Consider the following 71489-nt stretch of genomic DNA (forward strand, 5'->3'; position numbering starts at 1 on the left):
GACATAAAGTTCAGTAACCAAGCGGCCAGCTTGGTAAGCTACCAACAAAAAAAATGCAATCAGTGACATACAATTCAGTAGAAGATATGTGACATAAAGTAGTTTGCAAAATAGTTATAATGATACCAGGTGCTCCCTCTCTCTGTTCCAAATATAAAGGATGTGAACCGTAATAAAAGTCAAACTTTGTAAAACTTGACTAAAATATAAAAAATATATCCATATCTACAATACTTAATATAAAAGTTACGAAAGTATATCTCCTGACAATCTAATAATACTGATTTGGTGATGGAATAATAATAATAATAATACTGATTTGGTATAGTAGATATTCACATTATTTCTATAAACTTAAGTCAGACATAGAAAAGTTTACCTTGTAAAAACAATTATGCCTCTTATATTTTATTAAAAAAAGAAGATATGTAGAAAGAGTAATTTCATACTCCCTCCATCCCATAATGTAAGACATTTTTTAATATCAAAAAACATCTTACATTATATAACGGAGAGAGTACTATACATACTCCTTCTGCGGCTGGCTGCAAAAGAGAGGAGACGAATTTGTCGCAAGCAGACCAAGCCCAAATTGGTATCACTGGGTACATAGATATAGCCCAGAAGTAGCTAATATAAACTGAGTTGTGACTCCTACACTTGGTGCATGCGTCACTCTTGCTTGCGTCACCAACGCTACGCATATGCTGCTCTGTGCTGGCGCTATCAGAAGCAGGCTATGCATCAAGCCCATCCACGGTAGTAGCATTACTCTGTCCACGAGCTAGCTTCACCGGGAGAAAAACATTAAGGGAAATCAAATCCTTATATATGGTGGTTCTTCACAAGCCTAGATAATAAGTTTGGTTGACGTTTCTAATACTTCCAAATATTAGAATTGACGTGCTAGCTAGCAAGTGGTCCTTGTCGAAATGGTCCAAGCCCAACAGACAATTTGCTGCGGTGGTACCTCATCTAGTTGATGGTAAGCAAATGTGACAGACAGAAATATTGAATTACAAAACATATTTTCTATTCTCCACATGTGGGTATATAGAGTATCTAGCTACTACATTCCGTGCGGTGGGTTTCCATTGCTTACTCCATTGTTTTCTGAGAAAATACTTACTGCATTTTTATGGGGTGGGGGGCATCAGCACTCAATAATGTTCCATGTATGGCCCATTACCCATAACTATGAGTTCGCCCATCACCCTATATAAGCTGCTGTCACTGGTCCAGTCAGCACGTATAGACAGCAACCCTTGATATTCGTGGAGTAGCATGTGTACCTTACTGCATTGCACTTCTGTGGCCACATATACTACCTCATTTGTACACCGTTAAAATTAAAATAGCTACGTACGTAGTAGCAGATTTCCCATACTCCCATGACCGGTCCTTATCCGTACACACCCAGTCAAACCATGCCACGCGCGCACTGTTTCTTCTTCCTCCATCACATGCTTCTCCTACTGCATGAAGCTAGCAGCTGCCTGCGGGGTCTTAACTCGGTATCTTGTTCTTCTTCACGTTGGTTGCATTTCGATCCACACCCATTGGGACCGGCTGCATGCTCATCTCTTGTACCTCGTGAGCTAGAGATGGAGGTGAAGGCGAAGTGGGCGAGGGGCGGGAGGAGGAGCAGAGCGACTGTGACGGTGGCGGTACATCTGGAGAAGAAGGACTCGGAGAAGGAGAGGAGGCAGCGCATAAAGGCTCTCTGCCAGAAGCTCGCGTCCCTCATCCCAAAAGAACACTACCCCAACCCTGCAAGAACTAAGAACACGTACGCTTCTTCTCATTACGGCCGGAGTATAACTCAACAGTGTGGTTTCTACTTGGCGAGCATATTCCGAATATTTAAGTGGCGAATGGTAATTAACAGGGTTAATTTCTTGGTGTTCGATGGACATATATTTTCACTGGCCATTGGCATAGTCGTCCTCATCACATGAAATATCATAATCAGCGGGCCACATGCATCTAGTTTCTTGGAATGTATTGCTTTCCTCGATTAATTAAGTTCGTTCTTCTGCCAGTGCCATATTATGAATGTCAGGAAATATCTAAGTGTCACCGTTGATGGAGTAGTCCTTTTGTTTTTGGTTTTTTAGATAAAAGGCTCGAGATGAGCTCGGCTTTGATTTAACAAAGTCATCAACAGGCCAGGAATTACAACGCATCCACGAACCACAACAGGCGAAAGGATACAATGGGGCTTCCTTTTTTTTTTCTTTTTTTTGAGGGGATACAATGGGGCTTACGGGAAAGCAACAAACAACACAACTGCAAAAGCTGCTAGTATCTAAGAAATGGAAAACAAAGAGCACAACTAGCTAATAATGACGAAGCACCACTTTTGTTTGCAGCTTGCAACAATTATTTTGTTCATCTTGTAAAACTCCTGCTCTGAATTTGGACATCCTCAAGTAAGAATACATGGCTTTCCTTGCAAAACTGGTCTGAGGCCCCCATGTCGCTCTTTCTGGGCGACACGGGCGGCGCCTCCAGCTTTCGTCACCAGGCCACCTCCTCCACGCTCCTCTTCCCGGCTGCCGCCGGCCGGAGTTACCGAGCAAAGCCCTGTGCGACTACGGGTGGCGGCGGGGTCGTCTTCTTCCTCCATGGCTCATCCCTTCATGCTTCTTCAACCCTAGCCAGATGTAATGCCATCGAGCGCTGCTCCTCCATAGCTGTTGGTCTGCTTGCCTGCCAAGGGCGGGGTGGACAAGACCAGGAGGGCCAAGGGCTATCTCGTCCCACACATGGACGGGGAGCGCAGTCTGGAGCCGCCCCTGCCCAGATCTAGCGTAAGATTGGGGTCGCCATCCCGTATGCAGGTGACCGTGGCCGGCGCCCCTAGTGGTGCTGCATGCCGGACTTGTGGCGGACGGTGGCCACAAAAAGGTTTTCATTAGGGTTCCTCCCTCCAGATCCGGTGGTTAACTTAGCGGTGAGATGTAAATTATGGATGACGGTTTGACATAGAGTGATGTTTGTGTAGCGGCGGCGGTCACACATTGAATGTAGTTGCGGGGATCGTAAAAAAGTGGTGGCGACAACACATGAGTGACAGTGCTACTCGAGCACCTGGTCTCGAACTTCGGGGTGAAAGCCTAGGCCTGACCCAAGTGGGTTAGACCGGACAATGACAATGTTTTTACTTTGTTACCTTGTTGCCCCAGCACCAATTAAGAAAAGCACACAGATGAAAATATCATGTAGTAAGATAGCAAAGCATGACCAAAAGGTACGTGAAAACATCATGGTTCCACACATTAAACCACTATCGGAACCATTCCTAGAGGTGAACTTCTTTTGAAGTCTTGTCATGTCGAGGTATATAGTGGGAAAAAACGACGAACTACAAGCAAATATGTTGTAGCCAATTCGTTAACATTGTGGTTACAAAGTGTTATGAATGATTAGGCAAATCATTGCCTTGTCACACACTCTGCCAAACCGAATGAAAAAGATTGAAGAAAATCCACAATTGGTCTTACGGTACATGATTTTGTAATATAATTTCAAAATCCAAAAGGCTTTATTATGTGTGATTGTGTACATCGTGATCCAAAGACGGAAGGGGGGGTGGGGATATAACTCTTCCAGTATCTAGAAAAAGAAGGGTTACCTTAGCAGGTAAAATCATATCATGACATACAATTTACAAATTCGTTCTCATAACCTTTTTGCACTATTGTTCCTTAAATGTGTATGTACATACAATGACACATGTAGGCAGCCTGGATGTGGCGGCGTCGTACATCAAAGAAGCTGAAAGAGAAGGTCAATGAGCAACAACGTAGGTGGAGCTCTCAGCAGGCCTTGGATACCTTAAGAGGAGATATTAGCATCCCAACGTCCACTACGACTACTACCACGAGAAGCGGTGCAGGCTCACTGGATGAAGCGAAAGTTTGGAAGCACGACCCCAATATTAGATGTGCGGGAACATGATGATACAAGCATGGATGTGAGGCTTATATGCAACATAGAGAGGCTGATTTAGGTGTAGTTTGGTTCGCGTCCTCGAGAAATCTCGCCTGGCCTGACGCATGCCTAGACGTTGCCGGTGAGTTGTTTGGCTCATGTCTAGAAAAAGCCCGGACTAGCTTGGCCCAGAGTAGCATGCGACTGATTAGCCTGGCTAGTTGTAACGCCCCGAGACCGATGCGCCAGGCGTCTTCCAGTTATTCGCCGTATTTTCCATGTCATTTGCTTGCGTGTTACATTTTTGCCATGTCATCATCTGCATTTCATCTGCATGTTTTTCAAAAACTTGCATCCGGTCACTTTCTCCGTTGTCCGTTTCGAAATCCGACACTCTCACATGCACCCGTCGCACCTCCCAGATCTTGTTTCGTGAGCGGGAGAAAAACGTTCTCGGAATGGGCCGAGAGTTGACGAGCGGTCTTGGTATATCACTGGTAGATGGCCTGTCAAATTTCGTTCCATTTGGAGGTCGTTCGATACCCCAACGGTTAACCGCATTAACCGAAGCCCTCCTTTTCTTTGCAGCCCAACACTTGACGCTACAAGTGTATCCATGTTTAATCTTGAGATGCTCAGTAATGTTGTTTTGTAGATCTTGTTATGCTCTATCCATCCAAGCCATTTTTTGCAATTATGGCCTGCTTTAGCTTGTTGTTATCATACTCTCAAACAGCTAAATGCTGTTGCTGTCAGCCTGTTATCTGTAAGTTCATTCTTGCCATGTGAATAACTAGTGTTCTATGCATCCTGTGACCATGTTCTTGCCATGATTAGCTGCAAAAATATGCCTCCTTGGTGTTGGTTGTATTCACATGCCATGATATGCATTATGTTGAGTTAACCAAGCTTGCAAACATGTCTACTTGTCGCTGTTTCTGTCATGTTCAGTAATTTCCACAGAGTCTGTGATTCTGTTATCATTTGCATTCTTGCCATGATGTTTTGAGCATGTTCTAGTGCTTACTAGCAGTAGCTCAGTGTTCATGTTTTGTAGTGCTCTACCTATACATGATTGCCTTACCCTTTAATGCCATAAAATGTTCCTGTAGCATACACTTTTGGTGTCTCAAACTATGCATCATGAATATGTTTTCGGCCTTACTCTGTTTTTCACAAAGTCTGAGAATCTGTTGTGACTTGCTTACTTGTCTTGATGAATGCCATTGATCTGCACTGTACCATGTTTGTTTCATGCCTCCAACATGTCAACATGTTATATCTGCTCACATGTATGCCCGGTTTTTTACTAAGTCATAATCTGTGTTATAAAGTTGCTTCTTGCATTGATCATATTGGTTTAATCTTGATGCCTATGAACCTGAACCTTGATGATAATTGCAGCATGTAACCTGTTCTTCAAGAGCCTGTCATGTTCTGCCCATATGATTCCTGTAGCATGTTGTTTTGATGATTGCAAAGTGCCTAGTTGCTGTTTTGGGCAGATTGTTGTTATAACTTGTATTGAGTGTATGTGTTGAACCGTTGCTCCGTTTTGAGCATGCTCTACATGAAACTTGCTTAGTTTTGCATGTAGTTTCATCTTGCCTGGCTGCATCCTTGGTTTGAGCATGTGTGCTTCATGTTTGAATGCATTTTGCATCAATGCCATGTTTAACTTGTTTTGTTCATATCTTCTAGGCCGTAGCTCCGAATTAAATGAACTTTATATGTAACTTGACTAGAAAGACGCGTAGATCATCTTGATACACTTTAATTTGCTGTTTAAGAACTTCAACATAATGTGTTATTCAGATCTGGTCCAAATTCGAAATATGCATGTGAGGGCTTTCCGGAATTGTTATATGTTGATTCCGACCTCATTTAAACTTGCTTTGATGTGTTGTTCTTGTATGCATCATCTCTTGCCATGAGTAGCATCATGTAGCTTTGTCATGCATCATACTTGGTTGAGCATCATGGCTTGTTTATGTGTTGTGTGTTTACCGTGTTGTTTGCTTCTTTCCGGTTGTGCTTCTTCTCGATAGTTCCGGTTCCGTTGCGATTGTGAGGATTCGTTCGACTACGCTTGGTTCGTCTACGTGGCTTCGTCTTCTTCATGGACTCGATCTTCTTCCTAGCGGGATTTCAGGCAAGATGACCGTCACCTTGGATCTCACTACTATCTTTGCTATGCTAGTTGTCTCGATGCTATCGCTATGTCGCGCTACCTACCACTTGTTTATCAAGCCTCCCAATTTGCCATGTTAACCTCTAACCTTTTCCACCATCCTAGCAAACCGTTGTTTGGCTATGTTACCGCTTTGCTCAACCCCTCTTATAGCGTTGCTAGTTGCAGGTGCAGTTGCAGGTTGTTCCATGTTGGGACATGGATATCTTGGGATATCACAATATCTCTTATTTAATTAATGCATCTATATACTTGGTAAAGGGTGGAAGGCTCGGCCTTTTGCCTGGTGTTTTGTTCCACTCTTGCCGCCCTAGTTTCCGTCATACCGGTGTTATGTTCCTTAATTTTGCGTCCCTAACACGATGAGGGTTTATGGGCCCCTCTTGACAGTTCGCTTTGAATAAAATTCTTCCAGCAAGGCCCAACATTGGTTTCACCACTTGCCTAATAACAACTAAAACTTGCATAGGGACTTGCCGGCCCCCGAGATCCCTTAATCAACCCCCGGGCCAGTGTTCCACATGAGTGTTGGTCCACCTACCTAGCATTCGGCGGTGCCACCTCGGGGCAACTCGATGATATTTTGGCTATCACTAGTCCAGAACCGGGCTTTAGCGCCGGTTCGTAAGGGCCTTTAGTGCCGGTTCTGCAACCGACACTAAAGAGTGGAGACTAAAGGCCCCCCCTTTATTACCGGTTCGGCACGAACCGGCGCTAAAGTGCCACCATGTGGCACGAGCCAGGCCCGGGTGCCGGTAGACCATTAGTACCGGTTGGTAGCACCAACCGGTACTAAATGTTTGGGGGGGGTTTTGGTTTTAATTTTATTTTTTCCATTAATTTTGTGTTTTCCATTTAATTCTTTTTTGTTTGCTGGTATTTTACGATACTATATATTGTACACGTTATGCATATATATAAATAGATTTTCTCGTAGAACCGATCATATATATATATATATATAATCGAATCTCTCACAACCACCATTAATTATTCACACATACACATGTATATATATACAATTTCTCCTACATGTTGCCTTGGTGCCTTCGGAGCACGATGACAAGTGGTTCATGGGGGCGGTAGCGGGTAATAGTATTCTCCTTTGGGATCTATGACCTGGTCGAGCAAAAATCCTGCTATTTCCTCTTGAAGTGCTCGTATGCGCTCCTCTGGTAGGAGCTGGTCCCGCACCTCTTTGAACTGTTAAGAAGGAGATCAATATGCATGTGTATTAGTTGTGTGACTAGATATCGACAATCATGTAAGATTTGTGAATAGTGTTCTGGCAAACGTACCCAGTCCTATCTATCAGATCTGCTCCTTTCGGACGCCATCATGCGAATGTTCTCGCAAACGTAGTATGCACACACTTCAGTCCCCGACGCTTGCTTCAGGGCCTTTACGAGAATAGACCTTAATCAGATAATAATTAATCAAGCATGTTAATTAATTAATAGTATCGAAACAAGAATTAAAGAGATGGTAGCTAGCTAGCTAGTACTACTTAATTACTTACCTTGGGTCGATACCAACATAGCTTTTGTCGCCATTTTCCTGGAGTCACCTTGATGTACTTTGCCCAAGCCCTGCCCGCCGGCAAAGAAAATTAATAAAGGGGTTATTAAAAATAGTTCATATCAGAAAATGACAAACTAAATAGGCCGAGATATAGTTAATAATGATTGAAATTACCTGTTAACTATCCCCTTCACGATGTTGTAGTCACTATGTTTTTTAAGTAGTGAGTCCAATACTTCAACTTTTCCTTCGTCAACTTTAATGTCTAACAAGATCCAGTGGAAGCTGCATGCGCATACATTTGCATGTATAAATTAAGCGGGCATGTGCATAACACCAATCAACTAACCCTAAACCCTATACACTTATTAACATCTAGCTAGTAAGCAAAAACAGAATTTGTAGTACAAGACAGTGTGACTCACTCGAAGTTGTAAGGAAGTAGTATATCTTCATTGCTATTGAGGCGCTTCAAGAACTCTAGCATGCATTTCTCTATATCTTGTCTACACCATTCCAATTTCCATGTGTATTCATTAACAGTATTTGGGTCAATGAACCCAATGCCATAGCGTCCAGCTTTTTTCATTTCATACATCTTCATCCTACATAATATCACAGAAAAGAATATATAGTGAGGATATATAATTACAGGTAATTAATGATCAATCAATGAGCACTAGAGCTAGCTTGAGACTTAAATTACAGAAAGAAATCACTTACAGACAATAGCAACTGACGATAGATTTGTCGAGTGCATCTTGATTGAATAACTGAAATAGTTATGAATACTCAACGGACAGAGCTTTCTTATTGAAGTAATGATCTTCCTCGACTTGCACCATGAGGGACTCTTGATTGGAAATCTTGGTAATTTTCATGTACCAATCATGCAATTCATACATTCTTGTTGGGAGGTTCTTGACCTCCTCGGGCTCGACCAAAGGTTGGCCCCGGACATATTTCCTTTTTATTTCCTCCTCTCTAAGCGGAGACATGGGCTCGATCTCGAGGAGTTGTCCAACAGTGATCTTGAGCATTTCAGCCTGCATTATATGCTCCTCGGTTATTACCACATCGCCCAGCTCGGGAACGTAAACGGTTTGCCCACAATAATATTGGGCGCGCGTATTCTCATGTGTTGTTGGCACAACAAGCAGGGGGGTCGATTGCGCCGTCTGTTCTCCCAGCTGGGGAACGGTTTTCCCGCATTTTTTGACAGCTGCTTGTTGGCTCGAGCTCGAGCTCGCTTCTTTCTGTAGTCGTGCTCGATGTGCCTTCCTGATTTGGTGCTCATAGTCTGAGTCAACAGGCTTGGGAGCTGGTGGTCTAGCCATACGAATGAAGTGGTCAATCTTTTCCTCAGGCACTTTCTCCCTCGGCGGCGTTGCCGGTTTCGGTTGAAAATGAGCGTCCACTTCGGCCCGCACTATCGCATCATTTTGCTCCTCGGTCATGTCATAAGGCCTCTGAGGAAGAGGAGCGAGGCTGCTTGGACCATATTTATATCGCTTGTCTCCGCCTGTACTTTCTGTACTACCTCAACTCGTACCTCTACGCACCATAGCTGCGGCGTGTCTCTTCTGTGATTGCTTAGGCGGCGGAGACGGCTGACGTGGCTTAGTTGGAGCAGGAGGAGTGGCCTGACGCTGTGCCGGACTTGAAGCAGGAGGTGTGACCTGACACTGTGTCGGACTTGAAGCAGGAGGTGTGGCCTGACGCTGTGCCGGACTTGAAGCAGGAGGTGTGGCCTGACACGGTGTCAGACTTGAAACAGGACGAGTGGCCTGACGCTGTGCCGGACTTGAAGCAGGAGTCTACTCACGCGTTCGTGGACTTGGAGGAGCGGGAGTCTGCTGACACGGTGGCGGACTTCGAGGAGGAGTCGGCAGACGCGGTGTCGGTGGACTTCGAAAGATGATGCAATCCTTTCTCCATAGGATGATACGATGTATGGCCTCTCCCAGTGTGTGCTCGTCGTCACCTCCAGGAATGTCAAGATCTAGCCCCGAATATGGGTCCACCACCTCATCAACCAAGACACGAGCATAGCCCTCTGGAATCGGGGCGCAATGGAAGGTTGCTTCGGGGGTGATTGTAAAAGCAACGGCATCCGCCACCTTCATGGATATGTCCTTCATTTTGAAGTGTAGCTCACAGTTAGTGTTCTCTATGATGTCATCCACAGGGTATGTATCCAGCAGTGCGTCGCCCGGGGCGGAACCAACGCTGCTTCTCGGCATGGATGGGACGGTGCTATCCAATGCTGGATGATCATCCGCTTGCTGCGGCCGCTGCTGAGACCCCCTTTCCTGGCTAAGTGAGTTGATCTGCTGTTGCTGCTGCTGCTGGAATTTGAGTGCCAAGTCCGCGTGCCTTGCTTCTAGGCCTTGAAGGCGTTCCGCGTCCTGCTTCCTCTGCTCCTCCTCCAGCTTCCTCTTCTTCTCCTCCTCCATCTTCTTTCTTGCACGGGTCCTGTAGTCGTCGTTCCATTCCGAAAAGCCCTCATACCAGGGAATAACGCCCTTGCCTCGTGTTCTTCCCGGGTGTTCAGGATTTCCCAGGGCGCGCGTAAGCTCGTCGTTCTCTCTGTTGGGCGTGAACACCCCCTTTCGAGCATCTTCTATTGCGTCAAATAACTTTTGTTCTGCTCCTTTTAGACTTGCCTTCTTCGAAACCAGGCCTGTCTTCGGGTCCAACGCCCCCCATGCGCATAGAACCAAGTTCTGCACCAGGGGGGCAGCTCCTAGTAACCGGAGTGACCCCTGCATCCTCCATCTCTTGCTCAGACTTATCCCACTTAGGCATTGCCACCGCATAGCCACCTGGACCCAGCCTATGGAACTGCGTCTTTTTTGCGGCATTGGCCTTGTTTTTTCTCGACCGTTCCTTAGATAATTCTGATTCCTTGAATTTCACGAAAGCGGGCCAGTGTTCTCTTTGCTTCTCCAGTGTTCCCTTGAATTCTAGAGTCTTCCTTTCTGCAGCGAGGTAGTTGGCCCATACAGTTTTCTTGTGGGTGTTGAATGCAATTGCCATCTTCTTAAGAGTAGCGTCCTTGACTTTCTGCACATCTGCATCAGTGAAATAATCTGGTAGGGTGAAATGTTCCATCAGAGATTCCCAAAGCTTTTGTTTTGCTCTGTCGTCGACCCAAGTAACATCTGGGCGTTTAGTTTTTGGCTCTTTCCATTCTTGAATGGAGATCGGGAGTTGGTCCTTCACAAGAACTCCGCACTGACGAACGAACTTGTTCGCAATGTTCTTAGGCATGAGGGGTTCGCCACTAGCTTTGATGGAATCGATGTTGTACTTTACACCCTCCTTCAACTTTTTGCCCGGGCCGCGCTTTGTCCTGCTGTCTGTAGAAGCAGATTTGATCGATCCGGAGGGCTGGAAGAAGAAAGATCGATTTGTTAATATATCTTCAAATAAAAAAACATGTGATGATCACTAGATGCCTGCTTATATAAATATACCTCGCCGGTAGTCTTTGTTATTTCAAGATCAACATTGTATTCGTCATCATAATCATTGTCCGCGTCATCATAATCATAATCATAGTTCATGACTTCATCAACTCGGTCGTCGAGATAGAATATCTTATCATCACCCTCCCCGGTATTGTTCAGATATTGGGAGCCGTCATTTGCTTCATTCAGATCATCTGGCCTGCTAGGGCTGCGTATGATCTCGAACAGGGCCTCTTCTCCCTCTCTGCCGGTATTGTCCGCCATAGCTTTTATTTAACTAATATCGAAGAAATATAAAACAATTTAGTATTCAAATTACAATGCATGGATGCAACCAATAAGGAAAAACTGAATCATATAGTACATAATATGCATCGTCTCAAATAATATATAATCTCGAATACATCGCCTCGAATAATATATAATCCCGAATACATCACTGGCTAGGTAGCTAATAAAGATCGAATACTATAGAAGAATCTAGGCCACTCGCGGTTCCTGGGGCGCGGGCGGTGGACACCCAAAGACAAGGAACCATCACATGATCATATCTCCGGTCATCTGCCCAAAGAACGTGCCAGGTATTGGAGAACCTGACGTCCATAGCAGCCATGTAGCGATGGGCGTGCTCGTCCTCCTCCCTGACACGACGACGCACCACCTCCGGCGGGGCCGGCTCCCTCTGCACCGAAAGTGGCCCACACGAACGCCACCAAAGGAGATCAGTGTCGACGACGGGACCCGAGGCCGGGTTCCTCACCAAGCGGCGCGCCCCTCCAGGTAGCACCTCCCTGTGCCAGCCCGGCGGAGCCCAATCCCGGACATGGGTCAGCCGGACGTCGTCGCGAACGGGTCGACGGCGAGGATGCGGGCCGGGCATCGTCGAGAACAAATACTATATGCCCGCAAAAAGTAACATTTTTTAAATGATTGGATTGTGATAACTAAAATTATAAGAAACTGAAAAAAACATGGATCATCGTCTAACAATTTGACATTAATCTAATTCATCTAGCTAAAACTAATTCTAAAATTTCTAACATTTCTATATATATAACTAACATTTCTATAACATTTCTAATATTTCTATAACCAAAAAACAAAAAATTGCTAACATTTCTATAACTAAAATTATAAGAAACTAAAAACTACCATTTCTATAACATTTCTAACATTTCTATAACAATTTGAAATTAATCAAATTCATCTAGATAAAACTAACATTTCTAAAATTTCTAACATTTCTATATACTATTTGACATTAATCTAATCTAATTAATTAATTCATCTAAAACATTTGTATAAAAAACAGAAAAAACAGAATCGTGTGTGTGTTTCTGTGTGCCTGTGTGTGTGCGCGCGCGCGCGCGTGTGTGTGTGCGTGTGTGTGTGTGCGCGCGTGCGCGTGTGCACCCTATGGCGTTGGCGGCGCGGTGGCTTCGATTGGAGGGAGGAGAGGGGCCGGGGAGAGGGGCTCACAGCGCGGGCGACGGTGACGGCGAGGCGACGGGACGGCGAGGCAGAGGGGACGGCGACGGACGGCGACGGGGGCGGCGGCGACGGCGACGGACGGCGATGGGGGCGGCGACGAGGGGCGGCGACGGGGGCGGCGACGAGGGGCGGCGGCGACGGGGCAGAGGAGAAGAAGCAGAGGGAGAACGAACTGCCGAATTTTTTTGAAGTGTTTTCTTATATAGAACCCACCTTTAGTACCGGTTGGAGCCACCAACCGGTACTAAAGGTCTGTTTTGGCCAGGCGAAGCGGCGGGAAGCGCACATCTTTAGTACCGGGTGGTGGCACCAACCGGTACTAAAGACCCCCCTTTAGTACCGGTTGGAGCCACGACCCGGTACTAAAGGGGTGGGGTGGCGCAGGTGCGGTGCGGGCAAGTTTAGTCCCACCTCGCTAGCCGAAGGGCGCCCACACCTCCTTATAAGCCCCGCTGCGGCAGCTGTCTCGAGCTCCTCTCTATTGCAGGCCTTGTGGGCCTACCTGTTCTATGCTGCCCTATGGGCCTATTGGGCCTTTGCGGGCCTGCATCCTGGCCCAACAACAGGTCGGGTTTCTAGTCGTATGCAGGCCGCTGTGGCGCAGTAGGCAGGCTTTTTTATTTTCTTATTTTTTTGCTTTATTTATTTTTGCTTTATTTATTTTTAGTTGTTTTTTGCTGTATTTAGAGTTTCTTTGTGAATATTTTTGCTTTAAATACAAAAAATTACAAACTTTCTATTAGTGCCGGTAGTTTACAAATTTGAATAGTTTACATTTTGAATTATTTGAAATTTGTGTGAATCACTAGTTTGTGAATAACTTAACTTTGAAAATAGATTTTCAGTGATTCTTTTTTCTTATGTTTAATATTAGTGTGTTTTATCATTATATTGAATTTGGTAATGCTTAGGTTATTTAAAAAATGAAATGCCTTTGTAACGGATGAGTTTTCGTCCGAAACCCTGATACTTCGAAAGAGATTGTCCATTTTATAGACGAAGTGCATCCAGTTTTTGCGGTAAGCCTCTCTACTTTTTTGCACATGCTATGTGGGTGAAATTATGATACCATGCCAACTTTCAACCTTTTCTGAGTTCATTTGAAATGCATTTCAATTTCAGGGTCATTTAGCTGAAAAAATCAGTAAATGCATGAAAGAACTTGTTTGCACATAAAATTTCTTCGCGGTTCAAATGCCAAAACACATAACTACCCTAACTATTACAGAGATTCCCTCCTGGGTGTCAAACACAGAAGAAAGTGATGATAGTGAAGCCGATCACATCCCAGATCTTTGGGTGTGACGCTTTTTCTTCGCGTATGTCCCTTTGCGCCGTTGCCATTGAAAATCTTCATCATTTAACTGGATGCTCGGGTCAATATTCACTGTGAATGGAGCAATTTCATCAAACTTTTCATAATCTTATGACATGTCTGTCTTGTCATCCACTCCCACGATGTTTCTCTTCCCAGAAAGAACTATGTGGCGCTTTGGCTCGTCGTATGATGCATTCGCTTCCTTATCTTTTCTTTTTCTCGGCTTGGTAGACATATCCTTCACATAGAAAACCTGTGCCACATCATTAGCTAGGACGAATGGTTCGTCTGCATACGCAAGATTGTTGAGATCCACTGTTGTCATTCCATACTGCGGGTCTTCCTTACCCCATATCGTGTCATATTGACACATTTGCACCGAAACAAAGGGACCTTCAAGCCACGTCCATAGTCAAGTTCCCATATCTCCTCTATGTAACCATAATATGTTTCCCTTCCCGTCTTGGTTGTTGCATCAAAGCGGACACCACTGTTTTGGTTGGTGCTCTTCTTATCTTGGGCGATCGTGTAAAATGCATTACCATTTATCTCGTACCCTTTGAAAGTCATTATATTCGAAGATGGTAACTGGGACAACGAGTACAGGTCATCTTCAATAGAGGCGTCATGCATGGTACGTGTCTGCAACCAGCCGGCAAAACTCCTGGTTTGTTCACGTGTAATCCAGTCATCAGACCGCTCCGGGTGTTTGGAGCGTAGAAAATTCTTGTGTTCGTCTATATACGGAGCCACCAAGGCGGAATTCTGTATAACTGTGTAGTGTGCTTCAGTGAGAGAATGTCCGTCCATACATATTTTTTGATTCCCTCCTAGCGTGCCTTTTCCATCCAGTCCGCCCTTATGCCGCGATTCAGGAACATCAATCGGCTTAAGGTCAGGAATAAAGTCAATACAAAACTCAATGACCTCCTCATTTTCATGGCCCTTGGAGATGCTTCCTTCTGGCCTAGCACGGTTATGAACATATTTCTTTAAGACTCCCATGAACCTCTCAAAGGGGAACATATTGTGTAGAAATACAGGACCCAAAACGTTAATCTCTTCGCATAGGTGAACTAGGACGTGCGTCATGATGTTGAAGAAGGATGGTGGGAACACCAACTCGAAACTGACAAGACATTGCACCAAATCATTCTCTAACCTTGGTATGATTTCTGGATCGATTACCTTCTGAGAGATTGCATTGAGGAATGCACATAGCTTCACAATGGCTAATCGAACGTTATCCAGTAGAAGCCCCCTCAATGCAACCGGAAGCAGTTGCGTCATAATCACGTGGCAGTCATGAGACTTTAGGTTCTAGAACTTTTTCTCTGCCATGTTTATTATTCCCTTTATATTCGACGAGAAGCCAGACGGTACCTTAATACTGAGCAGGCATTCAAAGAAGATTTCCTTCTCTTCTTTGGTAAGGGCGTAGCTGGCATGACCCTGATGTATGCCGTCTTTTCCATCCATACGTTGCTGGTACTCCCGTGCCTCAGGTGTATCTTTTGTCTTCCCATACACGCCCAAGAAGCCAAGCAGTGTCACGCAAAGATTCTTCGTCACGTGCATCACGTCGATTGCAGAGCGGACCTCTAGATCTTTCCAATAGGGCAGGTCCCAAAATATAGATTTCTTCTTCCACATGGGTGCGCGTCCGTCAGCGTCATTCGGAACAGGTTGTCTGCCAGGACCCTTTCCAAAGACTACCTTCAAATCCTTGACTATATCATGTACATCAGCACCAGTACGGTGGCGACACTTCGTCCGGTGATCCGCCTCACCTTTGAAATGCTTGCCTTTCTTTCTTACGGGATGCCTGCTCGGAAGATATCGACGATGTCCCAGGTACACATTCTTCCTACAATTGTCCAAATATATACTGTCGGTATCATCCAAACAGTGCGTGCATGCACGGTATCCCTTGTTTGTCTGTCCTGAAAGGTTACTCAGAGCAGGCCAATCATTGATGGTCACGAACAGCAAGGCCTTTAGGTCAAATTCTTCCCCCATGTGCTCATCCCACGCACGTACACCTGTTCCATTCCACAGCTGTAAGAGTTCTTCAACTAATGGCCTTAGGTACACATCAATGTCGTTGCCGGGTTGCTTAGGGCCTTGGATGAGCACTGGCATCATAATGAACTTCCGCTTCATGCACAACCAAGGAGGAAGGTTATACAAACATAGAGTCATAGGCCAGGTGCTATGGTTGCTGCTCTGCTCCCCAAAAGGATTAATGCGATCTGTGTTTGACCAAACCATATGTTCCTTGCGTCATCTGCAAACTCCTTCCCATACTTTCTCTCAATTTTTCTCCACTGCGACCCGTCAGCGGGTACTCTCAACTTTCCGTGTTTCTTACGGTCTTCTCTGTGCCATCGCATCGCCTTGGCATGCTCTTTGTTTTGGAACAAACGTTTCAACCGTGGTATTATAGGAGCATGCCACATCACCTTGGCAGGAATCTTCTTCCTGGGGCGCTCGCCCTCGACATCACCAGGGTCATCGCGCCTGATCTTATAGCGCAATGCACCGCATACCGGGAAAGCGTTCAAATCCTCGTACTCACCGCGGTAGAGGATGCAGTCATTAGGGCATGCATGTATCTTCTGCACCTCTAACCCTAGAGGGCAGGCAGCCTTCTTTGCTTCGTACGTACTCTTGGGCAATTCGTTGTCCTTTGGAAGCATATTCTTTATCATTACCAGCAACTTTCCAAATCCCTTGTCAGATACACCATTCTCGGCCTTCCATTGCAGCAATTCCAGTGTGGTGCCCAACTTTTTCTTGTCAGCTTCGCAATTCGGGTACACCAATTTCTTGTGATCCTCTAACATGCGCTGCAACTTCTTTTTCTCCAAATCACTTGTGCAGTTTCTCTTTGCATCGGCAATGGCCCGACCTAGATCATCAGCGGGCTCATCTGATGCCTCTTCTTCAGCTTCTTCCCGCCTTGCCAGCTCAGCTTCTTCCCCCATTGTTGTATCATCGTATTCAGGGAACCCATGGCCAGGATAGCTGTCGTCGTCCTCTTCTTCTTCATTGTGTTTCATCATAACCCCTCTTTCTTCGTGCTTGGTCCAAACGTTATAGTGGGGCATGAAACCGGACTTAAACAGGTGGACGTGAATGGTTCTTGACCTAGAGTAATTGTGATCATTCTTACAGACTAAACATGGACAAGGCATAAAACCATCCACCCGCTTGTTTGCCTCAGCCGCGAGCAGAAAAGTTTGCACGCCATTAATGAACTCGGGAGAGCATCGGTCATCGTACATCCATTGTCGGCTCATCTTCATTACACAACACCGAATAGACCAAATTAATACAAGTTCATACATAAAGTTCATACAAGACTTAAATGCAACAAACAAATAACTCTCTAACTAAAGAATTTAAATGCAACAACAAATGCGATCAAGATCGCAACTAAGGTAACAATTGATCCAACAGCATAATGATACCAAGCCTCACTATCAATGGCATATTTTCTAATCTTTCTAATCTTCAAGCGCATTTTCTCCATCTTGATCTTGTGATCATCGACGACATCGGCAACATGCAACTCCAATTCCATCTTCTCCCCCTCAATTCTTTTCAATTTTTCTTTCAAATACTCGTTTTCTCTTTCAACTAAATTTAACCTCTCGACAATAGGGTCGGTTGGAATTTCCGGTTCACAAACCTCCTAGACAAAAATATCTATGTCAACTTGATGGGCATAATTTGTCATAAACACGAAATGCAACAACTAGTTTTAAAAGAGAATATACCACATCCGAATCATAACAAGGACGAGGGCCGGCGGGGACGGATATCAAAACCATGGCACTATGTATAACAAACAACGTACGGGTAAGATAATTATACGAGTAACTATATATCCAAATCACACAAACATCAATTTGGTAATGTAAAACATTCATGAACAAGAGGCTCACCACAAGGTGGTGCCGGCGACGGAACGGTGCGGGCGATCGACTGTGGTTACGACGGAGATTTAGAAGGCACTAAGTAAACCACACCTACATATGCAAACTAAGTGTTAGTTTTGACCACAAATTGCATATAAATCAAATACTAGCACATATATTTCCTACCAAATTACTAAACTCATAAATTAATCACTATACAAAGCATTGCAAGAGCTAATCTAGCAATGAGAGATGAAAGGACAAAGTTGCTAACCTTTGTGATCATTTGAATGGATGGGGGCCTTCAAATCTTGACAAATTTTGGGCAAAATGTGTGATGAGCTCGAGAGGAAGAGGGGAAGAACAGAGAGGAGAGGGGAAAGGGAAGAACAGAGCGAGCTCGGGTGGACGAAGGGTTTATGCAGGACGACCTTTAGCACCGGTTCGTGCCATGAACCGGTACTAAAGGTGTTGGAGGGGCCCCGGACTGACAACATCCTGCCACCACTCACTTTAGTACTGGTTCGTGGCACGAACCGGTGCTAAAGGTCGGCCACGAACCGGTACTAATGAAAGCGGCTGGCTAGCCGTTGGAACCGGTGCATTAGTGCCGGCTCAAAAGCAAACCGGCACTAATGTGCTTGACATTTGACCCTTTTTCTACTAGTGTATCGTCCACTTCGCATAGACGGTGTTGTCCTGAGAACGAGATACGCGTGGCTCCTATCGGGGTATCGACGCACCGGGTGGTCTTGCTGGTTTTGTTTTACCATTGTCGAAATGTTTTGTGCACCGGGATTCCGAGTCTGATCGGAGGGTCCCGAGATGGAGGATTGTCTCCGCGGATCCTGAGCTTGTCATGGGCTAAGTTGGGACACCCCTGCAGGGTTTAAACTTTCGAGAGCCATGCCCGCGGTTATGTGCCAGATGGGAATTTTTAATATCCGGTTGTAGTGAACTTGAAGTAAACTCAATTAAAATGCACCAACTGCGTGCGTAACCATGATTGTCTCTTTTCGAGGAAGTTCGAGAGGAGAACACGGTTGGGTTATGTTTGAAGGTAAGTAGTTCAGGATCACTTATTGATCATTACTAGTTTGTGACCGTTTGTGTAGTTTCTCATCTTACTCTTGTACTCGTAAGTTAGCCACCATACAATGCTTAGTCTCTTGCTGCAACCTCACCAGTTTACCCCTTCCTTACCCATTAAGCTTTGCTAGTCTTGATACCCATGGTAATGGGATTGCTGAGTCCTCGTGGCTCATAGATTACCACAACAACAGTTGCAGGTACATGTAATGCGATGATCATGACGTGAGAGCGACATTTGCTTGTTTTTGAGTTCTTCTTCTTCTTCGTCGATCTTGGGATAGGTTCCTGGTCGGCAGCCTGGGCTAGCAGGGTGGATGCCGTTTGAACTTTTGTTTGTGTTTCATCCGTAGCCGGATGTTGTTCTTTTGTATGATGTTGATGTATTCATGCGGCATTTGGATGCCTTGTATGTATCCCCAACTATTATGTAATGGTACGATGTAATGATATCCACCTTGCAAAAGCGTCTTCTATATGCGCTTCTATCCTTGGTGGGACCTTCGAGTTCCTTTAGGATAGGGTCGCATATTGGACGTGACAAGTTGGTATCAGAGCCTCGACCGACCATAGGAGCCCCCTTGATTGATCGTAGTTGGCCGTTGTCGAGTCTAGAAGAAAACGGATTTCTGAGTCTAGTTATATCGAAGAGTAGGAATTCTTTTTACTCCTCAGCCCCTTCATCGCTCTGGTGAGAAATCTTGACGTAGGTGTTTTGATATACTCCTGTTCCCCTTCAAATTTTTTTAGGATCACGTAGTTAGTTTACGTTCGTTGAGATGTCAGCTCTTTTCTTCTGGTGCATTTATCGTCAAGTTGATTCGACCCTCGTCGTCTTTTGCGAGATCAGTCCTCAGCTCTTTCTCAACGATGTTGTTTTCCCCATCCCAAGTTGTTTTCTTTTTCCCAACCGCACACCCTTTTCTTCTCGGAACCGGAGTCCTTAATCGAGTATCCATCATACTCGTGCGAAGTCTTTGCATTCTTACCTCACTTATTTCAACCGGTGTTTTTCCTCTTCAAGTTATTCGTCGGTTCCCCGTTCCAAGTTGCCTTTGTTTTACCTGCCCTTCCACCCCTATTCTTCCTGGAGTCTGAGCCTCTATTCGAGCTTCAATTTCATTCGTGTGGAGCCTCTTCAGTCTTTCCTCAATTATTTCTACTGGTGAATTCTCGTCTAGTTCATCATTGTTCGTCTTGTTTTCCTTTCCGGTGGATTCAATTCAAGTATACAGTGTTCATCTTATTCTTTCCCTCGGCTAAAATGTTTCCCCTTGCTTGTTCGCCTCTCGCCATTTAACCGTTCCGGAGTGCTGAAGACATCTCAGGAGATTTGTGTTTGCATTTAATTAATTCGAGGTTGTCACCTCATTCAAGTCTTTGAATCGTTCCGGTGCATCATCTATTCCCCCAATCGTTTGCAACGGTGTTTTCTTTTTAGTCGGCCCTAACCCACAGGTTTATTCCCAGGATCTTACCTGGCTCTTCTAATTATTTCGGAGTTATTCTCAAAATTCTTTTCAAAGTGTGACGTAAGAATGAATTTTCATCAGTCATGTGCCTTCTCCGAGATCAGTTCGAAATTCTTTCGTCGTTGGTTCAACATTTCTATTCTTCATTGTTCCGGAGTGCCTCAACAATTTTGGTGGTGTTCCTCGTCGTCATTCTCAACATTTGAAGACCGAAGAAGAGTTTTCCTCTAAATCTTGTCCGTTCTCTCGAAGATTCGTGGTTCTAGCTTCATGTTATCCTCTCAAATTATTTTGTTTGTAATTCTTTTCTTACCCATCCGGAGTATGTCAGGAGTTGTTTACTGTTTCGTTTCTCCGGAGGCCGTCACTTCAGAAGAATTCTTCATTCACGACATTCTTTTCGCGTTCTCAAATTCTTCCACTACTTCATTCAAGTTTTCTTTAATCAGTTCGCGATCTCTTCGTTCTCTTGTCTCTAAAGTCCCTCAAGTATCTTCATGCTTGTTCTAATTCTTCCCGGCAAGGAATTCTCTGTCTTCATTCATTTTCAAATTCTCACGGTGCTTCGTTCAAGATTCCTTTTCCTTTGTTATCATATCAATTCATTCGCTCTTTCCAATCCTACCGGTGGTTCTCTGGCTAGTGAAGCCAGGGAGGAGGTTAGCCTGGCTCAGGCATAAGGATTCAGATGCCTAGCGCAACAGAACAGCTGCCTGGGCTTTAATCACATAAACGAATCTTTGTACATGGGCTCATGCGCTAATTTTTTAATCCTAATAACTATCCAGGCAAGGACACTAACCAAACTCCTCTGAACCAACCATGCTCGACCAGGCAGCAAAACGACCTGAGATCATGTAAGGCAGCAATATTTCCCAAGCATACATCTGTGGACATGAACCAAACTAGCCCTTAGTCTTCTTCGAGGTTTTGAAATATATTTTGCATCCTTACACTGCATATTGCAGGTATCAAACTACATATAGAAACGTAGGAACAACATAAGTTTGGTACATTGGTTCAAAATTTGTGAAATTACGTAGGAACAACATAAGTTCGGTACATTGGTTCAAAATTTGTGAAATTTTGTACTACAAATAGTATAGTTTGGTCTCGATATCATCATAATTCTAGATCGCCAAGAAAAAAGATACCATCGGAATTCTAGCAAATAGTCTCAAGGTAGACATCAAATTGTTGGTCAACTAGTGTTCGGTATATGATGTAGGATGTTTTGCATTTTAGGAGGAAGTGCCATATCATTCATGGAACACCCACTGGATTCTCCCCTGCTCCACACAAGGATACGACATGAAGATGTTATTTATTTTTGTGCACCAATCGACACATGGAGTGACACCATCTGCGAACCTCAGAGTCACTCTTTTAAGCACCGGAGCACATGTAAGTATCAGATTCAGGAAATCCAGCTCATGATCCTCCCCGTCAATGCCTTCGATTGCCATGCTTTCCAGATCGGCCAACCAGACATTCTGTGTTCTCCAGTCCTTATTAGGGTCATGGCAGAGACAACTTAATTGGCATGCAGTTGTTGTCACCTAAATGAAATGTGAATTACCGCAAGATATTACATATGTTGCAACACTGATACATTATTAGCTCAAGAATCTATCTAATTTATTTATTTTTATTGAACATGTACTGCATACATTCCAGATGTGCTTATAAGCACAGACGATATATAAATTACCTCTGATCTTAGTAGGATGACCTTCAGGTTCCGTATAGAAGCTGTATGAATCGGATGCATTGCAAGGAGACGCAACACAAATGCTCCAAACACATGTCCCTTGGTTCTGAGGTGCAGGTCCAAACCAGAGAAGTTGGTAACCAGATGCTTATGCATCTCTGACGGAAAGCGGAGCTCTGCATTGCGAGATTTAGATGACTCCTGCAAAGCCAATTCAGCGACACGTAAGTCATGAACATGTCCAATAAAATTATCCGGCAAATTGATGAAAGGAAGTCAAGAGATGTACCTGGGCCCACATGTGCAGGGACAGGACATGTAGACCTTTCTCTGTGGTGTTTACCCCAGAGGCCAAGCCTGTAGAAGGCCCTGGCATACGAGCGCCGCCACGAGACCTTCTCCACCATTGGTGGCAATACGGAGACCCCGAGGTCGCCGAGGGCGTGGAAGCGCACTGCCAAGTGCTTAAGCATGGGATTGCTGAGTCCTCGTGGCTCACAGATTACCACAACAACAGTTGCAGGTACAAGTAATGCGATGATCATGACGTGAGAGCGACGTTTGCTTGTTTTTGAGTTCTTCTTCTTCTTCGTCGATCTTGGGATAGGTTCCTGGTCGGCAGCCTAGGCTAGCAAGGTGGATGCCGTTTGAACTTTTGTTTGTGTTTCATCCATAGCCGGATGTTGTTCTTTTGTATGATGTTAATGTATTCATGCGGCATTTGGATGCCTTGTATGTATCCCCAACTATTATGTAATGGTACGATGTAATGATATCCACCTTGCAAAAGCGTCTTCTATATGCGCTTCTATCCTTGGTGGGACCTTCGAGTTCCTTTAGGATAGGGTCGCATATTGGACGTGACAAGTTGGTATCAGAGCCTCGACCGACCATAGGAGCCCCCTTGATTGATCGTAGTTGGCCGTTGTCGAGTCTAGAAGAAAACGGATTTCTGAGTCTAGTTATATCGAAGAGTAGGAATTCTTTTTACTCCTCAGCCCCTTCATCGCTCTGGTGAGAAATCTTGACGTAGGTGTTTTGATATACTCCTGTTCCCCTTCAAAATTTTTTTAGGATCACGTAGTTAGTTTACGTTCTTTGAGATGTCAGCTCTTTTCTTCCGGTGCATTTATCGTCAAGTTGATTCGACCCTCGTCGTCTTTTGCGAGATCAGTCCTCAGCTCTTTCTCAACGATGTTGTTTTCCCCATCCCAAGTTGTTTTCTTTTTCCCAACCGCACACCCTTTTCTTCTCGGAGCCGGAGTCCTTAATCGAGTATCCATCATACTCGTGCGAAGTCTTTGCATTCTTACCTCACTTATTTCAACCGGTGTTTTTCCTCTTCAAGTTATTCGTCGGTTCCCCGTTCCAAGTTGCCTTTGTTTTACCTGCCCTTCCACCCCTTTTCTTCCTGGAGTCTGAGCCTCTATTCGAGCTTCAATTTCATTCATGTGGAGCCTCTTCAGTCTTTCCTCAATTATTTCTACTGGTGAATTCTCGTCTAGTTCATCATTGTTCGTCTTGTTTTCCTTTCCGGTGGATTCAATTCAAGTATACAGTGTTCATCTTATTCTTTCCCTCGGCTAAAATGTTTCCCCTTGCTCGTTCACCTCTCGCCATTTAACCGTTCCGGAGTGCTGAAGACATCTCAGGAGATTTGTGTTTGCATTTAATTAATTCGAGGTTGTCACCTCATTCAAGTCTTTGAATCGTTCCGGTGCATCATCTATTCCCCCAATCGTTAGCAACGGTGTTTTCTTTTTAGTCGGCCCTAACCCACAGGTTTATTCCCAGGATCTTACCTGGCTCTTCTAATTATTTCGGAGTTATTCTCAAAATTCTTTTCAAAGTGTGACGTAAGAATGAATTTTCATCAGTCATGTGCCTTCTCCAAGATCAGTTCGAAATTCTTTCGTCGTTGGTTCAACATTTCTATTCTTCATTGTTTCGGAGTGCCTCAACAATTTTGGTGGTGTTCCTCGTCGTCATTCTCAACATTTGAAGACCGAAGAAGAGTTTTCCTCTAAATCTTGTCCGTTCTCTCGAAGATTCGTGGTTCTAGCTTCATGTTATCCTCTCAAATTATTTTGTTTGTAATTCTTTTCTTACCCATCCGGAGTATGTCAGGAGTTGTTTTCCGTTTCGTTTCTCCGGAGGCCGTCACTTCAGAAGAATTCTTCATTCACGACATTCTTTTCGCGTTCTCAAATTCTTCCACTACTTCATTCAAGTTTTCTTTAATCAGTTCGCGATCTCTTCGTTCTCTTGTCTCTAAAGTCCCTCAAGTATCTTCATGCTTGTTCTAATTCTTCCCGGCAAGGAATTCTCTGTCTTCATTCATTTTCAAATTCTCACGGTGCTTCGTTCAAGATTCCTTTTCCTTTGTTATCATATCAATTCATTCGCTCTTTCCAATCCTACCGGTGGTTCTCTGGCTAGTGAAGCCAGGGAGGAGGTTAGCCTGGCTCAGGCATAAGGATTCAGATGCCTAGCGCAACAGAACAGCTGCCTGGGCTTTAATCACATAAACGAATCTTTGTACATGGGCTCATGCGCTAATTTTTTAATCCTAATAACTATCCAGGCAAGGACACTAACCAAACGCCTCTGAACCAACCATGCTCGACCAGGCAGCAAAACGACCTGAGATCATGTAAGGCAGCAATATTTTGATGTGGTGCCGTTGGGCATGGCTTATTCGCGCCAACACTCCGTCTCCTCCATGGGAAATTCCAATGCTGCAACAGAACCTGGCCGGGGTGTGGTGGACGCCCAGGGTGAGTACTGCAAATATGTAATTTCGTACTAGGAAATAGGACTCTTTTTTGCTTTTGCGCGAGGGAAACACAACTCCTTGGTTTTCCCATCGTACAACAAACAAACTTTAATTTGGTGCAGAATTAATAATGTACTGCCTCTGTTTCTAATTATAAGAAGTTTTGGCTGTTTAAACTGAACTACCAAAACGTCTTATAGTTAGGAACATGGGAGTTAGGATTTAAAATAGACAACACATTGCAATCTTATTTTTCTTTCTCTACGTTTAAAGTCATGTGAATCGGAGAGACATCTCTGTAGCCGTGTCGGACACAAAAATAGTTAGCTATTACCCAAAAACGGGCCGGCGAGAACATAGAGTTTTTGTCGACCTCTTTCTAATTATGCACGGCGGTTTGTCGGGTTAATGAAAGTCACCCCGAGGCCGTTAGATGGTGAATCAGAGCTAATGTAGGATTTAAATAGACATGACGACACTGTATAACCTTGTATGTATTTTTCCTTCTGTAAAATCTTGTAAATCAGAGAGACCCTCAATATTTGTTATGTTTGTTTTGTGAAAATTTATAATATCTAGCTCATCCTCAATTATCATAATTTATTCAATTGTTAAACCAGTATAAATCCCTACAAAGTGCAATATGCAAAACAAACTGTTTTTATCTGGGTTTTCTTAATAAGAGCAATATGACATGGGGAAATGATGCAGAAACTCAACCTCCAGTCAATTGTAAAAAGTCTAATTTGCAGGTACATGTGATGTAGTTCGCCACTATACAAGTGACAAGGCAGCTGACTAGGTGGTCAAGACTAGAGTAAAATAGTGCGACGGCAAAAGTTGATGCTTCTTTTCTGCAAAATAATGACCAAACCTGCATTATCGTTAGTGTTCGCAAGTCGCAACCACAAATGAGGGGTGTTACTATGTGTTGCTCTAAACATAGAGGGATGCAGCGACATGGTAGAAACCAAAGCCCGAGCGTGCCCAATCGCTCTCCGGCTCGCAAAAGACCTCCTTGTTTCTCCCATTGTTTTGAAATTGATAACCCTTATGTTGTCAATGTCTTCAAAAGTAACACAAGATTTTTGTGCCTCATCTCGAGCATCTTCGAAGACATTAACCATTTGAAGAATTAGTTGGCTTTGTTATATATGACGCTTGAGGAGATCAGTAAAGTAGCACGTGAACTAGCGCCATTGGCAAGAAACTTATTTCTTGGTAAATTGGTTAGATGAATACCTTGATGATGTTAGTGACATTGTAACTCTTTACATGATGATTAATAGATTGTTGTTTCCAATAAAACTATTGCACGGATGTTGTGTTTTCGACCATTTTTTGGTTCACTGCAGCACGACCCAGGTGGAGGATAGGAGGCAGATATTTTGATGTGGTGCCGTCCTCGGAACTGATGTGATGCCCCTACAAACACCAATGTGAACCCTATCTACGTGCTAGTATAGAAGCTTGCAGTGCCCTAGTCCTCTTCTCATTGGAGCAATAGACTATAGAGGTGGGGACCCATTACCTCCAAGACAATGGGAGAGGGACTAAGGAGGCAGAGACCCTCTATATCAACGACAAAAGAGATGCTGTAAATTGTCGCCGTCCATATCTTCTTAGTGTAGATGTTAGGAGAGACTGTATCATAATTCCATGAAGATACGTTACACATGCACGCTTACTAGTGTTAAGTTATTTTTATTTCTGGAAATTTATAACATCTAGGCCATCCTTAATTATCATAATTTATTCAATTGTTAAACCGGTATAAATCCCAAAAGAGTGCTATAGGAAAAACAAACTACATTAGTACTTTTAAAAGGAAATTAAACGAAAGGAAAAGAATATATTCCACTCAAACAATTCATGAGTTCAGCTTATTTTGGGTCGGAGTTAGGCTCGAAATTCGAGGCAAACTTATAAACCCAGAAAAAGGAAGTACTTCTCAAACTCGAGAAGTTGCAATGAAGAACCCCTCCTAATACACAAATTCTGTAATCACAGGTTGAGTTGCCGCTGTGGCATCTATCAATTATGACGAGGCAACGTCATTATCGCAGTGAGCCGAGGGATACAACAGCATGGAGATCCCGAGGGAGATGCTACAGGAGATCCGTGTGGAGCCGATCGCCAAGGACATCGCCTGATACGTCTCAAATGTATTTACTTTTCTATAAACACTTTGGCTATGTTTTTCTATCTGTCTTACACAACTGAATAAGAACTAACCGACCTAACGTTGTTTTGAGCAGAATTGTCATGGTATTGTCTTTTCATATGCAGAACAATAAATATCAATCGATGATAAATGAAATCACACTCGGTTTTCCGAGGAAAAGAGCCACAAATCTAGAGGAAGGAGCTGGAGGGCGGTCCATATGGTCCACACGCCCCTACCAAGCGCCCTGGCCTACGGCACGGAGGGAGTGTGTGGGGCACATAGGAGGCCCCCGATTGATTGATTTCACCTATATAGCTTATTTCGTCCCAAAATCCTAGAGGAGGATTTTTCATCGACGCAGAGACGGCGCCACATAGTTTTTTACCGGAGACCCCGACATGAGAGTAGTCAGAATATCAATGGCAATGGCTATATTTTGAGGATTACAACAACTGTCTTCTAATACGGAGAGTTCACCACGTCACAACAACAGTGAACAGTGAAAATTAACATTTAATATGTAATAATAAACTAATATGCAGCACTTCGAGCCTGTAGCTCCCTTATATAGTTGCAGAACAATAGAAGGTAGTATGATTGAAGCCATGAAGCAAGATCCTAAAATCACACAGGGGTTTGTCAGCATGGGAGAGGGCGATTTTATTACTGAGCACCCTGTCCTGACAAACCTTGGCATGGGCTACCCCTACCTATCGACAAGGAGACCAAGAATCTTTTCTGTGCATCTACGTCCTGGGAGATCGGCAGCGGCACTGGCATATCTTTTTGGCATGATCACTGGCTTGATGGGATCTCCCCTTCCTTGGCTTACCCCAAACTTTTCAAACATAGTAAAAGGAGGAACATCACTCTTTCTCAGGGTATAAACAACAGATTTTGGGTCACCTTGATTAAGCGAAACCCATGCTTTGAAGTGATTGCTGAGTATTTGGACTTTTGGCATCGTGCTGACCAGGTGGTGCTCTCCCAAGCCGATGACAAAATCATTTGGAAATGGACCTCCAACAAGATTTACACTGCTAATTCTGCATACCATTGCCAGTTCATTGGCTGGATTTACACCCCTCTCTCACAACTTATTTGGAAGATCAAGATACCACAAAAGGTGAAGTTCTTTGTGTGGCTCGCCATTCAAGGTAAATGCCTAACTGCAGATAACCTCGCAAAAAGAAATTGGCCACACAACCCTGTGTGTCCACTGTGCTGCATTGGTTTGGAGTCTGCTATTCACCTTTTTGGAACTTGCCCGTTCACTACTGCTGTATGGGGTTTCTTTCTGACCAAATTCAGATATCGATTTGACCTCCGACCAAGCTATGATACTAACTCTTTGATCCAATGGTGGCTTCACACTCTGGACAATATTCCTTTGCATCGACAGAAAGAATTCTCATCTCTTTGCATGATCATCTGGTGGCAGGTTTGGAAAGAGAGAAATAACAGAATTTTCAATGGCAAAGACACCGACTTCATGGGAACCTGTAACGTGATAACTGACGAGTTGCACACTTGGTTTCGGGCTGGTGTCAAAGGCGTACAGTGGCTGGCACAGTAGCCTAGTTTTTTTTTCCTTTTTTTTTCTCTTTTCTACATATGTAAAGTTCCTGGTTGAGGGTGCCAACAACTCTGGTACACCTTGCTCTCATGTATTTCCCGGATGGATTATTCCTCTTAATGAATGAAAAACAGCATCTGGCTGTATTTCGTCTAATTACTGAGCACCCTGAATCCACAACCGTAAGCATGAGAATCATGTCAATCCAGATCTTTGGCTGCTACATATTGACCCTGCATGCAGAGGATGTAAAACAAAACAAGTTCAGGCATGTGGAAATATTAAGTCGGTCAGTTAAGTTTCAATCATGAGGACAGGGTGACTAAGTTAAGGAAATCGGCATAGACTAAAAAGTTAACAAAAGAAAAGCTGAGGATGTATGTACAAATTCTGAACTAATTTTCCATCAAAAAGAAATCAGCAGAAAATATAGCATATTCAGCCAATTACTGGAGTGCATGCACAATCATCTGACATGTATATAGAAGTGGATGGTATGATTGAATGATAAATAGAATAATAGAGAGGTCTTAGACCTCTCGGCCACCACTAATGGGAAACTGAACCAATGAAAAAGATGAGCATAAAAACGAAAAAACATCTGTGTAGCATGTGGACCATCAGTGTCAGATTTTTTCAACAAACAAAGAGGGCATCCTTGAACAAATAATTAATAACATGTCATCTGACACATTCCAAAAGCCTTAGAAATTTGCAAACTATGGAGGCTACTGATATAAAAGAACTGCATAAGTTTCAGACCAAAAGACTGTAGGCACAAGGCTAAAGGATGAGTTCAGACTTCTAAACGATAAAACAATAAAATAGTTCTCGCATCCACGATTATGCGAACCATGCATCAGACCTGCTTACCAGATCAACGTTGCACTTCACGAAAGGAAATGCCTTGAAGATGTTGTTCACTTTTGTGCACCAATCGACACATGGGGTGACACCATGTGCCAGCCTCAGAGTCAATCTTTTAAGCATTCGAGCAGATGTAAACATGACTTTCAAAAAATCAAACTCATGATCCTCCCCGTGGAGGCCTTCAATTTCCACGGTTTCAAGACCAGCCAACGGGATAGTTTGTGTTCTCCAGTCCATGGGCGCACCACAGAAACAATTTACCCGGCATGTTTCTTTCACCTAGTAAAAAGAATGTGAATTACAATGACATATTATAGATGTTCAACTATTGAGACCTTAGCTCAAGAATAATAATAATGTGCCTACAATTTTTTGTTATTGAACATATACCGCATACAGATTCTGAATGTGTATGGAAAGCGATAAATTACCTCTGATCTTTGAAGGATGATCCTAAGGTTCTGAATAGCTCTACGAATACGATGCAACCCAAAGAGACGCAACACCAATGCTCCAAACGCATGCCCTGTGGTTGTAAGATGTAGGTCCAAACGAGAGAATTTGGAAACCATATGTTTATCAATCTCTGCCGCAAAGGTGTGCTCCGCATTTAGATATCTGTATGAACTCTGCAGCAAAATCAATTCAAAATAAGTTCATCAGTTTACCCTGCAGCAAATCTTGTGAATTGAGGAAGCAAGCAAGACAGGAGACATGCATACTTGGGCAGCCATGTGCAGGGTGAGGACATGGCCGGTTGGGAGCTGTGAGCATGCGCCTTTCCGGGAGTGGTCGGTGGTGTTTAAGCCGACCTCCAAGAGGCCCCAGAGACCAAGCCTATAAGTGGGCTTTTTATACGAGCACGTCCACGAGACCTTCTCGGGCATTGGTGCGGAGACGGAGACCCTGAGATCGCCGCGGGCACGGAAAGACAGGTTCAATTGCTTAAGCACGGGCGCGTCGACGTCGATACGGGCTGTGCATCTGTTGCTGCTCTCCACAGAGAGTTCCTGCAGCGACGCTGAGTGGATTGTGATGCTGTCCATGGTCACCACACCATTGTTGTTCACCCTGAGCGTGCGGATGCGCGGACAGCGAGGTAACAAGGCGGCGAGGTCGACGTCGCAGCCGGAGAGGCAGAGTCTCTCCAGCGAGGGGAAGCCCGAGGATGGCGGGAGCAAGCGGAGGCGGGGCGCGCGCAGGTCGATGGAGGTGGCGTGGTCGAAGCGGGGCAGGTTCACCCCCACTAGGGAGCACTGCGTGCTCCACGGGAGCTCGTAGAGCAGCACCATGGGAATCAGGTTCACGTCCAGACCTGGTACCTCGACGTCCAGCTCGAAGGCGAAGAGCATCTCCGCGGGCGAGAGCGCCGCCGCGGCGCGGTGCAGCGAGGAGATGATGGCGGGGGTGATGGTGCCAGCCTGCTGTTGGCGCCGCCTCCTCGCAGCGCCGCTTCTTCCTCGACGCACAACTCTCACTTGCAGTTTCTCTCCTTTTCTTCTCTCACGAACACACACCATGGAACTGTACACACGCACACATACACCAAGGAACTGTACACATACACCATGGAAGTGTTGACTTTGCCCAGGAGGAGGAAGAAGACTCACGCACACAAGCTCGAGGAAGAAGAAGATACACACACTTTGGCACACGCACATAGTGCCTTTTCTCTTGTATTTTCCTTCTCACACATACATGATGCAGATACATGGCTTTAATAGCCGGACTCACACGACTATCACGCACCCACTAACCACTAGCATTCACACACGCCAGTCAAGCCACACCTACTCGATCCTATTTTTACTCACCACAAGCTATTTGCACGCCCACGTTCAGCACTTGTAGTGCCTTACTCAACGGCCATACAACCAGGCCAAACTGCGTGCATGCAGCCTCACACTAAGTAAAACCTGACCACACCAATACATGTGCATGCAGGCTACATCTCTTCACATGCACTGATCACTTGGTCACCTAGTACACACGTACATGACTACGGCCACTCATCTTCTGGCTTGCCGATCTGCTCGCGTGCACTCGCTCTATCTCTGTGCTGCTGATCCGGCCGCTACGCCATGTTGCCGAGCATGCAATTTTCTTTGTACTTGGCTGACTAATGCATCTCTACGTGGCTATTACACAATGCAACAAATTAAACATGACCTAATCTTAAAAGCTTAATACTAATAACAAGATTAGTTCAAACACCTGCCGGGGACACGGATGTCGAGGTAGTAATGGCATACCCCGGGGCGGGCGGCGTCGGCCAGCGCGGCCTTGAGCGAGTGGAGCGGGACTTCGTGGAGTTTGACGGTGACGCAGGGCAGGCGGGTCCAGAGGCCGTGCCACCGGCGGGAGAGGAGGCTGGTGCGCGCGGCGGAGCGTCTGGAGCTGAGGCGATCGAGGACCTGGAGGAGCAGATCGTCCGGAAGGGCGCTGATGAGGTCGGCTAAACCTGCTGGCGGGCTGCCATGGCGCGCTCCGTTCTCCGTCTCCTCCATTGGCAAACCCCAATGCTTGCTGCAACTAAACCCTTACGGCCGGGATGTGGGGGACGGGGTGAGTAATCTGGTAGAAATAGGGCTATTTTCTTGTGGGAAGAAACAGGACTCCTTTTGTTTTGCACGAGAGAAATACAACTCTTTTGGTTTTTCTATATAGTTTTTTTATGGTACAATACGTACAACAAACAAACTTTGGAATCTCAAAAAAAAAATTGTGCAGAATTAATACTGTAAGATTTCGTCGCTCACAAACTTCCGATGGAAATCGACCCAAACTCCGGTTCGTATTCCCCGGCCGATCGATCCTTCTAGTAGTGCTCGCTTTCGCTCGTCACGTCCCAAGCCAAACCCGAAATTTCTCTCTCGCGCGCGTCGCACCGCTTGCATGCAATCGCGTCTCAGTGTTAGGGTTTCCAGCGAGCTAGCCATGATGGAGGACATCGCATCAGCCGATCGCATCAGCTCCCTCCCGGACGATCTGCTCCACCTGGTCCTCCTCCGCCTCGGCTGCGCACGCGACGCCGCGCGCGCCAGCGTCCTCTCCCGCCGCTGGCCCCGCGTCTGCTCCGGCCTCCCCAAGCCCGAGCTCGACGTCACCCTCCACCACATCCCGCTCGACTGGCTCGAGGACGCGCTCCGCCGCGCCGCCGGCCCCGGGGTGCGCCTCCTCGACATCCGTGTCGCCCTCGGGCCGCAAGACGGCACCAGGGCGCGGTTCGTGCCCCCCGTCGTGCCGCTAGACGGCAGCAGGCCGCGGTTCATCCCACCCGTCTTGCCGCAAGACGGCAGCATGCCGCCGTTCGTCGCACCCATCGGACCACAAGACCGCTGGAGGCCGCGGTACGATGCTGGCACCAATTTCTCAACAAAAAACGTCGTTGGCACCAGCCTCTCCGCGGTGCTTCGCGCCGCCGCGGCGCTCGCGCCAATGGAGCTCCGCTTCATGGTCGCGCAGACGCGGGCCCCTTTTCTTGTAGGGCTGCCCCGCTTCCTCCGCGCCACCTCCATGGAGCTGCACGGGCTGGACCTCCGCTTGCATTTGCAACCCTCACAGGCCGGCGCCGGGTTCCCGTTGCTTGAGAGACTGACCCTCTCCGGCTGCAACGTCGACCTCGGGCTCTTGATCCCCAACTGCCCGCGCCTGCAGGTGCTCACGGTGGACGACTTCACCGTCCGCTCGACGTCGCTGCAAGAGCTCCTCGTGAACCGCATGAAGGCGGTGAGAGGCCGCGCAGAGGCATGCGCGCTTAGGCAATTCACGGCGTTGTCCTCCTTCCTTGACGGCGTCGAGTATAGCTGGTCCTGCTCGTATCCCAAGGTGACTCATGGGCTTGGTCTTTGGGGCCTCTTGGAGCTGGGCTTGAAGACATCAAAGAGACAAGGAGAGGAGGTCTTGTCCCTGTACATGTGTGCCCAAGTACGTCTCCTCACTCCTGTCATCCTTTGCTCAGTCTACAATTTATACCCAACTTATTATTGATGGATGTCTTGCCGAATTGTTATGCAGGATTCATTGAGTTTCCAAGACCAAGAACGTGGATTTGCGGCGGAGATAGGTAAACATGTGGTCACCCAATTCTCTGCTTTGAATCTACATCTCACAACAAAGGGGCATGCATTTGGAGCATTTGTCTTGCGTCTCCTTGGCATGCATCGTCTTAAAGATATACATAACTTTAACATTGATGTATCGAGATCCGAGGTAATTTATCACCCTGCTTATATATTTGGACCTATTCTACAAAATATGAAGAAGAGCATCCACTGATGTGATTCACATTTATTTAGGTGAAAGAAGCGTGCCCACTAAATTGTCCTTGTGATGGCCCAAAGGGTTGGAAATCCCAAACCATCTCCTTGAATCTACGAAAAGTGAAAATTGAAGGCTTCAAAGGGGAGAATCATGAGTTAGATTTCTTGAAAGTGGTACTTAGATGCTCGCCAACGCTTAAAAGTGTGACTGTGAAGCTGCCAGATCGAGACATGCCAAGTGATGATTGGTGCACAAAAATACACAACATTTTTGGAGAGTATCCATATGTAGAAGGCAACATTGATCTTATCTCTGGTTAGTAGGGGTTCTGATTGCATGATTAGCATATATGTCTAAAAGGAACAATTACTTTTACCTTTTGCATGATTAACATGTTCCTAGATGCGGCAACTACTTTTAAGTAATTATGTTTGTACGGGTCTGAATCCTAAACTCATGCTTGATAACCGTATGGCAGAACATCTGCCTTTTCGTCAAAAGATAAAGAAAAGAAAATTCATGCTTGATCAATGTTATCCTTGTGCGTGTGTTTTGTGTGTGAAAATTTTATAGTTATGTTCTTTTGAGTGTCACTCATGCCTGCCTCTTCTCTCTTTATTTCTCTAGGAACTAGGCATGGTGATGCTCTTTTAGAGCAAGGATAACAACCAACAACCGGCTATAGGATTGCAACATCACATATAGCCAACCTAATGGTCCAGTACAGTTAGTCATACTTGCATGCTATGACATTAGTATGTGGTCCATCTTATTCTCCCACAAAAGGTGTCAGAGCCCATGATACAATTGGTTGTAATATATAGCCCGCTTTTCTTCTCTTTCCTCTTCTCACTCCTCCAACTAAGCAAACGTCCGATATGACATCTCTTATAGCGCACTTACGTCACCTTATTATTCGTTTTCTTAGTAATGCCATCGTGTTCTTAGGTTATGTTCCCAATTAATGAGGCCCAATGGAGTACTTAAGTTTGCACAGACTAGATGACATATTGTTTCTCTTCTACACTAAAGAAGCATGCTCTTATCACCATCTTGAAGGACAAGGCAGCCAACCGGCTGATTCAGTCACCCAGGGCGCAGCAGGAACCAGTAGCACATGCACCCACTTGTAAACTGACACGGGCAATGTAACTATACCCGAGACAAGCACTATATAAGATAGTTTAGGGGGCTCTCATAGGAAAGCTGATTCATCATAACACTTCACCAATTGAGACCTAGGCTTCCTCGCGTAACACTTTATCTCCCACCTTTGTCTCCGCCAGTATCACCTTGTAAACAAGATGCCTTGCAGGGATCTCACGGATCTCTGACCGTCACACAGTGCAATACATTTCAGCAGCAAGAGTAGGGTGTTCCCTCCTCCGAGAGGGCCCGACACTAGGTAGATCGTCCTTGTCTCTTGAGTTCAGGCATTCCGATCTGTCAATCATTGGCCCCTAAAAAAATCAGCTATCTCCCTATAGCACACTACCAAAAAGGCCACTAATAGGCGCCGGCGCGCACCCGCAGCCGTACGATTTCGTTGATTCTACCATACGATGCACTTCGTCTTTATCAGAACACACCCGTACGAAAAGATTCCCCTGCATCTGGTCGCTCTCTTCCGTCTGGCCAGCCGCAGATGCTTTCTGGTCGTTGCCCTCACGGGCCGTCCTCGTCGCCCGTCGTCGCCCTCGCTGGCCCTTCGCCCTCGCTGGCCATCCTTGTTGCCGGTTGCAGCATCAAATGGCGTGACGGCGTCGCTCGCAGCCAATAGCAGTTGTAGCAAAAATCTTTGTCGATTCCAGCAAAACAAAACATGGTGGAAGCAAAACTATGGGTCACCGGTTCCAGCAAAAAAACACAACACGCGAAAGCAAAATAGAATGATACACCGGTTCCAGCAAAAACACAACATGGTGGAAGCAAAATGAGACGCCGGCTCCAGCAAAAAACGACGGTGGTAGAAAAAAATTGTTCTGGTTCCAGCAAAATCTGAAGACGGTAGTAGCAAATATTGGGATGATTGCAACAAAAAATACAAACTGGTTCCAGCTATGCGTGTCGCAATTGCAGCACCGCCTTCCGGTCATGGTCACCACGCCAGGTCATGTGTAGAGAAAAATAGAAGCGTCTCAACCCTCATACATGAGAGCCCGCGTGTATATATTGATTGGGACGATCGTGAGGGTTACAGAATCGGTGGAGATAGCCAACCGAAGGGAGTTACAGAGATAAGATTGAGAAGAAGAGATAAGACAAATTTAAATAGAAAAAAGGCCTATCTCTATCTCCTATACGTGTGGCGCAAGATACACAAGGGCTGCGCCCACAACTCTCTGTAACATACATCTTTAACACCCTCCCTTAATCTGAACTTCTCAAGTTTAGGTTATGCTTGAATTCTTCAAATTGTCTTGTGGGCAAGGCCTTTGTGAATCCATCTGGGACTTGATCCTTAGAGGGAACAAACCGAATCTCCAGCTCCTTGTTGGCAACCCTTTCCCTCACAAAGTGATAATCAATTTCAATATGCTTGGTTCTTGCATGAAAACGGGATTAGCAGAAAGATATGTGGCACCAAGATTATCACACCAAAGACATGGAGTTTATGTGGGATATATTCCAAGTTCCTTGAGTATAGACTTAACCCATATGATTTCTGCCATTGCATTTGCAAGTGCCTTATATTCTGCCTCAGTGCTTGAACGTGACACAGCTGCTTGTTGCTTTGCACACCAAGAGATTAAATTAAGACCAAAGAAAACTGCAAACCCACCAATTGACCTTCTATCATCCAAGCATCCTGCCCAGTCAGAATCAGAAAAAGCACTAACAAGAGTAGAAGAAGACTTGCTGAAGGTTAGCCCAACACTTAGAGTGTTCTTGACATATCTCAATATGCGCTAAGCAGCCGTCCAATGGGCAGAAGTTGGTGCATGAAGGAACTGGCATACTTTGTTGACTGCAAAAGAAATGTCAGGCCTAGTGAGCATCAGATATTGGAGTGCACCTACCAAACTTCTGTACTTGGTTCCATCTTCTTGATTCAAGAGGACACCCTCAGCAAGAGACAATTTTTCTGAGCTGGAAAGCAGTGTTGGAGATGGTTTACAGCCTTGCATCCCTGCCTTGCTCAAAAGATTAGTTGCATATTTTTCCTGAGATAGATGAAGACCACCCTCTATGTTTCTTTTCACCTCAATACCCACAAAGAAGTGAAGATCACCAAGATCCTTGAGAGCAAAATCTGAGTGCAAATCTTTCAAAAGAGCTGTTACTGCATTGTTGGAAGAACCGGTGACAATGATATCATCCACATAAATAAGCACAAAAATGATCGTGTGTGCCTTATTGTAAATGAACAAGAAGGTATCAGACTTGGAAGGAACAAAACCAAGTGTTTGTAACTTTGAGCTCAAACGAGAGTACCATGCTCGGGGTGCTTGTTTCAAACCATACAGTGATTTGTCGAGCCGACAGATATGACGAGGTTTTTTTTTATCCTCAAACCAAGGAGGTTGCTTCATATATACTTCCTCTTCCAGAACACCGTGAAGAAACACATTTTGTACATCTAGCTGATGAAGACTCCAACCTCGGGACACAACAATGGACAGTACGAGACGAATAGTACCAGCCTTAACAACATGACTAAAAGTATCCTCATAGTCAAGACCATACCTCTGCTTGAACCCCTTCGCAACAAGTCTGGCCTTACAACGGTCAATAGTACCATCTAACCGGTGTTTGATGCGATAGACCCACTTGCAATCAATCACATTTTGACCTGCTTGAGAAGGAACGAGATGCCATGTGTGATTTCTCTAAAGGGCATGAAATTCCTCATCCATAACTTGTTTCCACTTTGGATCAGCAAGAGCCTGAACAACAGTGCGTGGTTCACCTGTAGAAGCATCGGAAACAGCTAAACCATATTTAGTTTTGTAATTAACTGGTTGAAGAGTTCCTGCCTGAAGACACGTGCGAGGCCCTGTTATTCCTGGCACAGAAGATCCAGACGGATCGGCAGCCTGCTGCACAGGGGATCCACCAGATCCCGATGGAATGGACACACCAGAGCAACCGGGGTCCTCTGCGCCAGAAGTAGTAGAGGACAGCGCAGGTGAGGACGCAGAGGATCCGGATGGGTGGGACGCACGAGGCCTATCTGGTGCAGAGCCCACGCCTGGCCCAGGTGACGCGGCGACAGAGGATGGCAGAGGCCGCCAGGTGTAGACATGTGGGACCGGCGGAAACCGCTCGGTTGGTTGGTTCCCCGCCCCTGATTGGCGCACGACGCATTGGGGAGTCGGCTCGGGAGCCCGCCGAGACGTGGCAGGCAAGAATTGGCGCGGAGGTGGGGATGGTGGGTCGGCCTGATCCTCCTGACGAGCCGTCGATCCCAAGGGAGATGCGGTCGGACCTGACGCGGTCGAGCACACCGATCCCAAGGAAGATCCACTCCGATCGCATGGGTCCATCTGAGGGTCTCCTGCACAGTTTTCTTCACTGTTTCTTTCTGGAACAAAAAACTCAGGTACAGCAGGAGATATATTAGTCAAATTTTGGTCAGAACAATTATCATTACCCACAGAAGGAATGCCAGAGAGATGAGATGGAAGGAGAAAGATTTCCTTCCGAAGAAGAGCACCGGCATTAGGGTGGAGTTTTTCGAAAGGGAACCGAGTTTCATCAAAGACGACGTCTGGTGAGATATAAACACGTCCGGTGGAGACATCGAGGCACTTGACTCCCTTGTGTTGCGCACTATACCCGAGGAAGACACATTGCTTAGAACGAAAACTAAGCTTGCGAGTGTTGTAGGGACGAAGGTTGGGCCAACAGGCACACCCAAAAACTCGAAGAGTGGTGTAATCTGGTGTGACATGAAGTAAACGTTCGGTGGGAGTTTCATTGGATATAGTGCGACTAGGCCACACGTTGATGAGGTGAACGGCAGTAAGGAAGGATTCTCCCGAAACTTTAGTGGAATGGAGGCAAAAGCTAAAATAGCTAAGCCTACTTCAACAATGTGTCGGTGCTTGCGTTTGGCGGAACCATTTTGTTGGTGTGCATGTGGACATGACACGTGGTCAGAGATACCTATCTTTTGAAAGAAAGAATTCAACTTCTCGTATTCACCACCCCAGTCGGATTGTACGGAGAGAATTTTGCTAGCAAATTTTCGTTCGACAAGTGCTTGAAAATTGTGGAAGACCTGAAACACGTCAAAGCGTTTCTTAAGAAGATAGATCCACGTGTATTTGCTATAGTCATCAACAAAGCTCACGTAGTAAGAGTGCCTACCAAAAGTGGATGCTGGACCCCAGACATCGGGAAAAATAAGTTGTAATGGCTTGGTAGACACACTAGTAGACACGGGATACGGTAATTGATGACTTTTTGCTCTTTGACATGAATCAAAAATGGTTTCTAAATTTCTCTCCCCAACAATTGGGAGGTTATTTCTACTAAGAATGCGATGAACAGTAGCAAAAGATGGATGACCTAAGCGGTTGTGCCATCGTTCAGCAGAGAGCTTGATGGCACCATACACTTGTTTATTGGATTGGCAGTACTTGGGAAGCAAAGCATAGAGGCCTTCCACACAGACACCCCTATGAAGGATTTTCTTCGTGACCTGATCCTTGATCAAAAAGAAGAATGGGTGAAATTCTAGAAACACATTGTTATCAGGAGCAATACGATGGACAGAAAGCAAAGTTTTGGAAGTTAGGAACATATAAGATGTCATTGCGCTCAAGATTTTTGTGTGGGGTTTTGATAAAAGATTGACCAACATGACTTATCTCCATACCTGCACCGTTTGCCGCAGTGTAGACTTGATCATGGCCATGATATTTCTCATGCATTGTTATCTTCTCAAGTTCTCCAGTGATGTGATTTGTGGCGCCTGTGTCCATATACCAGTTGGTGTCCACTCCATATGACACGTCTGGTGCAACTACAATTTTCTTTCTTTGGGAATTGGAATTGTTGTCATCGGCATAATGCCAATCACAATCTTTGGCAATGTGATTAGTTTTCTTACAAATTTGACATTTGCCCTCATTTCCTTCATAACCTTGGAAGTTGCACCCCCGGTTGCTGTTGCCGGAGGGGGCGCCGATTGTTGCTGTTGCAACCACCAGGCCCGTTCTGATGATAGTGGCCTCCACCACCACCTTGGTAGCCCGCACCGTTGTTCTGGTGGAAGCCACCATAGCCTCCACCCGAACCAGTAGAGTTAGGGTTGTAGCCGCCACCAGCACCTTGGCCGACACCAGCGCCATAGCCACCGCCACCACGAGATGCACCAGGCCACCTCCCTTGCGATAGCCTCCTTTGTCACCACCAGAGCGACCCCGTGATGCAGCGTTGGCTGATGATTTGAAGCCCCCATTGCCATTGCCGTGAAACATCTTGACCCGTTGGTCGAAGTTTGCCACGAGGGAGAAGAGAATGTCGACGGTGATGGGCTCGGTGCGGACGTCCAGCGCGGAGATGATGGGTTGATAATCCATGTCAAGTCCGTCGACGATGAAGGAGATGAGCTCCCCCTCCCTGAGTGGTTTGCCCACCGCCGCGAGTTCATCGGAGAAGGAGCGCATGTGACCGAAGTATGTCGAGGCCCAGAGGGAGCCTTTCTGGGCGTTGGTGAGCGCAGCGCGAAGATTGTTCGCCCTGGACAGCGAAACAGCAGAGAACATGGTGGCCAATGCAGTCATGCAACTTGAACAAGGGCTTCCTTGGACAGATTGTGCAGAAGGTAAGCAACAATCTGTTGATCCTGGACAAGCCAGGGGGCATAGGCAGGGTTGGGGATGACCTGATCTTTGCCGTCTTTATCTTTGGTGGTGATGATCTTGGGAGGCTCCTGGATGGTGTTGTCGATGTAGCAAAACAAGCCGGCGCCCATTATTTGGGATCTTGCTTGTGCTTTCTAGAGAACATAGTTCGTCCGGGTAAGCGGATCAGAGGTGTTGTAGTGGACACCAGATTGGGTTGATGCGGTGGCGGTGGACATGGCGATGAGGGGATGGGTGGCGGGCTGGAGAACGTAGGTTGGGGACGATGGAGATGAAGCAGCGGTATGAGCTAGATGCAATCGGAAGAGCCTGCTCTGTATACCATGTAGAGAATAATAAAAGCGTCTCAACCCTCATACATGAGAGCCCGCGTGTATATATTGATTGGGACAATTGTAGGAGATCGTGAGGGTTACAGAATCGGTGGAGATAGCCAACCGAAGGGAGTTACAGAGATAAGATTGAGAAGAAGAGATAAGACAGATTTAAACAGAAAGAAAAGGCCTATCTCTATCTCCTATACGTGTGGTGCACGATACACAAGGGCTGCGCCCACAACTCTATGTAACATACATGTTTAACACCGTGCTCACCACGGCCATGGGATGGCCCCCGCTTGTAGCAGCTTGGCCTTGGATGGTTGCAGCTAGTCGTACATAGGTTGCAACCATCCCATGGCGCCGCCATGGCTCGGATGCAAAACCGATGCAGCTCCGTGCACCACCGGGTTGCAGCCCATCGCGCACACCGTCGTTGCCGTCGTAGCAAAATGGTTGGCCGGCTGCAGCTTTTTGTGTTGCCGGTTGCAGCCCACCGCGGCAGCACTATCGGCACCATAGCAAAACGGTTTGCCAGTTGCAGCCTTTTAATTTGCCGATTCCAGCTGCTCACGCAGCTAATAGCAGCACCGGAGCTTGCCGGTTCCGGCGAGCGATGGATGGTTGCAGCAAAGAACACTGGTGAGGGGTGGACTACAGCGGTGGTCCTAGGGGGCAGCGCCTGCGTGGGCTTGCAGCATCACTAGTGTGCCCGGCCTTGCCTTACGCTGATGGAAGAAAGGAGCCAGAGGTAGAACCGTAGAAGAAGAAATTGGGGAAGAAGGGTAGACAGGACTAAGAAAGATGTGGGCTAGAGAGGATAAGGGACGTGTGGATGTGGTCTCTTCGGGAGAAAACGAGAAGCGGTGCGCTTTTTTTTAGAACGAAGACGCTAGAAGCGTCCGGCTTTAACTGAATAAAGCCCACAACAGGCAGCGTGCACGCGAATAGAGTCTTACAACACATCCGAAACCCTCAAAAGATCAAGCGAGGCGAGGGCAGCAAGTTCAGGGTTACATGCCGCATACGGCTAGAACAGAGCACGCAGGCTCGCAGCTAAGATGCCAAAAGGTGCCACCAAACCCTACGGTTGCGGCGCAGGAGCTCTTGCCAGAGCGTACACCTGACGAAGACGGGCAAGAGCGAGCTGCAGTAGATCAACGTCTTGACGCCTTCACAACGGCGCCCATGAAGGAAATATGCCCTAGAGGCAATAATAAAGTATTATATATTTCCTTATATCATGATAAATATTTATTATTCATGCTAGAATTGTATTAACCGGAAACATAATACATGTGTGAATACATAGACAAACAGAGTGTCACTAGTATGCCTCTGCTTGACTAGCTCGTTAATCAAAGATGGTTATGTTTCCTAGCCATAGACATGAGTTGTCATTTGATTAACGGGATCACCTCATTAGGAGAATGACGTGATTGACATGACCCATTACGTTAGCTTAGCACCCGATCGTTTAGTATGTTGCTATTGCTTTCTTCATGACTTATACATGTTCCTATGACTATGAGATTATGCAACTCCCGTTTACCGGAGGAACACTTTGTGTGCTACCAAACGTCACAACGTAACTGGGTGATTATAAAGGTGCTCTACAGGTGTCTCCAAAGGTACTTGTTGGGTTGGCGTATTTCGAGATTAGGATTTGTCACTCCGATTGTCGGAGAGGTATCTCTGGGCCCACTCGGTAATGCACATCACTATAAGCCTTGCAAGCATTGTGACTAATGAGTTAGTTGCGGGATGATGTATTACGGAACGAGTAAAGAGACTTGCCGGTAATGAGATTGAACTAGGTATCGAGATACCGACGATCGAATCTCGGGCAAGTAACATACCGATGACAAAGGGAACAACGTATGTTGTTATGCGGTCTGACCGATAAAGATCTTCGTAGAATATGTGGGAGCCAATATGGGCATCCAGGTCCCGCTATTGGTTATTGACCGGAGAGGTGTCTCGGTCATGTCTACATAGTTCTCGAACCCAAAGGGTCCGCACGCTTAAAGTTACGATGACAGTTTTATTATGAGTTTATATGTTTTGATGTACCGAAGGTTGTTCGGAGTCCCGGATGTGATCACGGACATGACGAGGAGTCTCGAAATGGTCGAGACGTAAAGATTGATATATTGGATGACTATATTCGGACACCGGAAGTGTTCCGGAGAAGTTTCGGATTAAACCGGAGTGCGGGAGGGTTACCGGAACCCCCCAGGGAAGTATTGGGCCTTAGTGGGCCTTGAGGGGAGAGAGAGGGCAGCAGCGAGGAGGTGGTGCGCCCCCTCCCAGGAGGAGTCCTAGTTGGACTAGGAGAGGGGGGCGCAGCCCCCTTTCCCTCTCCCTTTCCCTCTCCCTTTCCCTCTCTTTCCTTCCCCCCTTCTTTTGCTAGTAGGACTAGGAAAGGGGAGTCCTACTCCTACTAGGAGGAGGACTCCCCCCCTCTCCTTGGCGCGCCCATAGGCAGCCGGCCTCCCCCTTGCTCCTTTATATACGGGGGCAGGGGGGCACCTCTAAACACACTTGATATACGATATTTTAGCCGTGTGCGGTGCCCCCCTCCACCAGATTACACCTCGACAATACCGTCGCGGAGCTTAGGCGAAGCCCTGCGTCGGTGGAACATCATCATCGTCACCACGCCGTCCTGCTGACGAAACTCTCCCTCAACACTCGGCTGGATCGGAGTTCGAGGGACGTCATCGAGCTGAACGTGTGTAGAACTTCGGAGGTGCCGTGCGTTCGGTACTTTATCGGTCGGATCGTGAAGACGTACGACTACATCAACCGCGTTGTGATAACGCTTCCGCTGTCGGTCTACGAGGGTACGTGGACAACACTCTCCCCTCTCGTTGCTATGCATCACCATGATCTTGCGTGTGCGTAGGAATTTTTTTGAAATTACTACGTTCCCCAACAGTGGCATCCGAGCCTGGTTTTATGCGTTGATGCTATGCACGAGTAGAACACAAGTGAGTTGTGGGCGATATAAGTCATACTGCTTACCAGCATGTCATACTTTGGTTCAGCGGTATTGTGAGATGAAGCGGCCTGGACCGACATTACGCGTACGCTTACGCGAGACTGGTTTCACCGTTCGGAGCACTCGTTGCTTAAAGGTGACTGGCGGGTGTCTGTCTCTCTCACTTTAGTTGAACCGAGTGTGGCTACGCCCGGTCCTTGCGAAGGTTAAAACAGCACCAACTTGACAAACTATCGTTGTGGTTTTGATGCGTAGGTAAGAACGGTTCTTGCTAAGCCCGTAGCAGCCACGTAAAATATGCAACAACAAAGTAGAGGTCGTCTAACTTGTTTTTGCAGGGCATGTTGTGATGTGATATGGTCAAGACATGATGTGATATAATGTGTTGTATGAGATGATCATGTTTTGTAACCGAGTTATCGGCAACTGGCAGGAGCCATATGGTTGTCGCTTTATTGTATGAGATGCAATCGCCATGTAATAGTTTTACTTTATCACTAAGCGGTAGCGATAGTCGTAAAAGCAATAAGTTGGCGAGACGACAACGATACTACGATGGAGATCAAGGTGTCGAGCCGGTGACGATGGTGATCATGATGGTGCTTCGGAGATGGAGATCACAAGCACGGTGCTTCGGAGATGGAGATCACAAGCACAAGATGATGATGGCCATATCATATCACTTATATTGATCGCATGTGATGTTAATCCTTTATGCATCTTATCTTGCTTTGATTGACGGTAGCATTATAAGATGATCTCTCACTAAAATTTCAAGATAAAAGTGTTCTCCCTGAGTATGCACCGTTGCAAAAGTTCTTCGTGCTGAGACACCACGTGTTAATCGGGTGTGATAGGCTCTACGTTCAAATACAACGGGTGCAAAACAGTTGCACACGCGGAATACTCAGGTTAAACTTGACGAGCCTAGCATATGTACAGATATGGCCTCGGAACACAGAGACCGAAAGGTCGAGCGTGAATCATATAGTAGATATGATCAACATAGTGATGTTCACCATTGAAACTACTCCATCTCACGTGTTAATCGGACATGGTTTAGTTGCTTTGGATCACGTAATCACTTAGATGATTAGAGAGATGTCTATCTAAGTGGGAGTTCTTAAGTAATATGATTAATTGAACTTAAATTTATCATGAACTTAGTACCTGATAGTATCTTGCTTGTCTATGTTAATTGTAGATATATGGCCCGTGCTGTTGTGCCGTTGAATTTTAATGCGTTCCTTGAGAAAGCTAAGTTGAAAGATGATGGTAGCAATTACACGAACTGGGTCCGTAACTTGAGGATTATCCTCATTGCAGCACAGAAGAATTACGTCCTGGAAGCACCGCTAGGTGCCAGGCCTCCTGCAAGAGCTACGCCAGAAGTTATGAACGTCTGGCAAAGCAAAGCTGATGACTACTCAATAGTTCAGTGTGCCATGCTTTACGGCTTAGAACCGGGACTTCAACGACGTTTTGAACGTCATGGAGCATATGAGATGTTCCAGGAGTTGAAGTTAATATTTCAAGCAAATGCCCGGATTGAGAGATATGAAGTCTCCAATAAGTTCTATAGCTGCAAGATGGAAGAGAATAGTTCTGTCAGTGAGCATATACTCAGAATGTCTGGGTATAATAATCACTTAATTCAACTGGGAGTTCAACTTCCGGATGATTGCGTCATTGACAGAATTCTTCAATCACTGCCACCAAGCTACAAGAGCTTCGTGATGAACTATAACATGCAAGGGATGGATAAGACGATTCCCGAGCTCTTCGCAATGCTAAAGGCAGCGGAGGTAGAAATCAAAAAGGAGCATCAAGTGTTGATGGTCAGTAAAACCACTAGTTTCAAGAAAAAGGGCAAAGGGAAGAAGAAAGGGAATTTCAAGAAGAATAGCAAGCAAGTTGCTGTTCAGGAGAAGAAATCCAAGTCTGGACCTAAGCCTGAAACTGAGTGCTTCTACTGTAAGCAGACTGGCCACTGGAAGCGGAACTGCCCCAAGTATTTGGCGGATAAGAAGGATGGCAAGGTTAACAAAGGTATATGTGATATACATGTTATTGATGTGTACCTTACTAATACTCGCAGTAGCACCTGGGGATTTGATACTGGTTCTGTTGCTAATATTTGCAACTCGAAACAGGGGCTACGGATTAAGCGAAGTTTGGCTAAGGACGAGGTGACGATGCGCGTGGGAAATGGTTCCAAAGTCGATGTGATCGCCGTCGGCACGCTACCTCTACATCTACCTTCGGGATTAGTTTTAGACCTAAATAATTGTTATTTGGTGCCAGCGTTGAGCATGAACATTATATCTGGATCTTGTTTAATGCGAGACGGTTATTCATTTAAATCAGAGAATAATGGTTGTTCTATTTATATGAATAATATCTTTTATGGTCATGCACCCTTGAAGAGTGGTCTATTTTTAATGAATCTCGATAGTAGTGATACACATATTCATAATGTTGAAGCCAAAAGATGCAGAGTTAATAATGAGAGTGCAACTTATTTGTGGCACTGCCATTTGGGTCATATCGGTGTAAAGCGCATGAAGAAACTCCATACTGATGGAATTTTGGAATCACTTGATTTTGAATCACTTGGTACTTGCGAACCGTGCCTTATGGGCAAGATGACAAAAACACCGTTCTCCGGAACTATGGAGAGAGCAACAGATTTGTTGGAAATCATACATACAGATGTATGTGGCCCGATGAATATTGAAGCTCGTGGCGGATATCGTTATTTTCTCACCTTCACAGATGATTTGAGCAGATATGGGTATATCTACTTAATGAAACATAAGTCTGAAACATTTGAAAAGTTCAAAGAATTTCAGAGTGAAGTTGAAAATCATCGTAACAAGAAAATAAAATTCCTACGATCTGATCGTGGAGGGGAATATTTGAGTTACGAGTTTGGTCTACATTTTAAACAATGCGGAATAGTTTCGCAACTCACGCCACCCGGAACACCACAGCGTAATGGTGTGTCTGAACGTCGTAATCGTACTTTATTAGATATGGTGCGAACTATGATGTCTCTTACTGATTTACCGCTATCATTTTGGGGTTATGCTTTAGAGACAGCTGCATTCACTCTAAATAGGACACCATCGAAATCCGTTGAGACGACGCCTTTTGAACTATGGTTTGGCAAGAAACCAAAGTTGTCATATCTTAAAGTTTGCTGTTGCGATGCTTATGTGAAGAAACTTCAACCTGATAAGCTCGAGCCTAAATCGGAGAAATGTGTCTTCATAGGATACCCAAAGGAGACCGTTGGGTACACCTTCTATCACAGATCCGAAGGCAAGATATTTGTTGCTAGAAATGGATCCTTTCTAGAGAAGGAGTTTCTCTCGAAAGATGTGAGTGGGAGGAAAGTAGAACTTGATGAGGTAACCGTACCTGCTCCCTTATTGGAAAGTAGATCATCGCAGAGATCAGTTTCTGCGACACCTACACCAAGTAGTGAGGAAGTTAATGATAATGATCATGAAACTTCAGATCAAGTTATTACTGAACTTCGTAGGTCATCTAGATCAAGATCCGCACCAGAGTGGTACGGTAATCCTGTTCTGGAGGTCATGTTACTAGACCATGGCGAACCTACGAACTATGAAGAAGCGATGGTGAGCCCAGATTCCGCAAAATGGCTTGAAGCCATGAAATCCGAGATGGGATCCATGTATGAGAACAAAGTATGGACTTTGGTTGACTTGCCCGATGGTCGGCAAGCCATTGAAAATAAATGGATCTTCAAGAAGAAGACTGACGCTGATGGTAATGTTACTGTCTATAAAGCTCGACTTGTTGCGAAAGGTTTTCGACAAGTTCAAGGAATTGACTACGATGAGACCTTCTCACCCGTAGCGATGCTTAAGTCTGTCCGAATCATGTTAGCAATTGCCGCATTTTATGATTATGAAATTTGGCAAATGGATGTCAAAACTGCGTTCCTGAATGGATTTCTGGAAGAAGAGTTGTATATGATGCAACCGGAAGGTTTTGTCGATCCAAAGGGAGCTAACAAAGTGTGCAAGCTCCGGCGATCCATTTATGGACTGGTGCAAGCCTCTCGGAGTTGGAATAAATGCTTTGATAGTGTGATCAAAGCATTTGGTTTTATACAGACTTTTGGAGAAGCCTGTATTTACAAGAAAGTGAGTGGGAGCTCGATAGCATTTCTGATATTATATGTGGATGACATATTACTGATTGGAAATGATATAGAATTTCTGGATAGCATAAAGGGATACTTGAATAAGAGTTTTTCAATGAAAGACCTCGGTGAAGCTGCATATATATTAGGCATTAAGATCTATAGAGATAGATCAAGACGCTTAATTGGACTTTCACAAAGCACATACCTTGACAAAGTTTTGAAGAAGTTCAAAATGGATCAAGACTCAATGCCCGACCACTGCAGAAGATAGAGAGAAAATGAAAGATGTTCCCTATGCTTCAGCCATAGGCTCTATCATGTATGCAATTCGGTGTACCAGACCTGATGTGTCCCTAGCTATAAGTTTAGCAGGGAGGTACCAAAGTAATCCAGGAGTGGATCACTGGACAGCGGTCAAGAACATCCTGAAATACCTGAAAAGGACTAAGGATATGTTTCTCGTATATGGAGGTGACAAAGAGCTCATCGTAAGGGGTTACGTTGATGCAAGCTTTGACACTGATCCGGACGATTCGAAATCGCAAACCGGATACGTATTTACATTGAACGGTGGAGCTGTCAGTTGGTGCAGTTCCAAGCAAAGTGTCGTGGCGGGATCTACGTGTGAAGCGGAATACATAGCTACTTCAGAAGCAGCGAATGAAGGAGTCTGGATGAAGGAGTTCATAACCGATCTAGGTGTCATACCTAGTACATCGGAACCAATGAAAATATTTTGTGATAATACTGGTGCAATTGCCTTAGCAAAGGAATCCAGATTTCACAAGAGAACCAAGCACATCAGAAGACGCTTCAATTCCATCCGGGAGTTAGTCCAGGTGGGAGACATAGAAATTTGCAAGATACATACGGATCTGAATGTAGCAGATCCGTTGACTAAGCCTCTTCCACGAGCTAAACATGATCAACACCAAGACTCCATGGGTGTAAGAATCATTACTATGTAATCTAGATTATTGACTCTAGTGCAAGTGGGAGACTGAAGGAAATATGCCCTAGAGGCAATAATAAAGTATTATATATTTCCTTATATCATGATAAATATTTATTATTCATGCTAGAATTGTATTAACCGGAAACATAATACATGTGTGAATACATAGACAAACAGAGTGTCACTAGTATGCCTCTGCTTGACTAGCTCGTTAATCAAAGATGGTTATGTTTCCTAGCCATAGACATGAGTTGTCATTTGATTAACGGGATCACCTCATTAGGAGAATGACGTGATTGACATGACCCATTACGTTAGCTTAGCACCCGATCGTTTAGTATGTTGCTATTGCTTTCTTCATGACTTATACATGTTCCTATGACTATGAGATTATGCAACTCCCGTTTACCGGAGGAACACTTTGTGTGCTCCCAAACGTCACAACGTAACTGGGTGATTATAAAGGTGCTCTACAGGTGTCTCCAAAGGTACTTGTTGGGTTGGCGTATTTCGAGATTAGGATTTGTCACTCCGATTGTCGGAGAGGTATCTCTGGGCCCACTCGGTAATGCACATCACTATAAGCCTTGCAAGCATTGTGACTAATGAGTTAGTTGCGGGATGATGTATTACGGAACGAGTAAAGAGACTTGCCGGTAACGAGATTGAACTAGGTATCGAGATACCGACGATCGAATCTCGGGCAAGTAACATACCGATGACAAAGGGAACAACGTATGTTGTTATGCGGTCTGACCGATAAAGATCTTCGTAGAATATGTGGGAGCCAATATGGGCATCCAGGTCCCGCTATTGGTTATTGACCGGAGAGGTGTCTCGGTCATGTCTACATAGTTCTCGAACCCAAAGGGTCCGCACGCTTAAAGTTACGATGACAGTTTTATTATGAGTTTATATGTTTTGATGTACCGAAGGTTGTTCGGAGTCCCGGATGTGATCACGGACATGACGAGGAGTCTCGAAATGGTCGAGACGTAAAGATTGATATATTGGACGACTATATTCGGACACCGGAAGTGTTCCGGAGAAGTTTCGGATTAAACCGGAGTGCGGGAGGGTTACCGGAACCCCCCGGGGAAGTATTGGGCCTTAGTGGGCCTTGAGGGGAGAGAGAGGGCAGCAGCCAGGAGGTGGTGCGCCCCCTCCCAGGAGGAGTCCTAGTTGGACTAGGAGAGGGGGGCGCAGCCCCCTTTCCCTCTCCCTCTCCCTCTCTTTCCTTCCCCCCTTCTTTTCCTAGTAGGACTAGGAAAGGGGAGTCCTACTCCTACTAGGAGGAGGACTCCCCCCCTCTCCTTGGCGCGCCCATAGGCAGCCGGCCTCCCCCTTGCTCCTTTATATACGGGGGCAGGGGGCACCTCTAAACACACTTGATATACGATATTTTAGCCGTGTGCGGTGCCCCCCTCCACCAGATTACACCTCGATAATACCGTCGCGGAGCTTAGGCGAAGCCCTGCGTCGGTGGAACATCATCATCGTCACCACGCCGTCGTGCTGACGAAACTCTCCCTCAACACTCGGCTGGATCGGAGTTCGAGGGACGTCATCGAGCTGAACGTGTGTAGAACTTCGGAGGTGCCGTGAAGACGTACGACTACATCAACCGCGTTGTGATAACGCTTCCGCTGTCGATCTACGAGGGTACGTGGACAACACTCTCCCCTGTCGTTGCTATGCATCACCATGATCTTGCGTGTGCGTAGGAATTTTTTTGAAATTACTACGTTCCCCAACAGCCCACTGCTGCAAAAAGATAACACATTTGAAGATAACATCAGCGGGATGGGAGGGAAAGACTCCCTCGATCGTAAGTTTGTTCCTAATGCGTCAAAGTCCCCAAAGTAATGCCCCCACGCAGCACCACATGACACGTCTAGCGGAACCGAAAACCGATGACAGGAGAGCGCACAACTCGGAGAAAGACCTAGGATCCCAATCCCGGCCAGCGGCCTCGCGGACCGCACTCCATGCAAACCGGGCCAAGTGGCACTGGAAGAACACGTGGTTGGCGGTTTCGGGATCCCCTCATACTGCACAAGACCCGTTGGACGGCCCATTGCATTTGGCTATGTTCACGGAAGTGGGGAGCTTGTCCCGACACAATTGCCAAAAGAAAACCTCGATTTTGAGGGGAATTCTAGCCTTCCAAAGCCCAGACGCTACTTGCTGGTGGGTGCCCCTAGCGAGAGCTCGGTAAAGGGAGTTCACGGAGAACTTGCCGGAGGCGTTGAGGCGCCACGTCACCACGTCCGGGCCTTGGGATAACTCGACGCCCTCAACAAGAGTCAACAAGTTTCCCAAACTTGTCATCTCCGGGCCAGTGAGTTCATGCCAGAACAGCAACACTGGCGGGGACGCAGCCATAACTTGAGCCACAAAGATGCGTGGTTCGAGCGCTATATTAAACAAGTGTCTAAATCTGGACCAGAGAGGCTGGTGACCTATCCATAGGTCCGTCCATAATCGCCCTGAGCATCCATCCTTAACCTGAAACTTCGCCCCCATGGCGAAGATTGGTTTAAGCTCCTGGATGGAGTTCCAAAATGAGGATCCCCTCCCTGTGGCTGCAAGGAAGTTGCCCGTCGGGAAGTACTTGGCTTTGAGGAGGTCTACCCAGAGCCCAGTTTCCCCTTGGGACAACTTCCAGATCCATTTGCACATCAATGCTACGTTCATCAGCCTGGAGTTCATCACCCCCAATCCCCCCTGGGACTTGGGACGGCACACGACCGTCCACTTGACGAGGTGATACTTCCGTTTGGGGCTGGCTCCTTCCCAGAAGAAGTGGGATCGCGGTGTGTCAAGCTTGGCGTGCACATCGTCGGCAAGCAAAAGCAATCCCCTGGTAAACATGGGAAGCGAGGAGAGACTAGAGTTGGTAAGAATTAGCCGTGCTCCCGACGACACGAATCTCCCACGCCACGGCCCCACCCGCCCGGCTACCGTATTGCAGAGGGGGGGCCAGTCTAGAATGGTAGGGGCTCGATCCCCTATAGGTAGACCTAGGTAATGGAATGGAAGAGTGCCCAATTTGCAGTTGAGCAGATCTGCCATGTCCTAACTCTCATCCGGCCCCATCCCCATGGAAATCACTTCACATTTGTGGAAGTTGATTTTTAGGCCAGGCATGAGCTCGAAGCTCAGCAGGATAGCTTTGACCGTAGCTATGCTATGTCTGTCAGGCTCGAACAGTAGCAGCATATCGTCTGCATACTGTAGATTGGAAACCCCTCCCGGAACCAAGTGGTTGGCAAACCCCCTTAGGTGGCCAGCCGTCCTAGCTCTGTCCAACATTGCAGCCAGGGCATCGGCCACAAAGTTGAACAGCAGCGGCGAAGCTGGGTCTCCCTGACGCAGCCCCCTCTTATTGCGAAAGTAGTGACCTACTTCGCCGTTGATCGCAATTTCCATTTGGCCCCCCGAGACCAGTTGAAGCATGCAGTGGACCCAAACGGGCGAGAAGCCTCTTCCCAAGAGGACCTGCCTAAGGAAATCCCAATTTACACGGTCATACGCTTTTTCGAAATCGAGTTTTAGAAGAATCGGGCTGCCGCGTGCGTTTGAGCGAATGAACAATCTCGAGCAAGGCGAGAGGTCCCTCCAGAATGTTACGCCCTCGGATGAATGCAGACTGGTTCCTACTAATAATGCGATGGGCAACAGGAGACAGGCGCGAAGAGCAAGCTTTAGAACAAATTATAAAAGGCACATTGATCATCACAATGGGTCTGAATTGCCTAATATTCTCTGCACCCTGCACTTTAGGGATGAGGGAGAGGATCCCGAAGTTTAAACGGGAGGTATCCACTTCTCCACGCATAAAACCATTGCATACCCCGAAGATTTGGCCCTGAAGGAGAGACCAGAAGCGCTTGAACATGGCCACCGGCCAGCCATCCGGGCCGGGGGCCGTGTCAGACTTCATGCCGTGAACGGCTGCATCGATTTCCCGAGGAGTGAAGGCGAGGCATAACTCCTCGTTTTCGGCCTCTGAAACCCTACCTGACGGGCCCCACAGGTCCGTGCGTAGGCGAGCCAGAGGTGGCTCGCACGTGCCCATCAATTGGATGTAGAACTGATAGACATGCTGCATAATGTCGCCTTGACGCAATAGAAGCCCCTGCTCCGATTGCAGTCGAAGGATGGCGCATTTGCGGCGGCGGCCATTCGCGTAGGCATGAAAATATTTCATGTTCGCATCACCTTTCAGGGTCCACTTGAGCCCCCCTCTCCGCCGCCAATACTCTTCCTCAGCCCGAAGAAGCGCCTCCACCTGCCCCTCCAGGTCGTAGCGGTGTGCCCACTCTTGCTCAGAGAATGGGTGGGCATCGGCCTGAGCATCCATAGCCGCGAGCTCCTGGACAAGATGGGCCCGCCGGAGTTTGTCTTCACGGCCTTGGTTGGCCCCCCAACCTTTGAGAGACACACGGAGGCCCGCCCCGGACGTGACCCAAAGCCCCATGGGCCCCCGCTGGGGGCCGAGCCTGTTGATACAAGCATCCCACTTTTGCCTAAACACCTGGTAGAACTCCGGGATTTCGAACCAGGCTGTTTCGAAGAAGAAACGAGGGCCTCGCTTGAGCCTGTCCTCCCCGGTGGACAGGACCAGAGGCACGTGATCCGACCCAATTTGGGTTTCAGCTACCAATGAGCACATGGGAAACCACAACTCCCATTCGGCCGTACCAAACACCCTATTCAGCACAGATCGCACCGGCGGGAGCTGCTTGTTGGTCCAAGTGTACCGCGCCCCAGTTCTAGCCACTTCCCTAAGTGCCATGGCTGCATCGCGTTGTTCAATATGGAAACTCTGTTCCAGTTTATGTTTGCGTTGTTCTTTTCCGCTCCCGAGCGGATCAAGTTAAAGTCACCCCCATCACGAGAGGGAGATTGAGGGCAGCCGCGTGTCCCACCCTTGCCTGAAGCTCATCCAAAAACTCGAGCGAGGGCAAGTGGTCAGCAGGGCCGTAGACTACGAGCACCACCCAATCCCGTAACGACGCCCTATACCTAACGTGGGCAGAAAGAAAATAGGTGCCTGTCTCCCAGGACAGCACCTCGAAGCAAGAAACGTTTAGGCCTAGAAGCATGCCACCCGAGTGCCCGCGGGCCGGGGACCAATGCCACGTAAAACGTTCCAGAGGGTCGATCGCCAGCAGCTCGTGGTGATGAAAATCGGCCTTAATGGTTTCCTGGATGCCTACCGCGTCAATGGCCTCATTGCGCATGTAGTCCTTAAGCTGGGTCCGCCTCCCAGCGTGGCCGAAGCCTCGGATGTTCCAACGGTGCGCTTGGGGCCCACAACTACATAGCGCGTGGGGTGTGACCAGCTGGAGTTTGCGCCGGCGCGCCGTCTCCAAACGTTTTCCTACCAAAAATGAACACCGACGACTTGATTGGCTCAGACTAGTTTAATGCCAACTGACTGTGCTGACGTTTACAGACTGAGTAATTAATAATGTGAATTTGGAGCCAAAAAGTTTTACATCAACATTACCAAGTTTCCAAACCAACAACCCGACGCCTCACATGAAGAAAAAAATAACCAAACTCACCAAGAAAGGTCAAACTTATTACAAAAACTGGAAAATTCTTATACAAACACGTGCACGCATTCCAGCGGATCCGCCGTCTAGCTCATCGGATCGAAAATTCTTCTAAGCCTTGAGCGGCTTGCAGACGACGGTGGCATGGTTGCGGATCTGGTTGCTGAACTGTCCGGGCTTCTCCGTGGTATCGATCTTGTCCTGCCCCAGCGGCGGCAGCAGCTGGAAGTTCTGCACCAGGCGGCCGAGTGTGATGCCGATGATGGGCAGCGCGAGGATGATCCCCGGGCAGCTCCTCCGGCCGACACCGAATGGCACGAACCGGAAGTCGTTACCGTTGGCCTCGACGGCCCTCTCCTCCTCGAGGAACCGCTCCGGACGGAACTCGTCGGCGCGCACCCACCGCTTGGGGTCGTTGGCGAGGAACCATGCGTTGACGAGGATCTTGGACTCGGCGGGGATATCATAGCCGGCGAGCTTGGCATCCTTGAGGTTCATGTGTGGCACAAGTAGCGGGATGGCCATGCGGAGGCGGAGAGTCTCCTTGACGACGGCTTGCAGGTAGGGGAGACGCTCTAGGTCTGGCTCTGTCACCGCTGCATCGGGGCCTAGCACGGCGAGGATCTCCTGGCGGAGCTTTGACTGGATGTCCGGGTGGTTCACCAGCTCCGCAACTCCCCACTCGATCGACCACAGGGTCGTCTCAATGGCTGCATGTATGAAAAAGAGTTAATTCAAGGTCATTCCCTTGTTAACATTTGTGCTAAATTACTAATTAGTAATCTCTCCATCGAAAATGTTTTTTTCTAAAGTCAAACTTCTCTAGGTTTAACCGAGTTTATTGAGAAATATATTAATGTCTACGTGCCATACCAAATCAGTATCAATAAATCATCATGAATTACACCAAAATTGTTGCAGCTTCAACTATTTAGGCTCTCCGCGTGTTCAAGGAATAATAGTGTGGCTCTTCGCCAGCTGCTCATCACCATCTCTCGTTTTATTGTCTTGAGATAACAATTGCAATCGTGCGTGCTAGTTTTTATTAACAAAGAAATGGTCTTCATTCTTCTTAATAAAATGTTAGGTAGAGCATTTTCTTCTTCTCAAAAGTCAAAACTAGGTTGGACAGAAAGATGAATACACATTTAATTGATGAATTTTTCCGTCAACGTGGATTACGTGGAAGATGTCGTATTGTCTTAAGATACAAATTGCAATCGCGGGTGCTACTTTCTGTACACAAAGAAATGGTCTACATGTTTTTGTTAATAAATGTTAGGTAGAGCATTTTCTTCTCTCAAAAGTCAAAACTAGGTTGGACAGAAAGATGTATACATGTTAATTATATTTAATTGCTGATGAGTTTTACCTGCGACGTTGATGTTCTCAACGATGTACAGGACGTTGTCGTGGTTGATCTCGCCCTTCCTTTCGGCCTCGAGGATGTGGTCCATGGCGCATCTGATCTCACCGTTCTTCTCCAACGCCTTCCTGCAATTGTGAGATAGCGCAGTAGATGCTTATTAATCTCCCTGTTGCATAACTGGTGACCTCCGTTATATCTGATAGTGAAACCCGATCCAATTTTAATTGAATGAAAGGAAAAAAAAAAAAACTGGTGATCTGTTGGTGTACTTTCATCAACCTATATGTGTACTTCCACTGTCGGTGTGTGTATTGTATTGTCACCTGGTGATACCGAATCCTAGCTACTCTCACATGGTCACGGCAGCGCTGGTGATCTGTTGGTGTACTTCCATCAACCTATATATGTACAGTACTTATCTCGCAAAAAGAAAACCTATATAGGTACTTCCACTGTCGGTGTATGTATTGTATTATCACCTCGTGAAAATGAACCCTAGCTACTCTCACGTGGTCACTGATGCACTGCAGCTGGTCAACTACCGCCAACACCAATGTCCAATGTATCCAGGCAACCGATGCAGGATGAGTACTCCTAAAGAAATCGACGCTCATGCAAACGGAATTAACATGTCCCACTTGGTACTTGCTTGCTTAATGAATGCAGCATCGATTAACATCAACATGTCCTGGCAAACATCGATTGACAAACAATCGATCAAGTTATAAATGTAACAGGCAATTAAGTAAGCTTACTTGCGCTCTTGGACGAAGTCTTCCTCGAAGACTTTCATCCTCTTGGCCTTGAGGTTGGTGCAGCGGTTGAGGTAGCCGCGGAGGAAGGGGCGGAGGATGGGGATGAAGTCGCCGTAGTTGTAGTCGAAGCTCTGGGAGAGAATGCTGCGCTCGGCGTTCAGCGCCCTCAGCTTGTTGAAAAGCGGGTCGGCGAGGCTCTCAAACCGGCGGTCGAACATGATGCGGAACATGTCATTGTACATCATGAGCTGCAGCCTGCGGCGGATCACCACCCCCGTCGCCGATGCTGGGTCAGCCTTGAGGTCCTCCACTACCAGCCGGGCCTCCTCCTCCCACCCCACACGGTTCTGCGCCACTACCTTGTTGGTGAAGAAGGGCACCGTCATGATCCGGCGCATCTTGCGCCAGTGGTCGCCATATACGGTGAACACCATGTCCTACACACGTGCAATCATTTTTGTGTTAGTAATATGGTATTGAATTTCAGTTTCAGAAATATTCCAGTCATTGTTGAAATTATCGAATTGCATTGAAATTCAGTGATTTTCGTTTTTATTTCGACCAAAGGATTGTTAGCAGCAAGCCATGCCCATGTGATGTGGCCGTGCGTGTGTTTCTGGCCATGGTCCGACTTGTTCATGGTCTGGCCATGGTCTGACCTGTGTCCGACCGGTGTATGGGGCAGGTCTGGGTCGTGTGTGTGTGCGTGAGTTGCACGGGGTGCGCGTGTGTGCGTGACCAAATGCGTAGGACCATGGCCAAGCCGTTGGCGTAGTGTGTGGGGTGCTCGCGTGCGTTCCGTTGGAGACCCACCGTGAACTGCGTGCGTTGGAGCGCATCGTGGTTACGCGCGAGGCTAGCGGATCGCGGGCGCGAGGGAGAGGGAGCGTGGGTATGTGCCCGGGCGCTGGCTCTGGGTATAAGACCCCGCACGGTGCTCGTTGTAATGGCGTGGTTTGGTGCTCAAGTTCGAGCTTGAGGGAAACGGCTGTCGTTGCGGCCGCGGCGTTCGTGCGCCGGCAAATTCCACTATCCACCTGAGTCTTCTTCTTCCTTTCTTCTTCTACCTCGGTTCGCATCACAGAGCGAGACAGAGCGAGAGGTAGGCGAGAGCTAGGGCTAGACGGCAACAACAATTGGTATACAGAGCCACAAGGTTCGAGGGGTGGCCGTGGCGCGCGCGGCGACCACAGCGGACATGGAGGCCATGGCGTGCGGGGAGCGCGTGGCGACCTTGACGCACGGCGAGTCCGCGGCCGTGCGGTGTGATGTCGTGCTCAAGACTAGCACGGCAGTCGCGGAGACGAGGAGGTCACGGAGGACCTGCGTGGTGGCGCAGAGGCCACGGCAGCACGGCGCGACGACCGTGGAGCTGCAGTGCTGCGGTTGAGGGTGCAGCGGTGCAGGGCAATAAGCCGCGGCGGCGAGCCGGGCGCGGCCGGTGCGTGTTATGGGTGCGCACTGGACGCGTCGGGACCGCGGGCGCGCGTACGGGCGTGCGGATCACCGGAGGAGAACACGTCCAGCGGAGCGCAGGGCGGCCGCGTCGATCACGTCAGTGCGTGATCGTGTGCGCGAGCCGGGGTGTGCAGGGCGTGGCTTGGTGAGGAGAAGACCGAGCTCCTGTGCACGCTGGATCGGCCGCGTTGATCGCTTTGGTGCATGATCAAGGTCGCGAGCTGGGGGCGTGTGGAGCACGGGGTCGATCGCCGAGGAGGTGACCGCATCGCCGCACTGGAGACGGCCGCGTCGTTCGCGTCCGAGCGCGACGGGTGCGCCGGCCGGGGAGCTGAGGGCATGCTGATCATGGCGGAGTGCAACGTCAAGCGTCGAGGAGGCCATAGGAGCGGCCATGGCGCGTCGTCGACGACGAGCGTGACATATGCAAGGTCATGGCTTGGGGCGTGAATGTTAGCAGCAACCCATGCCCATGTGATGTGGCCGTGCGTGTGTGTCTGGCCATGGTCCGACTTGTTCATGGTCTGGCCATGGTCTGACCTGTGTCCGACCGGTGTATGGGGCAGGTCTGGGTCATGTGTGTGTGCGCGTGAGTTGCACGGGTGTGCGCGTGTGTGCGTGACCCAGTGCGTAGGACCAGGGCCAAGCCGTTGGCGTAGTGTGCGGGGTGCTCGCGTGCGTTCCGTTGGAGACCCGCCGTGAACTGCGTGCGTTGGAGCGCATCGTGGTTACGCGCGAGGCTAGCGGATCGCGGGCGCGAGGGAGAGGGAGCGTGGGTACGTGCCCGGGCGCTGGCTCTGGGTATAAGACCCCGCACGGTGCTCGTTGTAATGGCGTGGTTTGGTGCTCAAGTTCGAGCTTGAGGGAAACGGCTGTCGTTGCGGCCGCGGCGTTCGTACGCCGGCAAAGTCCACTATCCACCTGAGTCTTCTTCTTCCTTTCTTCTTCTACCTCGGTTCGCATCACAGAGCGAGACAGAGCGAGAGATAGGCGAGAGCTAGGGCTAGACGGCAACAACAAGGATCGGATTTCTATTTGAACTTGATTGTATTTTATTTTTCTTAATTCGTGTGTACTACTGAAATTGCGGAATATTTGGACCTAAAGATAATTATTTCAATGCGTACAGAAATTAGTGAAAATTAAAATTAAAATCATTTGAAACCAACCATTAGTATCTATCAAGAACTAGTATGTATATGCAAGAACTGCAAATTCAACGAACTGATTTATTACCTGGCCTTTGCCGGTGAAGATGTCGAAGACGACATTACGGGTGCGGGAGCCGAACTCGACGCCCTGGGTGTGGAGGACCTCCTTGGCGAGCTCGGGACTGGAGACGACAACCAGGTTGCGGACACCCATCCGGAGCAGGAACACCTCACCGAAACGCTTAGCCATGCCCATGAGGTTGCGGTGGTTGAGGTCGTCACCCACCTGGAGCCAGTTGCCCACGATCGGTGCGCTGGAGGGGCCGGGGGGGAGCCGGAAGCGCTTGCCTGTCAGCTTCGCGACGGCGATGGCGAGCATCGCCGCCGCGAAGAGGCCCAGGAGGGCCTTCTCCAGGAGGTTGACGTCCATCTTCGTGTACTTGTGTGTGGTGTGGCTGTGTGTGTTGCTGCTGCGGGGTGGATGGATGGATTAATGGGATCAGAGGAAACTTATAGAGATGGAGGTTGGTGCGGAGCCACTGCGGTTTCGAAACCATTTGTATATATGGAGGTTGACATTGTTGCTAATCGGGATCTGGTCAAAACTTGAAAGCCACATGCATGCAAGAGTAACATGTCCGCCGGTGGGATGGTAGGTGGATTAGGACGCCAAAGCTGCATCATCAAAGTTGCACGACGACCCAAAGCTCTGCACTTGTCGCAGATGTTCTAGGAGTCTCGTGGTGGTACGGGTGAGCTGAGTAAAAGCTTCACGCTTTGCCGTTGACGGCGTCGCCTGTGGGTGCCGCTCTTCTGTTGAGGACGTTGTTGTGGTTGCCCTCTCCGTGTCAGGGTTTTTAGTGAGAACCCTTGTCCGCCTCGGACTCCATAGGGGCGACGCTTCACGCCGTCTTCCTTTCTAAAACTGTTGTCGTGGAGGCTAGGTGTCCTTAGCATGAGTCATACCGATTCTTCGGACCCTCCTGTACTATCTTTCGACAACATAGTCATTTTTGCTTTTCACCCTTTGCCCTTTTCAGTATGATTTTTGTTGTCTGATATCCTGGGAATTTTCTTTTTAGTTGTTGTGGTTTCATGGGATTTGCTTTGTAGGAGAACTCCCTTACTATTATATCGGTCGGTCATGTATTTTGATTTGTGATTTATTTGTAAAGCAGAGCGGGAGTCTGTTTCCTAAGTTCCACGACGATGTCAAGGGTATCGGATGCTCTGTCGTAGTGCTGAATAATGCCGGAGACTCTGTCTAGTATCATATACGGGTAGCTGGCAACTGAGGATTTATTTTAGGACTCCACTAGCACGCCAACGTTCGAGCTACTTTATTGTAGTTGCCATAGGGTTTTGAATAATGCCGTAGACTCTGTCTGTCACATAGCTAACTGATGAAACGTCTGACTTTATTGTAACATGTAACATGTAACATGGAGCCACGATAGAGTATGTTCGCCAGCTAAATGCCAGTTCAGCTCGCTCCTCATTATTTCTATATATTCTACTTGCACACCGTTGTCATAGGAAAGATAAAGACCGAGACCGAGGTGCAAAGCATCTTGAGGCCACTTGTTGCCAGAGTAGTCTCTCTCAGAGCATGGTTATGGTTAATAGTATAGCCAACAACGAGTGAGGCGTTTTGGCTCTCGGCCTCAGATTTTTTGAAAAATTCAAAAATTTCAGTTTTGAAAAGATCTTAGAAAATGTGCAAGTAAACAAGGATGTTATGTGTATGTGTGTAAAAATTCAGGATGAAATACCTTGAAATGTGATAATGTACAAAAAAACAAATTCGTGGCCAGAGAGAATAAATAGTATCATGTGTTAAAAAGCTCTAGATTTGTTTTTTTTGCACGGCCCTCGTTTCAGTGTGTTTCGTCCTGAAAAGTTACACACGTGTGCATTATGCCTCCATGTATATCTGTATTTTTTCTGAATTTTTTGAAATGTAAATATATGAATTTTGAGTTTTTCAAAAATCGGCCCCCATGGAGCTTGGCCTCCAAAAGGGTATTGCGAGCTAATAACTGGCTATATAAAGTTGCCACATCAGGTATAGTCAACCTAATAGCCAACATGTATAGTAACTACTCTCTTTGTTCTGTAATATAAGAATGTTTTTTTACACTAGTGTCAAAAATGCTCTTATATTATGGGACAAAGAGGGTAGTTGCTAAGTAGTATTACTTTATTAATGCATGGCCCACCTTACACTCTCATAATGTTTCTTGGATTCCGTGTTTCAGCCGGCTGTCAATCTACAACCCGTTTCCCTTCTCTATCTTCCTTTCTCTTATCCAACTCAGCGGAAATATAATAGCTTAATTCTTACAGTCTGCTGATTGTACCTTATTATATTTGCTTTTATCGAGGCAAAGTTTTCTGCCTCCGTTTCAGAAAGTGTATACGACTTCCCCACTATTAAAAGTTCTTAAAATAGGCTTCCGCCCCGCTTTATTAATAAAGCAATCAACTTGTCCACACAACAAGTCGCGGGTCATCGAGATAAAATAGTCTGCTAGGGCATCAACACAAGCACGCCCAAATAAAGCATTAGAGAAAGATAGAAAAAATACTACCAAGTGGCCACAACATCAGGGGGTCTGCAGCGAAGAGAGACGCCGAGTGGTGACTTGTAGCGCATCCAACATCTGCCCCAGCCGGTGGCGGTCCCGCTGCCTAGCCAGCTGGTGCCAGTGCTGCAAGAACACAATAATTTGAAGATTGAGTCGGAGGCCCGCTGAAGGAAGACCCGCTCGATCATCATCTTATTACGCGTCATCCAAAGTGTCCAAGCTAACGGCGCAAACACTAGCCAGAAGAGGCATCTCTTCCTACTGGTCTGGATAGCTCTAGCCTGAAGGAATATTCCGGCTAAGTCCGGAGCCTCTCAATCAGGCCATAGTGCCTCTTGGACGAAACTCCAAAGTGCGCGAGACACCATGCAAGAGAAGAGGATGTGGGTCCCTCTCTCTGGTAGACCACAAAGGGGACATAACCCATTACCTGAGCCATTCCTATTGAGCACCTCTGTCCCCGATGGAAGGCGATCCCTCAACAATCACCACACAAAATTTTTGATCTTCAAGGGTAGGGGCACCTTCCATAGGCCGGGAGCACAGGTTGGAGGGCCGAGGCAATGGATAAATCTCCCTAGGAAGAGAGGCTCCAAGAGATGGTGTTTGAATAGTCCGAGAGCATAGGTTGGAGGGCCGCTCGCAAATTAGCCCACTCCAACACCTCCACTGGCCCAAAAGAACGATGGAACAAGATGTTACAGTGGCCATCTTCAACCACTGCGGAGACCAAGAGCAACGGATCCACATAAACGACAACTAGGTTTGGAAACCCCGTGCATAACGAGGCTCCATCAACCCAGTTGCCAAAACATGGCACCCTCGCCATTGCCGATAAAAAAGGATAGCCCAGGCAAATATCATGTTTGATCTTCTAGATGGACTTCCAAAATTGGGAACCCTCTGAGCATGCGCACGCAAGAAGCGGCAAGCCCTGAAGGTACTTTGCCTGAAGAATTTGCTATCAAAGTCCCCCTCCCCTCGGATGATCTGCCAGACCCACAGAAGCATGTGAGACACATTCATACAACGGGAGGCAAGGATTCCAACCCTTCTAGGTCCTTTGGCAAGCAGATGTCGTCCCACTTCACCATGTGATATTTCTGTCGGCCATTCATCGCTTGCCAGAATAAACGTGAGATGTCCTTATCGAACGAGCTATGCACTCCCTTCGGTAAAATATACAACCCCATCATATACATGGGGATGCTAGAGAGAATAGAGTCAATCAGGACCGTCTTACTTTCGTTGGAAGTAAACCACCAATACAACGGATCGGCCTGTGCGGCGGCCCTCCCCGTGAGAAGGTCAAATCTGCTCAAAGGAAACCTTGAATCAGACAATGGCATCCCCAAATATTCTATAGGGAAGGCTGCCAACCTGCAATTCAGGTTGTCCACGATCCACTGCTCTCGGCTTCATAATAGCCGAACACGACCCCCGTGCTCTTGTCAAAATTTATTTTCGGCTCAGACATGGCTTCGAAGCAGAGGAGGAGGAAGTTAAGGTTGACGATGTCCAGGTCCAAGCCTCTACCATAATCATGGTATCATCCGCATACTGAAGATGAGTGGCCCCACCCCAGGGATTAGGTGACCCGCCACACCCGTGAGGTGGCCGGCCATCCTAGCCTTATCCAGTATGGTTGCAAGGGCGTCCATCGCAAAGTTGAAGAGGAGAGGGTGTCGGTGTCAAAACCGGCGGATCTCGGGTAGGGGGTCCCGAACTGTGCGTTTAGGATCGATGGTAACAGGAGACGGGGGACACAATGTTTACCCAGGTTTGGTCTCTCTCTATGGAGGTAATACCCTACTTCCTGCTTGATTGATCTTGATGAATATGAGTATTACAAGAGTTGATCTACCACGAGATCGTAATGGCTAAACCCTAGAAGTCTAGCATGTATGACTATGCTTATGAGTATTGCCGATCCGGACTAAGCCCTCCGGTTTATATAGACACCGGAAGGATCTAGGGTTACATCAGGTCGGTTACAGAGAAAGGAATCTTCACGTTTGGTAGCCAAGCTTGCCTTCCACGCCAAGGAGAGTCCCATCCGGACACGAGTAGAGTCTTCGGTCTTCATATCTTCACAGCCCACCAGTCCGGCCCATGGCGAACAGGCCGGACGCCCGAGGACCCCTGAGTCCAGGACTCCCTCAGAGGGGAAATAGGATCCCCTTGCCTCACCCCCCTCAAGGAATGGAAGGAGATGACCTCACCATTAATATTAATGGACGTGCTCCTGGTACACAGACTAGTTGCATGATTCAGACGAACCACCAGTTATCAAACCCCCTCTTCTCAAACACCAAGCGCAAGAAGGACCAATCAAGGCGATCATACGCCTTCTGAAAATCGAGCTTAAGGAAAACGCCCTTATGACGTTGCCTACTAACCTCGTTGACAACTTCCTGAAGGGCCAAGTGAAGGAAATATGCCCTAGAGGCAATAATAAAGTTGTTATTTATATTCCCTTAGATCATGATAAATGTTTATTATTCATGCTAGAATTGTATTAGCCGGAAACTTAGTACATGTGTGAATACATAGACAAACAGAATGTCCCTAGTATGCCTCTACTTGACTAGCTCGTTAATCAAAGATGGTTAAGTTTCCTAGCCACAGACATGTGTTGTCATTTGATGAACGGGATCACATCATTAGGAGAACGATGTGATGGACAAGACCCATTTGTTAGCTTAGCATTATGATCGTTACAGTTTCATTGCTACTGCTTTCTTCATGACTTATACATGTTCCTATGACTATGAGATTATGCAACTCCCGAATACCAGAGGAACACTTAATGTCACAACGTAACTGGGTGATTATGAAGATGCTCTACAGGTGTCTTCGATGATGTTTGTTGAGTTGGCATAGATCAATTGTAACGCCCACGATGCGGCTATATCTCCCACGTGTCGAGGCACGACTTAGAGGCATAACCGCATTGTGGTTTTGTCGCAAGAAGGGTCATCTTCACACAATCCCATGTAATGAACAAGAATGGGATAACGAGAGTTGGCTTACAATCGCCACTTCACACAATACATAAATTAATTCATACATCATCCAAAGTCCACACATAGACCGAGTACGGTCACATCCAAATGAAAATGAGATAACCCCAAATGCTAGATCCCCGATCGTCCCAACTGGGCTCCACTACTGATCATCAGGAAAAGAAAAATAGTAACGACCACGTTCCTCGTCGAACTCCCACTTGAGCTCGGTTGCGTCACCTGCACTGGCATCGTCGGCACCTGCAACTGTTTTGGTAGAATCTGTGAGTCACGAGGACTCAGCAATATCACACCCACGAGATCAAAACTATTTAAGCTTATAGGAAAGGATGGTGTAATGAGGTGGAGCTGCAGCAGGCACTAAGCATATATGGTGGCTAACATACGCAAAAGAGAGCGAGAAGAGAAGCAACGCAACGGTCGCGAAGCTAGAAATGATCAAGAAGTGATCCTGAAACTACTTACGTTCATGCATAACTCAAACCGTGTTCACTTCCCGGGCTCCGCCGAGAAGAGACCATCACGGCTACAGACACGGTAGATGTATTTTAATTAAGTCAAGTGACAAGTTCTCTACAACCGGACATTAACAAATTCCCATCTGCCTCATAACCGCGGGCACGGCTTTCGAAAGATAATACCCTGCAGGGGTGTCCCAACTTAGCCCATCATAAGCTCTCACGGTCAACGAAGGATAAACCTTCTCCCGGGAAGACCCGATCAGTCTCGGAATCCCGGTTTATAAGACATTTCAACAATGGTAAAACAAGACTAGCAAAGCCACCCGAATGTGCCGACAAATCTCGATAGGAGATGCACATATCTCGTTCTCAAGGCACACCGGATGGGCAAGACGTCGGGTTGGCATAGACCCTGGTTGCCCAGGGGGCGCCGGACATCGCCCAGTTTGGGCCAGCACTCGAAGGAGCACTGGTCCGGGGGTTTAAATAAAGATGACCCTCGGGCTCGCGAAAACCCAAGGGAAAAAGGCTTAGGTGGCAAATGGTAAAACCAAGGTTGGGCCTTGCTGGAGGAGTTTTATTCAAGGCGAACTGTCAAGGGGGTCCCATAAATCACCCAACCGCGTAAGGAACGCAAACTCAAGGAACATAATACCGGTATGACGGAAACTAGGACGGCAAGAGTGGAACAAAACACTAGGCATAAGGCCGAGCCTTCCACCCTTTACCAAATATATAGATGCATTAATTAAATAAGAGATATTGTGATATTCCAAAATATCCATGTTCCAACATGGAACCAACTTCAACTTCACCTGCAACTAGCAACGCTATAAGAAGGGCTGAGCAAAAGCGGTAACTTAGCCAAACAACGGTTTGCTAGGAAAAGGATGGTTAGAGGCTTGACATGGCAATATGGGAGGCATGATATAGCAAGTGGTAGGTAGCACAGCATGGCAATAGAACGAACAACTAACAAAGCAAAGATAGAAGTGATTTCGAGGGTATGGTCATCTTGCCTGCAAGGTTCTCAGAGTTGTCGAAAGCTTGATCCTCGTAAGCGTACTCAACAGGTTCCTCGTTCACGAACTCGTCTCCCGGCTCTACCCACAGCAAGAACACAAGCAATGGAACCATAATCAATCACGGGAAATGCGCAAGCAACATGATGCAATACATGCATGATATGCGAGATATGATATGTGATGCGTATGCGTGCTCCGGAAGAAAAAGGATGAACAAGGCAGTAACTTGGCAAACCAAGTATGCCACTGGAAAGATGAGATGATTTCGGTCGAAATTGATATAAAGATCACCGGAAACGGATGCACGGTTTGCAAATGGCAAGCAAAACAAGAATGACACGATTCTGCGATCAACAGCATGATAGCACTTAGAATGCAACAAGTAACTATGCTAAAGCACTCCAACATAGTAACAAAACATATGGTAGTGATCTACAGGAGATGCTTGACAAAAGATGAACACTGAGCTATGGCTAGATCGCACCATAACAGGTTGAAACAAGCATGGCAAAAGTGCAAAAGATATCAGGTTCACCGACTTGGTGAAATTACTGGACATGGCTGAAACAGCATCAGGTAGCAATGTTCAGAGCAAGCAATCAACATGCTACAGGAACTTAACATAGCAAAACAAGGCATGGCATGAATCTACTAAATGCATAGAACAAAAGTCCCTTACTGACCATGAGCCAAAAAGGCACTGAAGATATGATGGCACCCATGTAAACATAGCAAGTTTCGTTAACAGGTTTCAGACTTAGCAGAAAATAGAGCATGGCATTAACAGAAATTATGAGGGCATCTTTGTGAGCTTGATTCACTCATCACAAAGCAATGCATGACAAAACAAGCATACCTATAGGAAGATGGCATGTTTATGAAGCTAACCACGGCAAAAGCAAAGTTCATAGAATGTATGGATCAACTACAACAACCTTGGAAAATTGAATATCATGTTAACAATTTGCCAGAAACATTTTATAGCAAAAGTAGAGCAAGATTAAGACATCCTATGTCACTCTATAATTGCAAGCAGGGGCATGGATGGATAGAGCACAACTATATATACAAAACATCCTTCCTGAACATGCCCAAAAGAAGCATGGATCTCTCTGTAGACACATGGATACATGGAAACAAAATAACAGCAGTCACAGACTTAGCAAAATTCTAAGTCCCTGAAAACAGAAACATCACGAAGCCTAGTTTACATGCTTGTGCTAGTCACCACATAGATCAAAAAAATACATCGCATATACCTCTGTAAATATGGCATGGCATAGATCAAAACACCTGTAGAGCTCATGCCCATAAGATGCACACATCAAATGCAACAAAAATAACAAAACACGAAGTTCTGATAAGTAACAGCAGTAAACATCATATAGCACTCTTGCGACAGAGATTTGGGCATCAATATGGACTCAAACGAACATGGCACAATGGAACAAAATGAAGAGCATCTTGAGACGAACATTTCGATATATCATGCACGCAAAATGGAGCAGTATGCGATGAGATGTGATGCAATGAACAAGAGCACATAATGTGAAATATACGGGACTTGGGGGATTTTCGGGGTCAACCTCACTGGATCCAGATCCGGCACGCACTCCGAGGCGGGGCTGGCGCGGCTGCCGGAGACGGAGGGAGACGGCGGCGGCCGGAGGAGGTGCGGGAGGAGACGAGGACGGCGGCGGTGGTCGGGGACGGGCGCGTAGACGGGGAGAGGAGGCGGCGCCGAGCGAGGCGGCGGGCGGCGGGAACGGCGGCGGCGGCGGGGATCCGCGGGTGGAGGGGCGCGGTCGGAGCCGTGGGGCGCGGCTCGGGCTCCGGGGGGCCTCGCGTGGGCCTCGCGCGCCGGCGGGCCGGCGCGCAGGCGAAGTGGGCGCGGCGGCTCGGCGAATCAGGAGCCGCCACGTGGCGCGGTGAGGGCGGCGGACATGTCCGGCCGGCTGAGGAAGAAACGTCCGGCGGCGCGGAGGGGAATTGATCTAGGGTTTGATCCGAAATTTCGGAGGGGGGGTGTTTATATAGGCAGAGGGAGCTAGGAGACTCCAAATGGAGTGCGGTTTTCGCCCACACGATCGTGATCGAACGACCGAGAGCATGGAGGTGACTTAGACGGGTTATTGGGATGTTTGGAGGAGGGTTTTGCTGCAACACACAAAAGGACTTTGCGGTTACCCGGTTAACCGTTCGAGCGTCAAACGACCTTCAAATGGAACGAAACTTGACAGGTGGTCTACCGGTGGTGTACCAAGGCCACTTGACAAACCTCGGTCCATTTCGAGAACGTTTAACACCCGCTCACAAAAAGAAACAAGAGGGGTGCGCCGGTGCACGTGGGAGTGTCGGATTGCAAAACGGACAACGGGGAAAATGCTCCGATGCATGAGACGAACACGTATGCAAATGAGATGCACATGATGACATGATATGAGATGCATGACATGAACAAAATGCAAAAACGAAAAACAAAACCCGACCACGAAGGGAATATCATAACACATAGCCGAAAATGGCAAGAGATGGAGTTACAAATATGGATTTGTCACTCCGATTGTCGGAGAGGTATCTCTAGGCCCTCTCGGTAATGCACATCACTATAAGCCTTGCAAGCAATGTGACTAATGAGTTAGTTGCGGGATGATGCACTACGGAACGAGTAAAGAGACTTGCAGGTAACGAGATTGAACTAGGTATGGTGATACCGACGATCGAATCTCGGGCAAGTAACATACCAATGACAAAAGGAACAACATATGTTGTTATGCGATTTGACGATAAAGATCTTCGTAGAATATGTAGGAGCCAATATGACCATCCAGATTCGGCTATTGGTAATTGACCGGAGATGTGTCTCGGTCATGTCTACATAGTTCTCGAACCCATAGGGTCCGCACGCTTAATGTTCGATGACGATTTGTATTATGAGTTATGTGATTTGATGACCGAAGTTTGTTCGGGGTCCCGGTTGAGATCGGGGATATGACGAGGAGTCTCGAAATGGTCGAGAGGTAAATATCGATATATTGGAAGGCTATATTCGGACATCGGAAAGGTTTCGAGTCATTCGGGTATTTTTCGGAGTACCGCAGAGTTACGGGAATTCGCCGGGAGAAGTATTGGGCCTTATTGGGCCATACGAAAATAGAGGAGGCAGGCCAAAGGGAAGGAGGCGCGCGCCCCCCATGGGTCCAAATTGGATTAGGGGAAAGGGGGCGCCCCCCCCCTTCCTTGCCCTTTCCTACTTCCTCTCTCTTTCCCTCTTTCTTCTCTCCTACTCCAGAAAGGAAAAGGGGAATCCTACTAGGACTTGGGAGTCCTAGTAGGACTCCCCACACTTGGCGCGCCCCCTCTAGGGCCGGGCTCCTCCTCCTCCCTCCTTTATATATGTGGGCAAGGGACACCCCAAAGGCACAACAAAGTTTCTCTTAGCCGTGTGCGGTGCCCCCCTCCATAGTTACACACCTCGGTCATATCGTCGTAGTGCTTAGGCGAAGCCCTGCGCTGGTAACTTCATCATCACCGTCACCAGGCCGTCGTGCTGACGGAACTCTCCCTCGGCCTCAACTGGATCAAGAGTACGAGGGACGTCACCGAGCTGAACGTGTGCAGATCGCGGAGGTGCCGTGCTTTCGGTACTTGATCGGTTGGGTCGCGAAGACGTTCGACTACATCAACCGCGTCACTTGACGCTTCCGCTTACGGTCTACGAGGGTACGTGGACAACACTCTTCCGTTCATTGCTATGCATCACATAGACCTTGCGTGATCGTAGGAAAAGTTTTGAAATTACTGCGTTCCCCAACAGTGGCATCAGAGCCAGGTTTATGCTTAGATGTTATATGCACGAGTAGAACACAAATGAGTTGTGGGCGATAATAGTCATACTGTTTACCAACATATCATACTTTGATTCGGCGGTATTGTTGGATGAAGCGGCCCGGACCGACATTACGCGTACGCTTACGCGAGACTGGTTCTACCAACATGCTTCGCACACAGGTGGCTGGCGGGTGTCAGTTTCTCCAACTTTAGTTGAATCGAGTGTGACTACGCCCGGTCCTTGTTGAAGGTTAAAACAGCACATACTTGACGAAAAATTGTTGTGGTTTTGATGCGTAGGTAAGAACGGTTCTTGCTCAGCCCGTAGCAGCCACGTAAAACTTGCAACAACAAAGTAGAGGACGTCTAACTTGTTTTTGCAGGGCATGTTGTGATGTGATATGGTCAAAACGTGATGAGATATAAATTGTTGTATGATATGATCATGTTTTGTTAAAGCTATAGGCAACTGGCAGGAGCCTTATGGTTGTCTCCTTATTGCATAAGATACAAGTGCCATGTAATTGCTTTACTTTGTCGCTATGCGATAGCAATAGTTGCAAAAGCAATAGCTGGTGAGACGACCATGTGACGACACGGTGATAAAAGATCAAGATGATGGAGATCATGGTGTCATGCCGGTTACAATGGAGATCATGACAGTACTTTGGAGATGGAGATCAAAAGCACAAGATGATGATGGCCATATCATGTCACATATTTTGATTGCATGTGATGGTTATCTTTTATACATCTTATTTTGCTTAGTTCGGCGGTAGCTTTATAAGATGATCCCTTACTAAAATTTCAAGGTATAAGTGTTCTCCCTGAGTATGCACCATTGCGACAGTTCTTTGTGCCGAGACACCACGTGATGATTGGGTGTGATAAGCTCTACATTCACATACAATAGGTGCAAGCTAGTTTTGCACACGCAGAATACTCGGGTTAAACTTGACAAGCCTAGCATATGCAGATATGGCCTCGGAACACTGAGAACGAAAGGTCGAGCGTGAATCATATAGTAGATATGATCAACATAGTGATGTTCTCCATTGAAAACTACTCCATCTCACGTGATGATCGGACATGGTTTAGTTGATATGGATCACGTGATCATTTAGATGACTAGAGGGATGTCTATCTAAGTGGGAGTTCTTAAGTAATATGATTAATTGAACTTTAATTTATCATGAACTTAGTCCTGATA

General features: G+C 46.9%; 4 protein-coding genes across 4 annotated transcripts; 1 reads left to right on the top strand and 3 right to left on the bottom strand.

Annotated features, from left to right (window-relative positions):
- Positions 1-21673: 21673 nt before the first annotated feature.
- On the bottom strand, positions 21674-22598 carry LOC141022059 (uncharacterized). The gene is made up of 3 exons (XM_073497940.1): positions 22415-22598; positions 22126-22301; positions 21674-21973 (listed from the first exon to the last, which is right to left on the bottom strand). The coding sequence occupies exons 1-3, from the start codon at positions 22596-22598 to the stop codon at positions 21674-21676; spliced, it is 660 nt and encodes a 219-aa protein (XP_073354041.1).
- Positions 22599-28844: 6246 nt separating this feature from the next.
- Positions 28845-32021, bottom strand: LOC141022060 (uncharacterized). The gene is made up of 5 exons (XM_073497941.1): positions 31729-32021; positions 30237-31038; positions 29946-30143; positions 29518-29793; positions 28845-28877 (listed from the first exon to the last, which is right to left on the bottom strand). The coding sequence occupies exons 1-5, from the start codon at positions 32019-32021 to the stop codon at positions 28845-28847; spliced, it is 1602 nt and encodes a 533-aa protein (XP_073354042.1).
- A 433-nt stretch (positions 32022-32454) lies between these two features.
- Positions 32455-35557, top strand: LOC141022061 (uncharacterized). The gene is made up of 3 exons (XM_073497942.1): positions 32455-33441; positions 33532-33726; positions 35360-35557. Exons 1-3 carry the CDS (start codon positions 32455-32457, stop codon positions 35555-35557), a joined length of 1380 nt encoding a protein of 459 aa, XP_073354043.1.
- Positions 35558-54496: 18939 nt separating this feature from the next.
- On the bottom strand, positions 54497-59851 carry LOC109762639 (trans-cinnamate 4-monooxygenase). The gene is made up of 4 exons (XM_020321512.4): positions 59434-59851; positions 56740-57176; positions 55988-56109; positions 54497-55325 (listed from the first exon to the last, which is right to left on the bottom strand). The coding sequence occupies exons 1-4, from the start codon at positions 59776-59778 to the stop codon at positions 54727-54729; spliced, it is 1503 nt and encodes a 500-aa protein (XP_020177101.1). The 5' UTR covers positions 59779-59851; the 3' UTR covers positions 54497-54726.
- Between the last annotated feature and the right edge of the window lie 11638 nt (positions 59852-71489).

The sequence above is a fragment of the Aegilops tauschii genome, chromosome 4 (genome assembly GCF_002575655.3).
Source record: "Aegilops tauschii subsp. strangulata cultivar AL8/78 chromosome 4, Aet v6.0, whole genome shotgun sequence".
Lineage (NCBI taxonomy): Eukaryota > Viridiplantae > Streptophyta > Magnoliopsida > Poales > Poaceae > Aegilops > Aegilops tauschii.

Bases quoted from the DNA above. Each gene is read 5' to 3' on its own strand.
- LOC141022059 (XM_073497940.1), bottom strand. From the start codon at position 22,598: ATGCTTAAGCACTTGGCAGTGCGCTTCCACGCCCTCGGCGACCTCGGG. The intron at 22,302-22,414 runs GTACATCTCTTG...CTCGCAATGCAG, and splicing joins CCCTGCACATGTGGGCCCAG to AGCTCCGCTTTCCGTCAGAG. The intron at 21,974-22,125 runs GTAATTTATATA...CATTTCATTTAG, and splicing joins TCATCCTACTAAGATCAGAG to GTGACAACAACTGCATGCCA.
- LOC109762639 (XM_020321512.4), bottom strand. From the start codon at position 59,778: ATGGACGTCAACCTCCTGGAGAAGGCCCTCCTGGGCCTCTTCGCGGCG. The intron at 56,110-56,739 runs GTAAGCTTACTT...TCACAATTGCAG, and splicing joins GACTTCGTCCAAGAGCGCAA to GAAGGCGTTGGAGAAGAACG. The intron at 55,326-55,987 runs GTAAAACTCATC...TCATACATGCAG, and splicing joins TGAGAACATCAACGTCGCAG to CCATTGAGACGACCCTGTGG.
- LOC141022061 (XM_073497942.1), top strand. From the start codon at position 32,455: ATGGAGGACATCGCATCAGCCGATCGCATCAGCTCCCTCCCGGACGAT. The intron at 33,442-33,531 runs GTACGTCTCCTC...ATTGTTATGCAG, and splicing joins CCCTGTACATGTGTGCCCAA to GATTCATTGAGTTTCCAAGA. The intron at 33,727-35,359 runs GTAATTTATCAC...CGTCTTTATCAG, and splicing joins TTGATGTATCGAGATCCGAG to AACACACCCGTACGAAAAGA.
- LOC141022060 (XM_073497941.1), bottom strand. From the start codon at position 32,021: ATGGAGGAGACGGAGAACGGAGCGCGCCATGGCAGCCCGCCAGCAGGT. The intron at 30,144-30,236 runs GTATGCATGTCT...ATTTTGCTGCAG, and splicing joins CCCTGCACATGGCTGCCCAA to AGTTCATACAGATATCTAAA. The intron at 28,878-29,517 runs GTAAGCAGGTCT...CTCTGCATGCAG, and splicing joins TGAAGTGCAACGTTGATCTG to GGTCAATATGTAGCAGCCAA.